We start from the raw sequence: 72,089 nt of genomic DNA, 5'->3' as shown, positions 1-72,089 counted from the left end.
ATCGGGTGTCACGAACCGACACGTAGATTTAGGGGATCGGGTGTCACGAACCGACACGTAGAATTAGGGGATCGGATTGTCACGTTTCGACACATAGTAGTAGGGGAGTGGAGTGTCACGTACCGATATATGAGTAATAAAGATAATGAGGGAGCGGATTGTCACGTACCGACACAAGAGGATTAAAGATAATGAATCTTGAAAGATGCTAATATACTCAATCTAATGAACCTAATTCCCAAATGAGTATGGTATTGAAGCTTGAGTCCTCATGTGTGAACTTGGTGGTATTTATTAATGATGATAGTACTTGTTGTTGCTACATGTTGAGTATTGTAGTTGATTTTATAATATTACTTGATATATATTGTTTTCTATTTTGAGTTGGCCGATGATACTTACTCAGTACTCGTGTTTGTACTGACCCCCTACTTGTATGTTCTTTCTTTGTTATATGTGGAGTACAACAAACGTGCCGTCGTCTTCAACTCAACCGAAATTCTAGCCCGTCTTCGTCACATCGGATCTTCAGGGTGAGCTAATGCTTCTAGCTTGGACTGGATCTTCTTCCTCATATCTTGATGCCTTGAAGTTCCGGCATGGACTAGCTTTTACTTGTTTTAGCTTCTTAGAATACTCTTAGTTTAGTAATTTGATCATAGATGTTCTTGTGGTGATGACTTCCAGATTTTGGGGAATAATAGTTGTTGAATCTTAGAAATTATTGAATTGGTTTTTATTAATGAGTTTAAGTCTTCCGCATTACTTTCTGTTGACATTACGTTTGAAATGTTAGGGTTTACATTGGTTGGTTCGCTCACATAAGAGGGTAAGTGTGGGTGCCAGTCGCGGCTCGGTTTTGGATCGTGACAATATATATATATATACCTTTTGGTTCAAAATTGACACTTATTTAACGATTTTATATCTAAACTATTTAAAATATTTTTTAAATACGTGATGCTCAACTTTTCGTTATAATTTAACTTATTAGCATGATTTATAAATCAATCCACTATCCACTCATTACTAATTAAACCCCTCCAAAGATAGTTAGATAGTTGTATGTAAATATTAATTATTTTATCTCATAATTTATACCTATATTAATTATACAAAGTTCTAAATTGTAAATCAAATATCATATTAAATTGTATAGGTAAATAACTTTATTTTAACTAACCAACAAACATTTTGCTGCCTCTATTCCGAGTTATATAACATGTTTTTTTAGTTAATCTACACATTTCTTTATTTAACAAATACTTTGATTATACTATAACCTAGGAGTGTCAATAATGAGCCCAAATATAGGTAATTCGCTCCAATCAGTCCAGGATTTTAAGGGTTGGACTCAAGATAAATTGAATTGATATTTAAGCCTTAATTTTGTAGAGGATAATATATTTTAAATATTACTCACTCTATTCCAAATGAACTGAATTTTTGGGCTTTTTTACATTGTTCAAAATAATTAAATTGTTCAAAGTTCAAGATGAATGTTTGATTTTTTTTTGATGAAATACATCATTAACCTATTCAACTATAATATTTTTTAAAAAAAAAAGACACTAAAACTTTGAAAAGGTCCTAATACCCCCCTATTCATCTAGAGTGAATTTATTGTCCCATTATGATCCTATGTGGTACATAGAGTGTAATTCACTTGCCACTAGCTAGTGAGACAAGTAAGAAAATATAATTTATTTATTTTTAACATTTATTTAATTAAAATGTTATTTTCGTTTACATTCTCTTTGTTTTATATTATTTTCTTTTTTTTTTATCTCCTTCATTGACATTGAAGTTTACATAGAAGAGTTCTTGGACTGACTTTTCAGCTTAGGGAGATCAAAGTGTTGAGGTGTGTGAATGGTGGCTATGGTAGAGTATCGCCAGCGGGCGGTGGCAGCGTGAAGAAAGGGGTCACCGAAGAAGAAGAAGAACAAACCTTTTGTTATATTTATTTATTTAGGAAAACAAATAAATAAAGAAGAAGAACAAGACTTCTTTTTATTTTTTTAGAAAAACAAATAGAATAAGTAATGTATATGAAAATATAAACAAAAGTAAAATATAAAAAATAAAATTATTGACATGTGGTACGTAGCAATTGGTGCGTGTGTTCACATTCCTTCTTAAATTTGGGGTTGACCAATAATGGGATACTTTTACAACTTTTAAATTGTTTAAGGGGTTACTAAGATCTTTACAAAGTTTTAAGTGTCTTTTTTAAAAAATTATTATAGTTGAATGGGGTAATAAAGTATTTCCTCAATTTTTTTTTCCATATTTGTCCTTTCCTTTAACGAAGTTTGTGTTTTCTAGGAGAAAAATTGCATTATTTATAAAGTTATATTCATGATTTCTCAAAAAATAATAGTGAAAATTATGGTTTAAATTAGGTCATTAAATGTTTTTTTAATAAGTGTGTATTGTTTCACAAATTTAGTTAAATATGAAATAAAGGGAGTATTTATTAGATTGGATTTTTTATTTACAAAAACTTAATAAAGTACTATAAGAGAAAAATCATAATCTAACTTTGTAGATGTGAGCTTCTTTTAATAATATGATATGATATGATGATTTATGATAGGCATAATACATAAATATGATATTTAATTTGACTTTAGCTAACATATATGTCTTCAAACTTTGAATATGTACAATTAAATACTTAAACTTATATGAAATTAAACAAATAAAAATATTCGTTGAAGTGCCTCGATCAATTAGCTGTTGGTGTTAATGTGTTTGGTGTTTAGTCACTTTCAAGATAGTACATGTCCATGTGAAGGAGAGTTAATAGTAGTACCTAGCTGAAGGCCTTGCAATTATCAACCTTGCGATATGAGAGTACTGATTATTTCAAATTGACATAGTATAATGTCTTTATTGAATATTTCTGTCTATTTTAAATTTATACTTTCAATTAGATGGAGTAATTTACTCTCAATGTTAATACTAGATATTCTATCTTATCCTATTCAATTTGTTATTATTTTATCTTACCTCTTAGATGAATTAAAATAATCTCAAAATTATAATTCAAAACCTATAATTTTGTGTGCTAACCAGACAACCCTAACTATTATTGTTGTTGGTGGTAAAATTAATATAGCTTGATGATCAGACTTTTTAAGAAGAGGGTAAAACTTCAACATTTCATTGCTGAAACAATTTTTAATTTAATATTAATTGACTCTAATATTAAAGGTAGTTAGTTTAGTAGTGGCCCAAAATTATATAGATATTAATTATTTTATCCTCGGAAAAAGGTTAAAGAAAAATATCCTTAAACTATGTGAAATGAACAAAAATGTCTTTCGTTTATAGTGTGGTTCAAAAATGTCTTAATCGTCAATAATTTGGCTAAGCATGCCCTTAAACTTGCAAAAATATCAAAAAGATTATGCGTTTGTTGTTTGGTCCAAAAATGTCTTTGCCGACAAATATTTTGATCTAAAATGCCCTTTATTGTTATTTAATGAGCCAAAAATGCCCATTTTCCAAATAAATATATTATTATTTTCTTTTTTGTCACATTCTTTGTCAACTAATGTTTTTTTTAAAAAAAAGATGAACAACTATTTATCTTACTTCAATTTAGAAAAGAAAATGATAATATTTCTTAGTTTATTATCATTATTTTTTTATCGTTATATAAATATAAATTAATGATAAGTATACTATGATTTTATATATAATATATATGACGTCTATTAGTTGTCTCAAGTGTACATTAAGTTATTCTATTTTAATTGATAAAATGAGATAAAGAAGAAAAAAAATATTTCCTACATTTTTATTTGTTAAAGTAATTTTAGAAGAAAGAAAACAAGAATAGTGTTCTTTAATAATATTTAACTTAGGAAGAAGATGCGTTCAAAATAAAACAATAATATATTTATTCGGAAAAGGGTATTTTAGACCCATTTTTTTAACTATAGGGGCATTGTTGGACCAATTTATTTACAACAAGGGCATTTTTGAGCCAACGTATTGAGGGGAAAGACATTTTTGAGCCGAACAATAACGAAGGACATTTTTGTTCCTTTTACATTGTTTAAGGGCATTTAGGTAAATTGATTTCAGTTCAATTTCAAGAAATTCAAACCTTAATTTTGAAGAGATAATACATTTTAACTATTACTCAATCTATTTCATACTAACTGATTTTTTTTTTCATTGTTCAAAATAATTAAATTGTTCAAAGTTCAAGATGAATGTTTCAATTTTTTTTCTTCACATATCTTTAGTTTCAAATTCTTTCCTCGCTGCATCAGTGTTGGTCCCTTCAAACTCATAACAAGGTCATAATGTGAGTGATACTTAAATGTATTCTAAACATAGAACCGATATCCCATAAAAAGATTAATCTTCTTACTTCAGTTAAACTCATTTTCAACTCTCAATTACAGAATCATGTTCCAACCATAATCCATCTTATATTTCATAAAATTATGGGAAGTTATATACTTCTATCATATTAGTGTAAACAACATTATCAAATGTTTGTTAGAAACTTGTTTGTGACATTTAATTATTTTTTCAGGGATAGAGATCTGAGAAATGAACCATTACATCTGTTGATGACAGATACTTACATCATCTATACATATATCTTTATGAATTATTGTGATATTTATTTATTTATTATATGAAAGTTAATAAATAATGATTAAACTTAACTGTTAATAATTATAAATTAAATATAATATTAGGTGGAACCAATCGAAATTAAAATTAAAATTTATATTTTAATAAATTTTGTGTATTAAATTTAATTTTATGATCTTTAATATACTATGTAAAAAAATTAAAATTCAGAAGTTATTTTCTTCTTTAAATGAAATAAAAAATAAGTTCATATAAATAAAAAAAGGAGGGAGTCATATATTAAAAATAAAATATATATGTGTTATTATTGAAATGAGCTTATAAAAATATAATGACTTGAAAAATTTAATTCTTCGTTTTAATTTTTATTTGTTACATATTTGAAAATTACATTAAATAAAGAAGCTTAAAAATGCAATGTAACAATGTAAGATATTTTTAGAAAAACATAGTTAAAAACATTAAAAAAATTTGGTTGACTCCTTATTTTTATCGAAACAAAAAGAGTTGTATATATTATTTGAAAATAACGTAAGAACTAAAAAGTACTATGAATCACAGTAAATGACAACTAAAAATATGTGAGAATCATATAAGAAATTTCATTTACTTTCCTAAAATCACTTGTATCACATAAAATAAAACATATGGAGTAACATATATTATTCGAAAATAACATAAAAGGTACTCCTAAAATTAACAATTTAAAATATTTTTTTAGAAAACACATAAAATATTTGGTTCACCTTTTCAAATTTCATTTGTGTCACATAAATTGAAAGGAAAAAAAACTAACATACGTGGCCTGAGCAGGCGCGGGCACATAATATCTAGTATTTATATAGACGAGCCAAGTGAGTACGACCAAGGGCTTCTAGAATTTATTATTTTTCTATTATATAGAAGAGCCATGATGAGGAAGACCGCTGACAATTTTATAATTTTAATCATTATTATGGGCAAAGTTCTAAATTTATAATTGGATAATTAATTGTCAAATAGTTTTCTAGAAGAATCCAATTTTCTTTTTCAAGTGTCACAAAAAGTTTTGTTTCATGTGTCGCCCACAAACTCATTTTATTTATTTTTATAAATCAATTTGTATTTGTTTGATTATAATAATAATTATGAAAAATGTTTTTACTTTTATACTCTTGACAATTCAAATCGTTCATCTATATTTATTACTACTACTGCAACATATTGAGTATAACCCTACAATCTTCCATGTATGCAATTTCCTTTTTAATTACATATAATCTTTTTAAACATAATATTCATATAGTTTTATTTAACCTATTTTATCTTCAAAATAATATTTATTTTATCTTAATTCTGTGTATGTAATTTCCTTTTTAATTATATATATGTTTTTTAAACATAAGTATTCATATAGTTTTATTTAACCTATATTAACTCCAACATAATATTTATTTTATCTTTAAAGATTGTGACTTAAATAAGAAAACAAAAATAACACAATTCTAATGTAATTACTCAAAATGTCATTTTTAAAAATTTGGGTTATTCATTTAACTTGAGTTAATTAATTGATGGATAATTATAGATAACCGACTCAATTGATAGTTAGTGGGCTAAAGTGGTCATATATTAAAACCCTATGCCATTAGGCCATGTATTAGAAATAAGTTAGTGAATTTTTTCAGTTTTAATAAACAATTAATTTGGAAAAGAACTGGAAAGGAAAAGGAGGAAGTAACGCTGGCGGCGACAAATTAAGAACTTCGGTAAGAACCTCAAAATTGAATTCATTAAACTCTTTAGTCCCATAATGACTTGTATATTCATGAATTAATGAATGTATTGTAAGTTAGAGGGGAGGGAATATTAAATTGATATTTATAATTTATTGTCTTTCAATTAATGTTGATGCACGCGGGCTTGGAAATTTGGGGTACAAATTTTAGTGGGATATTCACGTGAGGTTGTCAGCAGGTAAGGTTTAAATTTGTATGAGAAATCACGGTTAGTAAATTAGATGAACTGCAAGTTTTTCTTAAAATGTTATCGAAAAGTTTGATGAAGTTTAACACTTTGGAAAATTCTTATTGAATGGAAAAAAATAAAAATAAAATTAAGGTTACAGTAAATGCCTATATTTATGTTCCCTTGAGAGGAAAATAAGGGAAAACAATTATTGTGATCATGTGGCGATGATTGAAGATCATGAATATGTGTGATATCTTATGTCAAAGGGTATCAATTATTCTCATGGGTTTTACTGTTATAACTCTTTATACTATAAGTTAGCTCCGCATATTTTTTTAAGTTAAAAATTTCATTATATAGTATGAATCAAATTTTGGCATATTGAGATACCTAATTAAATATTAGGTATATTTGATTGTATGATATCATTAATTTTATATGATACTTGGAAATATTGAGATTTAACCCTAGGCTTGAAATTTGGGAAATATCATAATTAAAATGTTAATTGACATCAAAATTTATGAACTTGATTATAAATTTGGAGTAAATTTTTAGGTCAAGGTTAAACACATAAAAGTGTGAGTGTTGTTAGTTCTGAAACCTTATTGTGAATATATACTTGAATAGATTCCTTTGGTTCGGAAGCTCAACGGAAAGGGAAGACTCAAGTTCAAGAGTAATTATTCTTACGGGATTCAGGCAAGTGGATTTCTAAAATCTTGTTAAGTGTATGAAATTCGTGTATTTTCTTGTGTGGTGTTGAGAATGATTTGGAGACTTGTTGCTTATTTGTTGGTGTTTTATTCCTTGTTGCAAATTGTGCATTGTTATCAAAATTGCTATCTCCTCATTTTTATTTTAGTATGTAATTCACACTACATTTGAAACATGGTTGTGATAAGAGTTACGTGATAAGAGGATGTACCATTTCGAGGATCGTATTGAGCGCCGCGATGGATATTATATTTCGAGGGTGCGCCGCAATGATTACTATTATCGAGGGTCGTGTCGTGCGTCGCGACAGATGCATGGACAGATATGTCCCCTTGGGTCCCAGACTGAGAGACAGCGGATGTGTATCGTTAGGGAAGAAATGTATCACTATGCTTGACATTTCTATCTCATGGCATTACACCTTTTTATTCTTGATGAACTTGAATATGTTGTTTGCTGATCTTGTTAGTGTTTCTCTGTGAAAATTGTGACTGTTGATATGGAGCTGCTATTGAGAATATTTAAACTAATAGAGTGTGGTTATTGAGTTGTGTGTTTGGTAAACTGTGAGCTGTTTGTAGTGTGGAGGTTCAGATAGGGTGTAAGGAGTAACCGTATTTTGTTCCCTTAAATTGTGTTTAGAGGTTCACTTGTTGGGTACCGCGTGGTTTGGTAATCACCCCTTGCTTCTACAAATTTTTGTAGGTTACGAGCCTGAATTTTCATGATACCTTCCATTCTCTTCGTTTTCGAGGCATCTTGTGGAGGATTGTGAGATAGCTTCTTGTCATCTCAGCGAACTTTCATACTCCAGTTTACGACTTTGTTTTTACTTGAAAGACAACTTAATGTTAGACTCGTATCTTTATTTCAATTCTAGTATTTACATTAGAGGCTTGTGCACGTGACTACCAGGTCTTGGGAATTAAATTCAGTTGAATTGTTTCCGTATTAGTAATCGTTATCAGACTTTGGTTTTATTTCTGCATTTTATCAAAATTATTAGGTTAGACTGACTTGTCTTGGAGGGATAAGACGAGTGCCATCACGCCCGTTTTTGGGTAGTATTAGAGCCCCAAGTTCATAGGTCTCATGTGTATACAAGCCAAGTCTACGTAGAGTCTCAAGGATCAGTACGGAGACGTCTGTACTTAAATCTGAGAGGCTATAAAGATTACTAGGAAACTTCCTTTTGTTCATTCTTTCCCATCGTGCGTAGTTACCTCCTTTAGTACTGAGTTGTTGTATGCTCTTTTGACAGATGACGAGGACTAGAACTAATGCTACTGGTGGTAGAGGGAAGGCACTTCCCAAGGCAGTTGTTGAGGCCCCAGCTAGGGGGAGGGGTAGATCTCGAGCTAGAGGTCATGCTAGTAGTACGACAGTAGCCAGAGGTCGTGGCCGTGGAGTAGCACCAGTGAGAGGTCGTGCTAGTAGTACGACAGTAGCCAGAGGTCGTGTCCGTGGAGTAGCACCAGTGAGAGGTCGTGCTAGAGAGGTCTCCCCAGAACCCCAGATTGATGGTAGAGAGGACCAGATTCCTCCAGAGCCTGTAGTCACACCTTTGCTTCAGGATACACTATTGAGGGTGTTAAGTGTGCTAGAGGGCTTTTCTCAGGGTGGTGGTGCAACTGCCACATCACATGACTCTTGTACTAGAGAGGAGGCTCAGACCCAAGAACACCAGCAAGCTCAGTTGTTCAGGATGCGGTGGGGCAACTACACGTCGATCCCGCGGTTCAGAATGATGTTGCACCAACAGTTGGGGGTCAAGTTGCACCACTGGTTGTTCTGACAGAGGATGAGCAGCGTAGGTATGAGAGATTTCGAAAGATGGACCCACCTCAGTTTCAGGATGGGAAGAGCGAGGATGCTCATGAGTTTCTAACTACCTGCCGAGAGTTACTAGAGGTGGTTGGATTAGCTGAGTCACATGGAGTTTGATATACTACACCCCAGCTTCATGGGCCAGCGAGAGACTGGTGGAGGACTTATTTGGGGGTTTTGCCAGTTGGATCTCCTCTAGTGACTTGGGAGCAGTTTGCTAGTGCATTCCAAGATTGTTTTATCCCTTGGAGCGTGAGAGAGGAGAGTTACTTGAGGTTTGGTAGTCTGAGACATGATGGTTTATCGGTTACAAAGTATGAGACGCGTTTTTGCCAGTTGTCTAGCATGCGTTAGCCATTATTCCAAATGAGACAAAGAGGATCCGCAGATTTGTGAGGGGATTGACTTTCTCTATCAGGTCAGCTGTGTTTCCGACATCTAGGGAGGGGGCTTCTTTCCAGTCCATTGTGAGCGCCACGAAAGAGGCGGAATTGATTGAGATAGAGGAGTTTGGGGACCCTAAAAGGGCCCATATATCAAGTCAGTTTTGTGGTGCCTCATTTGGAGGTAGGCGATCACAGAGAGTAAGTGGTTCTTTTCTGCAGCGGGGACCTATTCATGCATCTATGCCGATATTTGAGGGTGTCCAGACATCTAGGGGTTATTATAGCCCGGGTTAGGGCGAGGCAATTATAGTGGGTTTTCAGGGTCCACATAGAAGTTTCCAGGTCAGAGATTTTGTTTTACTTGTGGAGATCCCGATCACCTAATACGGTAGTGTACTTCTCAAAGGGGTCGTGATGGGCCTAGACCTAATTCTTCATTCCAGACTAGACCACCAACACCACATGGTAAAGGTCGTGGCAGAGTTCAGTCAGGTAGAGGTGATAGAGTTTCTAGTAGTGGTGTTGCAGCTCAGCAGAGTGGCGGTAGAGGTACCACCCAGGCTGGAGGTGGACGAGGAGGCCACTGCTATGCTTTCGCGGGGAGACCTGAGGCGGAGACCTCTAATGTTGGTATTACAAGTATCATCCCAGTATGCCATCGACTGCGTTTGTGTTGTTTGATCCAAGTTCTACATTCTCTTATGTGTCTACATATTTTGCTGTTGAATTTGATATGATATGTGATAGCATGACTGTACCTATTCATGTTTCTACACCCGTGGGTAAGTCCTTAGTGGTGTATCGAGTGTATCGATCCTGTCTTGTTTCTTTGGATGGGTATGACACTTGGGTAGACATAATTATTCTGGGGATGGTAGACTTTGATGTTATCTTGGATATGGATTGACATTCTCCTTATCATGTTGTCCTTTATTGTAATGCTAAGTCTATAACTTTAGCAATGCCTGCTGTTCTGAGGGCTGAATGGAAGAGTGTTAGTGGTTCTTATCCTAGCAAGGTCATCTCTTATATTCGTGCTCAGAGATTGGTGGAGAGGGAGTGTTTGTCTTACTTAGATTTTATTCGGGATGCTAGTGTTGAAACACCTCCCATGGACTCTGTTCGCGTGGTTCAGGAGTTTCTCGATGTATTTTCTTATGATCCTCCAGGTGTTCCTCCCGATAGGGATATCGATTTCGCTATTGATTTAGAGCTGGACACTAAGCCTATTTCTATCCCTCCATATCGTATGGCCCCAGCAGAGTTGAAAGAATTTAAAGATCAGTTGCAGGATTTATTGAGTAAGGGCTTTATTCGCCCTAGTGTATCACCTTGGGGTGCCCCTGCATTGTTTGTGAAGAAAAAGGATGGGACTATGAAGATGTGTATTGATTACAGACAGTTGAACAAAGTAACAGTGAAGAATAAGTATCCTCTTGCGCGTATTAATGACTTATTTGATCAATTACATGGAGCATCATTGTTCTCTAAGATTGATTTGAGGTCTGGGTATCATCAGTTGAAGATTAGAGCATCAGATATCCCCAAGACAGCTTTTCGGACTCGGTATGGGCATTATGAGTTCCTAGTGATGTTTTTCGGATTGACTAATGCCCCTGCAACATTCATGGAGTTGATGAATGAGGTGTTTCGACCATACCTTGATTATTTTGTGATTGTTTTCATCGATGACATCTTGGTTTACTCCAAGACTAAGGAGGACCATGTTAGACACCTGAGGATTATACTTCAAAGGTTTAGAGAAGAGAAGTTGTATGCCAAGTTCTCAAAGTGTGAGTTCTGGATTACTTCTGTGGCATTCTTGAAACACGTGATATCCAAGGAGGGTATTATAGTAGATCCGGCCAAGATTGAGGCAGTTAGAGGCTGGACGCGATCTACTTCACCTACTGAGATTCGGAGTTTTATGGGATTGGCAGGCTATTATCGACGATTTGTTCAGAGTTTCTCTACTATTGCAGCTCAATTAACTAGGTTGACTCGACAGGATGTGCATTTTCAGTGGTCTGATTAGTTTGAGCAGAGCTTTCAAAAACTCAAGACTTTGTTGACCTCAGCTCCTGTGTTGACTCTACCTGAGGAGGGTGTAGACTTTACAGTGCATTGTGATGCTTCAAGAGTTGGATTGGGTGGTGTGTTGATGCAGAAGGGGAAAGTGATTGCTTATGCTTCTAGTTAATTGAAGTCCCATGAGAAGAACTACCCTACTCATGATTTGGAGTTGTCAACTGTGGTATTTGTACTTAAGTTATGGCGTCATTATTTGTATGGAGTACATTATGAGATCTTCACTGATAATCGGAGTCTTCAATATATCTTTACTCAGAGGGATTTAAACTTGAGGCAGCGGAGATGGCTTGAGTTGCTGAAGGACTATGATGTGACCATTCTGTATCATCCGGGGAAGGCCAATGTTGTGGCCGATGCTTTGAGTAGGAAGACTCATAGCATGGGGAGTCTTGCATCTCTTAGTATTGAGGAGAGACCATTGGCTAGAGATGTTCAGATGTTAGCTAACAGTCTTGTCTGATTGCAGATTTCAGAGGAGAGTGATGCGATGATTGCTTTTATTGAGGCTCGATCTTATTTAGTCGAGCAGATCCGTGCGCACCAGTTTGATGATGAGAAGTTATGTCTCATTCGAGACACAGTATTGAGAGGGAAAGCCAAAGAGGCTTTCCTTGATTCTAATGGCGTCTTGAGGATCGGAGGCAAGATTTGTGTGCCTAAAACGGGCGATTTGATTAAATTTAATTCTTGAGGAGGCCCATCGTATCTCGATATTCCATCCATACGGGGGCGGCAAAGATGTATTATGAGCATTACTTGTGGTGTGGGTTGAAGATAGATATTTTAGACTTTGTTTCGAGGTGTTTGACTTGCCAGCAGGTCAAGTGTGAGCACCAGCGGCCCGGAGGTGTATCTCAGAGGATGCCTATTCCTACTTGGAAGTAGGAGTGAATTACTATGGACTTTGTTGTGGGTGTGCCTACCACAGTGGGTGGTTATGACTCTATTTGGGTTGTTGCTGATAGGCTGACCAAGTCTGCCCACTTTATTCCGATTTGGGTGAAGTATACGACAGAAAAGCTATCCTAGCTATATATCAGTCAGATTGTGCAACTACATGAAGTTCCTATTTCTATCATATTAGATCGAGGTTCACTATTTACTTCTCACTTTTTGAAGACATTACAACATGGTTTGGGTACTCAGTTAGATATGAATATAACCTTTCACCCTCAGACGGATGGTCAGTCTGGGCGAACAATTCAAGTGTTGGAAGATACGCTCCGAGCGTGTGTGATCGATTCGGAGATAGATGGGATTGACATTTAACCTTAGCGGAGTTTGCCTATAATAACAATTATCACTCTAGTATCCATATTTCCCCATTTGAGGCGTTGTATGGAAGATGGTGTAGGTCTTCGATCGGTTGGTTTGATTCGGCGGAGATGGACTCTTTGGATACCGACTTGCTTGGAGATGCTATGGAGCAAGTCCGTATGATTCAGTATAGATTATTGACAGCTTAGAGTTGACAGAAGAGTTATGCAGATCGGAGAGTTAGAGACTTAGTGTTAATGGAGGGTGATCATGTTTGGCTCTAAGTATCACCCATGAAGGGTGTGATGAGGTTTGGAAAGAAGGGCAAGCTCAGCACTAGGTTCATTGGACCTTTATAGATTTTGAGCCGAGTGGGAGAGAAGGCCTATAAGTTGGCCTTTCCACCTAGTTTGTCGGCAGTTCATCCTGTTTTCTATGTCTCTATGCTTCGGACGTATATTCCGGATGAATCTCATGTGCTTTCACTTGACTCTATGGAGTTAGGATCAGACTTGACATTTGAGGAGGAGTAGCAATTTTGGATAGGCAGGTTCAAAAGCTTAGGACCAAAGAGATAGCTTTAGTAAAGGTGCAATGAAAGCACCGATCAGTGGGAGAGACAACTTGGGAGACTGAGTCTGACATGCGTGCCTGATGTCCCCAACTTTTTGAAGCTTCAAGTACTTTCTTTTACATTATGTTCGAGGAAGAACATGATTTTTAGTGGTGGATAATGTAATGACTCAAAATGTCATTTTTAAAAATTTGGATTATTCATTTAACTTCAGTTAATTAATTGATGGATAATTATAGATAACTGACTCAATTGATAGTTAGTGGGCTAAAGTGGTCATATATTAAAACCCTATGCCATTAGGCCATGTATTAGAAATAAACTTAGTGAATCTTTTCAGTTTTAATTAACAATTAATTTGGAAAAGAACTGAAAAGGAAAAGGAGGAAATGACGGTGGCGGCGACAAATTATGAACTTCAGGTAAGAACCTCAAAATTGAATTCATTAAACTCTTTAGTCCCATAATGACTTGTATATTCATGAATTAATGAATGTATTGTAAGTTAGAGGGGAAGGAGTATTAAATTGATATTTATAATTTATTGCCTTTCAATTAATGTTGATGCACGCGGGCTTGGAAATTTGGGGTACAAATTTTAGTGGGATATTCACGTGAGGTTGTCAGCAGGTAAGGTTTAAGTTTGTATGAGAAATCACGGTTAGTAAATTAGATGAACTGCAAGTTTTTCTTAAAATGTTATCGAAAAGTTTGATGAAGTTTAACACTTTGGAAAATTCTTATTGAATGGAAAAAAGATAAAAATAAAATTAGGGTTATAGTAAATGCCTATATTTATGTTCCCTTGAGAGGAAAATAAGGGAAAACAATTATTGTGATCATGTGGCGATGATTGAAGATCACGAATATGTGTGATATCTTATGTCAAAGGGTATCAATTTATTCTAATGGGTTTTACTGTTATAACTCTTTATACTATAAGTTAGCTCCGCATATTTTTTAAGTTAAAAATTTCATTGTATAGTATGAATCAAATTTTGGCATATTGAGATACCTAATTAAATATTAGGTATATTTGATTGTATGATATCATTAATTTTATATGATACTTGGAAATATTGAGATTTAACCCTAGGCTTGAAATTTGGGAAATATCATAATTGAAATGTTAATTGACATCAAAATTTATGAACTTGATTATAAATTTGGAGTAAATTTTTAGGTCAAGGTTAAACACATAAAAGTGTGAGAGTTGTTAGTTCTGAAACCTTATTATGAATATATATTTGAATAGATTCCTTTTGTTCGGAAGCTCAACGAAAATGAAAGTCTCAAGTCTAAGAGTAATTATTATTACGGGGTTCAGACAAGTGGATTTCTAAACTCTTGTTAAGCGTATGAAATTCGTGTATTTTCTTGTGTGGTGTTGAGAATGATTTGGAGACTTGTTGCTTATTTGTTGGTGTTGTATTCCTTATAGCAAATTGTGCGTTTTTATCAAAATGGCTATCTCGTCATTTTTATTTTAGTATGTAATTCACACTGCATTTGAAACATGATTGTGATAAGAGTTAGGTGATGAGAGGATATACCATTTCGAGGGTCGTATCACGCACCGCGACGGATATTATATTTCGAGGGACGTATCGCGCACCGCGATGGTTACTATTATCTAGGGTCGTGTCGTTATCCGCGATAGATGCATGGACAAATATGTCCCCCATGAATGCCAGACTGAGAGACAGCGGGTGTGTATCGTTAGGAAAGACATGCATCACTATGCTTGACATTTCATCTCATGGCATTACACATTTTTATTATTGATGAACTTGAATACATGGTTTGCTGATATTGTTAGTGTTTCTCTGTGAAAATTGTGACTGGTTAATATTGAGTTGTTATTGAGAATATGTAAACTAATAGAGTGTGGTTATTGAGTTGTGTGTTTGGTAAACTGTGAGTTGTTTGTAGTGTGGAGGTTCAGCTAAGGTGTAAAGAGTACCCGTATTTGTTACCTTAGAGGTTCGCCTGTTGGGTACCGCGTGATTTGGTACTCACCCCTTGTTTCTACAAATTTTTGTAGGTTATGAGCCCAGATTTTTTTGATACCTTCCATTCTCTTTGTTACAGAGGCATCTTGTGGAGGATTGTAGATAGCTGCTTGTCATCTTAGCGAACTTTCTTACTCCAGTTTCTGACTTTATTTTTGCTTGAAAGAAAACTTCATGTTAGACTCGTATATTTTAAGCAGAATCAAGAAGTAAAACATAGAAGTTTTACTTCACAGATCGTACTTATTGATTAAACAACAGTCACAGAGTACTTTATTAATTGTGCCTATTAATTAAGCAACAATCTGAGGAGAAATATTTTCTTATCTGACAATGATATACTTGATTGAGGCACATAAAAGAGTAACAGATTAATGGACAATAACAAATTATTGGTGACATTTGTATAGACGTCAGAAGTATCTGAAAAATCTTTCGATCAGCTAAACTTGAGGGTCTGAAAAGGTTTATTGCACTAATCGAGGAGTTTGAGCAAAAACTCTATGTTTCTGTTACGTTGAATGATGAGGCTGATGAACGATTTTGAGCACAAACTGTATGTTTCTTTTACGTTAAACCATGATTCTGAGGCAACACTTGGTTTCTGGAGTATTAAATTAGGTATGGAATTATCAGCTAATTTATAATAAGTTAATATTTCTTAAAACTGTAGTGTTAAAACGGTAAATCAACTTTTTGGTCAAACTCTTCCCACTTATAATAATATATGATAAATATCCATGATATTAGAGTGAATAACATTTAGAGACATACAAGTCCTGTGAAATATTTGTGGATAAAGTATTTGAAGAACAATTTTAATAGATTGGTTTATGTGAAGACTAAAATCAATTAGTTATTTTTTTTATTTTAATTAGTATATAATTTCTCTTCTTCAAATGTAAAATAAATGATCACACATAAGATCATGACACTCTCGATATACACCTACCATGAAGTAGACATCATTGTACATAAAACAATTAGATATGTTTTATTTTTAATTTTATTATATAGTTTCTCTTATTTGAAGTAAAATACAACATGCATAAGATCATGACATTATTAATATACTTTTGCAAAGTAATTTATAACTTTTAAAAATGTAATTTTCTTGTTCTTTTTTTTATTACATTATTGTACTAGATTAATTGATGATAAAAATTATTTAATTTGTTTTAAGATTTTGTTACTTATATATGTTGAGTTAATTTTTAAAGGGCGTGTAAGAGTGTAATGTATTATTTTTTTTAATCTACTTCTGTTAATTAATATTTTTTAAGGAATGTGTAAGATAGAAAAAACAAATAATTGAGATAGAAATGTAACGTTTAATAAGATTAACAATAAATTACTCCTTTCATGGAAGAAGTCATGATATGATTTTTTCATTTATATTTGTATTTTTTCTTTTATCTTATTTGGAGAAGCGAAATTCAATTTTTAACTTTTCATACATTTTGACATCCAAGTTGTCACCCATCTTTCCATATCCAAAGCTAATCTTTTAAAAAAATTCAGTTCGTAGCATTCAATGTTTGATATTCCTTTATAATGAAAATAACAATATTGAAGGTTAATTGCAACCTTCATTTATATTATAACTTTACTAATAACTATTGTCTTTTCAATTTTTTTCTTTTTTATGAATTTTGTCTTATAAATGATTCGTATGTTAGATAATAATATACATCGTTTCCTTCATAATTATAAAATTTTAAAATAAGAAGTATTTTCATCTCTCTTTTAGCTCGGCGAAAGATAATATGCTATCATATTTCAATTTCTAACACATGTTGGTATCAAAGAGAAGATCTCAAATATTCGAACTTTTCTTATAAAAATGAATGATATTATTATAATTTAATTGTAAGATGATTTTCTATATTTTAGTTATTTAAAACATTTTATATCACTTTATATAGGATACACGTGTGTTGGCAAAAATTTATCTATAATGTTCAAAATTAAAAATTTATATCTATAATATTCAAAATTAAAAATTTGAAATAACTGAGTTGTCAAAACGATTACTCCTATTTATTTAAAGAAGTTGTTGCTACGACTTACGCATTAAATTTCTAGAAAGAATTAAATAATAAAAGTATATTTCATCTGATTATACTTAGAACGTATGTGAGTGAAATATGAAGAAAATTGAAACTACAATAATGCTTCTCCTATTATGTAATTGTCTTCATTTCCTCGTTCGTATATGAGTCGTATCATACCCGGCTCCAGGTCAATACAAAAATCAATATCAGTATCCGGTGGCATACTAGGAAGGTCTGCAGGAAACACATCCAGAAACTCACGGACTATCAAAACAGACTCAATCGAAGGTACTTTGGAAGTATCATCCCTGAGATGTGCCAAGTAAGCTAAATAACCATCACTCACCATCCTATTATCACGAAGAAAAGAGATAATACGAACTGAAGTGGAAATATAGTCACCCTCCACATTAGCGAATCTGTCCCAGGATTGACCAATGTCACAGTTTTAGCATTACAATCTAAGATTGCAAAATTTGGAGAAAGTCAAGTCATACCCAGAATTACATCAAAATCAGCCATCTCTAGAATAATAAAATCTACATAAGTATTGCTCCCACAAAAGTTACAAGGCATGACCTATACACCTTCTCAACTATCACAGACTCACCCACAGGAGTAGAGACACGAATAGGCATGTCAAGCAAATCACAATATAAATCAAGACCAGTAGCAAAAGATGAAGATACATATGAATATGTGGATCCAGGATCAAACAATACAGAATCCATGCAATCACAGACTAAAAGAGTACCTGTGATAACAACATCAGATGTCTCTGCTTCAGACCTCCCAGGGAAAGCATAACAATGGGCCCTATCACTTGTCTTTCCATTGACCCTACCAAGCTGCTACAGTAGTTCCAACCTGCCTGCCACCACGACTGAACTGGTGACCGCCATTACCTTGGCCACCACGTCCTCCAGAATGACGTCTTCTACCATGACCACCTCTACCTCTAACTAATAGGGATCTGTAACTTTTTTTAGGACATATTTCCTAATATGTCCAGCCTCTCTACATCCATAACAAGTCCTGGAGTCAAGTATAGGTCTTTGTGAAAATGAAAAAGTCTGGAGATAACCACCAAACTCAGAAAAAGGCTGACTGGCATGCGACGGACCCCCAGCTGAAGCCTGCAATGAAGACTGAATAGGAATGGCTGGATAAACTCCTGAACTCTGCCCTCTGGCGTAAGAACCACTAAACTTACCTCCTTTATGAAACTTCTTAAATGTCGATGCCGTGGTGAAGTTGTCTGGCTTCACCCCATCTACCTCTATCACAAAATCAACCACTTCCTGAAAGTATTTTGCTGCAACAGCTACCTGTAAGGCTGGAATCAGCAAATCTGACCTCAATCCTTTCACAAAACGACGAATCCGCTCTTGTGGACTAAAGAAAAGCTGAGTAGCATACCTAACGCTCTGATACCAAGTTTGTCACGTTCCAAAATGATTCATGAGTGGCACCCACACTTACCTCCTTAGGTGGGCGAACCAACACATCTAAATCCCAACATATACCAATAGTTCAATTGTAAATAATATAAATAATGCCGAAGATCCAAAAGATACTAAGCAACCAATTTAAATAAATTTCTAAAGTTTAATACTCATCATCCCAAAATCTGATAGTCATCACATCAAGGACATCTATTTCCAAATTACCAAATCTAAGAGTGTTTAAGAAACCAAAATAAGCAAAAATATGGTCCATGTTCGAAGTTCAAAGACATCAAGATGTGAATGAGAGAATCCAGCACAAGCTAGAATTAATAGCTCACCCTGAACTCTGATGTGCTGGAGACTGGCTAGAGCTGAAGGTGAGTCGAAGTCGATGGTACACTTGCTGCACTCCACAAAAGAATAAAGAAGAAAATACAAGTAGGGGTCAGTACAATGAACACGTACTGAGTAGGTATCATCGGCCACTTCAAAATATAAACCAATATACATTGAATAATAACATAAAATCAACTACAATACTTAACAGGTGGCAAGCAACAAACATATGAAACATTGAAAAGAACACCATAATAGGTACACCATCAATCACAACATCAAGCACACCTATAAGGACTCATCCCTCCACACCATACTCATTTGGAAAATAGGTTCTTTGAGATTAAGTACATTAAGTTACCTCAAGATTCCTTTTCTTTAATGTTATTGTGTCGGAACGTGACACTCCGATCCCATATACCGTGTCGGTACGTGACACTCCGATCCCATAATACCGTGTCAGAACGTGACACTCCGATCCAATTATCTCATTATTTTATTTCATCAAGTCTTCATTATTCAAGGCGTCATTTTAATAGAGAGGGTTCAAGATTAGAAATTCAACAGTCTCATAATTTTAGGCCAACCACAAACCACACAATCAAAACATATAACCATACAATCAAGCACATAGGAGACTTTACAATATCACTCAATATATATCAATCGCTATTTAGGGTTTATCTATCAAATTGAAATAAACCATAACCTAACCTATACCCATCAATTCACCTAATTTTACAATCATTTTCTTAAAGTTCAAACCTAAAGGTAAGTCTTTATTCCTCCATTTAGCCCAACTTTAATGAAATTTATGTAATTCACTACACTTAATGTTTAATTACCTATATCAATATATCTAAAAAATAGTCTATAATATGAGAAAAAATTATTTTAACATATTACTATGGAAGCCACTAGTTACAAAACTAGTGGCAGACTAACAACAACGTCTAAAACTCAACTTTGGCTAATAGTCATCGTGTCACCTCATAATTGTTTGATCTCCACTTTCCAATCACATACACCTTAAACTATTTTATTCATCCTCATATAGCCAAATAAATATAGAACATAGAAAGATTTATGTAAGTAATACTAACCGTTTTCCCCAACTACGAAGAAAGAATTAAAATCGTGAAATCATTTACAACAGTTCTTTGAGGCCGTGACCAGTCCAAATTTTAATATATAAATATTGAGGTGTGCTACCTATTCTGTTTTTCTATAACTTCTCCCTCAACCTGCACATGAGCACTATTGCTACATCTATGCCCATTTAATACTCCACTTTATAATATAATAATAATAAATAGTTGAAGTCAATTCTACCTAGAATTTTGACCAATCATCATGTTGTCACGTAACAATTTCCCAACCATCTTTTGTATATATATAATATGATAATAAATGTAATTCACAATTTAATGCACTTTATGTAAACAAAATGCAAAGAATCACTTAAAATTTTTTACATGTATTAACTTCGATATGCGGCGGAACTTCTCTTTTCAATTTCCCTCTTTTCTTTTCTAACTCCACACAAGAAAATGACAAACCCTATTACTTCTATGATTAATTACAAATATAACAATGAAAGTAACCCATTATTAATTTTAATGTTATTAGCTTTAACCACCACCTAAATAACTATTAAAAAACACCCCATTAATTTCATAATTATAATTTGGAACAGTCCAAAATATTCATTAGAATCTATCGAAAAGTATTTTCTGACATAAAAAAGTTCTAGTGCTCAAAACGACCGAAAATGGTCGTTACAGCAATTCAATTTTGAAGTTGAGAGCTTCTAACTTTTAATTTAATAATATATATAATATATGATATAATATGATTTCTCAATCTTAATCTTTGCTATTCTATCTTATCCTATTCAATTTACTACTATTATTTTATCTTACTTCTTAGATGAATTAACATAATTCCAAAATTGTAATTCAAAATCTATAACTCTATTTGCAAACTAGACGACCCTATATAACTATTATTGTTGTTGATGGTAACTTGACGACCAGACTTTTTAAGAAGAGGGTAAAACTTCAACATATCACTGTTGGAACAACATTTAATTTAGCATTAATTGACTGTACTATCAAAGGCAGTTCGGAAAAGGCCCTATAATACCCTCAAAGTATTGGAATGATATAAAATTACCCTCCATCCATCTATTGACTCTAAAATACCCTTCTCATCTACCTATTAGGTCCAAAATACCTTTGTCATCCACCTTTTGGTTCAAAACTGATCACTAATTTAACGGTTTTATATTTAAACTATTTAAATATTTTTTTAAATACGTGGCGCTCAACTTTTCATTATAATTTAACTTATTAGCATAATTTATAAATCAATCCACTACCCACCCATTAATAATTAAACCCCTCCAAATAAATAAACTCGTCACATTATTAATGCAAATCAATTGAGTATTTTTAAAAATTTGAGGCAAAAATATCTATAGAACTAAATTATCATACATTCAAGTGCCTAAATTAAAATTACCGATAAACATAAAAGTGTGACTATGTTCATCTTAATTATTGTTACGTCTCACTTATGTGATGTTACCTCATAGGTAAGTTTTTTAAAATTATATATTAAAGGTTTTAATAATATTATATTTAAAAAAGTGCATGAATTAACTCGGGAGATATTACTTCTTTACATTTAATCACAAATTTCTAATTCAATCTTGAAAGAGAATCCTATTGAAAGTGTCTTGCTAAATAAGCAACTCAACTTAAATTTAATTGGGGCTTCGATTCGGACTCAAATAATTTTGGATGTCATTTTCAGGAATCGATAATTTTATCGTGTTTAAGTATTGTTTATGACGATTTTGAAATTAGAATTGGATTATTAATTGGGTGAGGTTTAGTTAGTAATGAGTGGGTAGTGGATTGATTTATAAATTATATTAATAAATTAAATTATAACTAATAGTTGAATGCCAAGTATTTTATAAAATATTTAAAGAGTTTAATTTTAAAACAATTAAAGAACTGGTCAATTTTGAACCCAAAAGTGAATGACAAGGACGTTTTGGATCCAGTAGGTGGATGAAAGGGTATTTTAGAGACAATAGATGGATGAAGGGTAATTTTGTATCATTCCAATACTTTAAGGATATTTTAAGCCATTTTCCAAAGGTAGTTAGATAGTTGCCAAAATGTCACGATCCAAAACGAGCCGCGAGTGGCACCCACACTTATCCTACTATGTGAGCGAACCAACCAATCTAAACCCCAACATTTCAACCATAATAAACAAAATATAATGCGGAAGACTTAAAACTCATTAATGAAAATCGATTAAATAACTTCTAAAACTCAATACTTATTATTCCCAAAATCTGGAAGTCATCACCACAAGAACATCTATCCTCAAATTGCTAAATCTAAGAGTATCTAAGAAACTAAAATAAATAAACAGCTAGTCCATGCCAGAACTTCAAGGCATCAAGACGTGAAGAATAAGATCCAGTCCAAGCTAGAAGTGTTAGCTCACCCTGAAATCTGGTGTGATGAAGAATGGCTAGAGTTGAGGACGAGTTGAAGTTGATGGTACGTTTGCTGCACTCCACAAATAACAAAAAGGAAAATTACAAGTAGGGGTCAGTACAAGGAACACATATTAAGTGGGTATCATCGGCCAACTCAGAATAGAAAGCAATATATATTGAACAATAACATAAAATCGACCACAATACTTAACAGGTGACAATCAATAAGTCAAGAGTCATTTGCAACAACACCAAAACACATCTATGAAGACTCAAGCCTCCACACCATACTCATTTAGGAATTAGGTTCTTCAACTTGAGTATATTAACATAATTCAAGATTCATTCTCTTTATTCCTCTTGTGTCGGTACGTGACACTCCGATCCCCTCAATATTCATTCTCGTTATTATCCTGGTGTCAGAATGTGACACTCCGATCCTCTACTATCCTGGTGTCGGAACGTGACACTCTGATCCCTTAATTCTACGTATCAGTTCGTGACACCCGATCCCCTAATTCTACGTGTCGGTTCGTAACACCTGATCCCCTCATTCTACGTGTCGGTTCGTGACATCCGATCCCCTAATTCTACGTGTCTGTTCGTGACACCCGATCTCCTAATTCTACGTGTCAGTTCGTGACATCTGATCCCCTAATTCTACGTGTCGGTTCGTGACACCCGATCCCCTAATTCTAAGTGTCGATTCGTGACACCCGATCCCCTAATCTCATTCTTTTAGTTTATCAAGCCTTCTTTTACACCAAGGCATCATCATTAACAAAGTGGATTTAAGGTTTAAGATTCACAACCTTATCTTTCCAATCCATTACAATTACATAATCACATCATGCAAGCACACAATTAAGCATGTAGAGACTTTACAATACTACCCAATACATATCATTCGCTATTAAGAGTTTTACTATGAAATAGCATAAACCATAACCTACCTCCACCGATGAATCGCGATCAAACAAGCTATCTCCCCAAAACCTTTGCTTTCGTCTGCGTTCTTCTCTTTCTCTCGCTCGTTTCTCCCTTCTCTCTCTGTTCTTTCTGTTTTTCTTATTCAAACCCTTTTCTTTTACCCTAATTGTCATATAATTAAGTATAAAAGATGATAAAAGTAACCCACTATTTATTTCAAGGTTATCTCCTTTAACCCCCAAGTAATTAAATTATTAACATTAACCCACTAACTTTATAATTATAGCAGGAATTATCCAAAACGCCCCTTAAAAACTTTTAATAGAAATCCGACCCAGTCAGGGTTACGCAGCCTGTGACGATCCGTCATGACTGTGACGGTCTGTCCTGCAGGTCCGTCACAAAGTTCAGAGAGTTAATTCTGTGGAAATATTTGTGACGGTCCGTCGTGCCAACGACGGTCCATCCTGCCATTCCGTCACGAAGTTCAGAGAGTCGATCTCAGTACCCAAATTTTAGAATTCTAAATGTTTTGGAACGAGACCCCCTCGACAGTCCGCCGTGCCCATGACGGTCTGTCGTGGGATCCGTCGACCCAGACAGTGATTACCAGAAATAAACTCTACTGATCAAAACGACTAAACAGTTCGTTACAATAGATATCAATTTACCCATCGTTCGTCCTCGAACGATCACAAAAAGAAAAACAAGGGCGAAAAGGAGTACTTGAATCTGTAAACAAGTGTGGGTATCTCTCTTGCATATCAGCCTCCTTCTCCCAAGTGGACTCTTTAACTGGTCGATTCTTCCATTGAACTTTGATGAATGCAATCTCCCTTGATCTCAACTTGCGGATTTCTCTATCTAGAATGGCAACAGGATCCTCCTCATAAGACAAATTCTCACCAAGAAGAATTGAATCCCAACGAATAATGTAGTTTCCATCCCCATGGTATCTTTTTAGCATAGACACATGAAATACCGGGTGCACTCCTGAGAGTCCTGGAGGTAAGGCTAATTCATAAGCCACCTCCCCTACTCGCTTAAGTACTTAAAGTGGTCTAATATACCTTGGGCTTAGCTTACCTCTTTTACCAAACCGCATCACCCCTTTCATGGGTGAAACCTTCAGCAAGACTTGTTCCCCCTCCATGAACTCCAAGTCTCTAACCTTTCGATCTGCATATTCCTTTTGCCTACTTTGCGCCTCTAAAAGCTTTTCTTGAATATATTTCACTTTCTCTAATGAATCCCTCAAAAGATCAGTACCCCAAGGTCTAACCTCAAATGCATCAAACCAACCAATGGGAGACCTACATCTCCTCGCATACAATGCTTCGAATGGGGCCATTTCAATAGTAGAGTAATAGCTATTATTGTATGAGAACTCTGTTAAGGGTAAGAAGTTATCCCAATGACCACCAAATTCTATCACACATGCACGAAGCATATCCTCCAATACCTGAATCGTTCGCTCAGACTGACCATCGGTCTGAGGGTGAAATGCAGTACTAAGATCCAACTTAGTACCTAATTCAGCATTTTATGTTCTCCAAAACATAGAAGTAAACTGCGTACCTCTATCTGATATAATGGAAAGTGGAACTCCATGCAATCGAACAATTTCTGAGATATAGAGTTTGACTAACTTCTCTGCATTGTAGGTCACCTTGACCGGAATGAAGTGAGCAGACTTAGTTAATCTGTCCACAATTACCCAAATAGAATCAAACTTTCCCAATGTCTTTGGAAGACCAACCACGAAGTCCATTGCAATTCTCTCCCACTTCCATTCAGGAATGGGCATTCTCTGAAGTGTTCCTCCGGGCCTCTGGTGTTCATACTTTACTTGCTGACAGTTTGGACATTTGGCAACAAAATCAACAATGTCACGCTTCATTCTACTCCACCAGAAGTGTTGCTTTAGGTCACGGTACATCTTGGTTGCACCAGGATGTATAGAATATCCGGAACTATGCACCTCTGTGAGGATAGTGTGGATCAAATCAACACGGGGCACACATACCCTTCCCTTAATCCTCAAAACACCTTCCTCATAAATTATTGCCTCTTTAGCCTCTCCTCGCAACACCATATCCCGAATTCGGCTTAGTTTCTCATCATCAAACTGTTTTCCCTTGATCTTGTCAAGAAAAGAAGATCTTGCCTCCACACAGGCCAAAAATCCTCCTTTCTCTAGTATTTCCAGTCTCATAAAGTCGTTAGCCATGTTTTGGATTTCTCTAGCCAATGGGCGTCTAGAAACTTGTAAGTGGTCTAAACTACCCATGCTCCCTGCTTTTCTACTTAAAGCATCAGCCACCACATTTTCTTTTCCTGGGTGATACAGAATAGTAATATCATAATCCTTCAACAGTTCCATCCATCTCCTCTACCTCAAATTCAAGTCTTTCTGGTTAAAGACATACTGTAGACTACGATGATCTGTGTAGACTTCACACTTGACCCCATATAGATAATGTCTCCATTGCTTTAGTGCAAACACAACTGCAGCCAATTCCAAATCATGGGTCGGATAATTACGTTCTTGCACCTTTAATTGCCTCGAAGCATAAGTAATTACATTCTTCTCTTGCATTAGCACTGCACCAAAACCAGAATAGGATGCATCACAATAAACAATGAAATTCTTGCCTTCCACTGGCAAGGTAAGAATTGGTGCAGTAGTCAACAAGGTCTTGAGTTTCTGAAAGCTTTCCTCACATTCATCCGACCATACAAATGAAACATTCTGCTTAGTCAAGTTTGTCAATTGGGAAGCAATAGAAGAGAATCCCTTGACAAATCGACGGTAGTAGCTGGCTAAACCAACAAAGCTCCTTACTTCTTGACACATTAGTAGGTCTTACCCAATTCCTCACTGTTTCAATCTTAGAAGGATCCACCATCACTCCATCCTTAGAAACCACGTGCCCCAAGAAGGACACTGAATCTAGCCAAAACTCACACTTGGAGAATTTGGCATAAAGCCTTTTCTCCCTTAATACTTCCAACACAATTGTCAAATGCTCCTCATGTTCCTTCTTACTCTTGGAGTATCAGTATATCATCAATAAATACGATCACAAAGAGATCCAGATATGGCTTAAAAATCCCGTTCATCAAGCTCATGAAAGAAGCAGGGGCATTCGTAAGACCAAAAGACATTACTACGAATTCGTAATGCCCATACCTTGTTCGAAAAGCAGTCTTTGGCACATCTGTTGCCCGTATTTTCAATTGATGATAACCGGATCTCAAGTCAATCTTAGAGAAGACACAAGCACCTTGTAACTGATCGAACAAGTCATCAATGCGAGGAATGGGGTACTTGTTCTTAATAGTTACCTTGTTCAACTGCCGGTAGTCTATGCACATCCGAAAACTCTCATCCTTCTTCTTCACAAATAACACCGGAGCACCCCAAGGGGAAGCGCTTGGTCTAATGAAGCCTTTACCTAACAACTCTTGAAGTTGGGCCTTTAATTCCCTTAACTCTGCTGGGGCCATCCTATAAGGGGGTATGGAAATGGGGCGAGTACCCGGCTCCAGATCAATGCAAAAGTCAATATCCCTATCCGGTGGCATATCAGGAAGGTCTGCAGGGAACACATCCAGAAACTCACGGACTATCGAAACCGACTCAATTGAAGGTACTTGGGTAGTATCATCCCTGAGGTGTGCCAAGAACGCTAAACACCCTTTACTAACCATTCTCTTAGCACGAAAAAAGGAGATGATACGAACTGGAGTGGAAGTGTAGTCACCCTCCCACACTAACGGATCTGTCCCAGGCTTGGCCAACGTTACAGTTTTAGCATTACAATCTAAGATTGGAAAATTCAGAGAAAGCCAAGTCATACCCAGAATTATATCGAAATCAACCATTTCTAAGATAACCAAGTCTACATGAGTATTGCTCCCCACAAAAGTCACCAGACAAGACCTATATACCTTTTCAACTATCACAGACTCACCCACCGGAGTAGAAACACGAATAGGCATGTCAAGCAATTCACAATGTAAATTAAGACCAGTAGCAAATGAGGAAGATACATATGAAAATGTGGAGACAGGATCAAATAATACAGAAGCCATGCAATCACAAACCAAAAGATTACCTGTGATAACAGCATCAGATGTCTCCGCTTCAGACCGCCCGGGGAAAGCGTAACAATGGGCCCTATCACCTGTCTGCCCGTTGCCCCTACCATGTTGTGCTATAGTAGCTCCAGTTTGCCCGTCACCCCGGTCGTTTTGATGACCACCATTTCCTCGGCCACCACGTCCTCCATAATGACGGCCTCTTCCATGACCACCTCTACCTCTGACTATTGGAGGTCTATAAGTCTGTTTTGGACAATACCTCATAATGTGTCCAGTCTCCCCACATCCATAACACTCTCTGGATTTAAGCATAGGTCTCTGTGAGAATGACGAAGTCTGGGGGTAACCTCCAAACTCAGAGGAATGTTGGCTGGTCTGCGATGGACCCCCAACTACAGCCTGTAGTGAAGACTGAATAGGTCGGGCTGGGTAACCTCCTGAACCCCGCCCTCTGGAGTAAGAACCATTAAACTCACCTCCCTTACGAAACTTCTTAGATGTCGATGCCATGGTGAAGTCGTCTGGCTTCACCCCCTCCACTTCTATCACAAAATCTACCACCTCCTGAAAGGATTTTGCTGTAGCGGCTACCTGTAAGGCTGAAATCTGAAAATCTGACCTCAACCCTTTCACGAAATGGCGAATCCGCTCTTGTGGACTGAAGCAAAGTTGGGTGGCATACCTGGATATCTCACGAAACTTAGCCTCATAAGCAGTAACCGACATCCTGCCTTGCTCTAGGCTTAGGAACTCATCTCTCCTCCTATCCCTCAAAGTCCGGGGTATATACTTCTCCATAAATAAGCTAGAGAATGATGCCCAAGTCATAGGTGGTGCCTGTGCTGGTTGACACTCAACATATGACCGCCACCACATTTTTGCGTTCCCTTGAAACTGATAGGTCACAAATTCAACACCAAATCGTTCCACTATGCCCATCTTATGTAGCAACTCATGACAATCAACCAGAAAATCATAGGCATCCTCTGATTCAGCACCCTTGAAAACTAGAGGGTTCAATTTCAAGAACTTACTGAAAAGTTCGTGCTGATCACTCGTCATTATAGGCCCTGTAGTCAATCGAGGAAACGTGCCTATTTCCAATGAGGCATCCATGCGGGGAGCCTCAACAGCGGCATGTTGTATTCTCGGAACCTGAGGCGCCGGTGCAGATTACACTGGAGGTGTCTGGCCTTGATCAGATAACCCGCTAAGATAAGCAAGAACCTGGTTAATCATCTCTCGGGTAGGTTGGGGTGGTAATTCCTCATTCTGCACTTGCTCATTTTCTCCTTCCTCACCCTCTCTTTCTACCTCATCAGTCGGTGGAGGAGTCACCGCCCTAGTACTAGATGGACCAGGTGCTTGTCCTCTTCCTCTAGAGGACGTCCTCCCGCGACCTCTACCACGGCCTCTTGCCACTTCTCCTCTTCGAGCTACAACCCCAGTGGCTGGCTCAGATGCATCTTGTCTTGCCGGTGTTGGTGTTGGCGCAGTTGTTGATCTAGTTCTAACCATCTGCGAAATAGAGTGAAGATGGTCAGATACCAATTTGTATCACCTAGATACCAATTGGATCCAAGTAATAGCACGAAAGAAAGAAAGAATGGAATTTTCCTAAAGTCCTATAGCCTCTCAAAGAAAAGTAAAGGCGTCCCCCTACCGTTCCTTAAGACTCTACTAGACTCGTTCTTGTGTGATGAGACCAACGAACCTAATGCTCTGATACCAATTTTGTCACGACCCAAAACGAGCTGCGAGTGGCACCCACACTTATCCTACTATGTGAGAGAACCAACAAATCTAAACCCCAACATTTCAACCATAATAAACAAAATATAATGCAGAAGACTTAAAACTCATTAATGAAAATCGATTAAATAACTTCTAAAACTCAATACTTATTATTCCCAAAATCTGAAAGTCATCACCACAAGAGCATCTGTCCTCAAATTGCTAAATCTAAGAGTATCTAAGAAACTAAAATAAATAAACAACTAGTCCATGCCAGAACTTCAAGGCATCAAGACGTGAAGAAGAAGATCCAGTCCAAGCTAGAAGTGTTAGCTCACCCTAAAATCTGGTGTGATGAACACTGGCTAGAGTTGCGGACGAGTTGAAGTTGATGGTACGTTTGCTGCACTCCACAAATAACAAAAAGGAAAATTACAAGTGAGGGTCAGTACAAGAAACACGTACTGAGTAGGTATCATCGGCCAACTCAGAATAGAAAGCAATATATATTGATCAATAACATAAAATCGACCACAATACTTAACAGGTGACAATCAACAAGTCAAGAGTCATTTGCAACAACACCAAAACACATCTATGAGGACTCAAGCCTCCACACCATACTCATTTAGGAATTAAGTTCTTCAACTTGAGTATATTAACATAATTCAAGATTCATTCTCTTTATTCCTCTTGTGTCGGTACGTGACACTCCGATCCCCTAAATATTCATTCTCGTTATTATCCTGGTGTCGGAACGTGACACTCCGATCCTCTACTATCCTGGTGTCGGAACGTGACACTCTGATCCCCTAATTCTACGTGTCGGTTCGTGACACCCGATCCCCTAATTCTACGTGTCGGTTCGTGATACCCGATCCCCTAATTCTACGTGTCGGTTCGTGACACCCGATCCCTTAATCTCATTCTTTTAGTTCATCAAGCCTTCTTTTACACCAAGGCATCATCATTAACAAAGTGGATTTAAGGTTTAAGATTCACAGCCTTATCTTTCTAATTCATTACAATTACATAATCACATCATGCAAGCACACAATTAAGCATATAGAGACTTTACAATACTACCCAATACATATCATTCGCTATTAAGAGTTTTACTATGAAATAGCATAAACCATAACTACCTCCACCGAAGAATCGCGATCAAACAAGCTATCTCCCCAAAACCTTTGCTTTCCTCTGCGTTCTTCTCTTTCTCTCGCTCGTTTCTCCCTTTTCTCTCTGTTCTTTCTGTTTTTTCTTATTCAAACCCTTTTTCTTTTACCCCTAATTGTCATATAATTAAGTATAAAAGATGATAAAAGTAACCCACTATTTATTTCAAGGTTATCTCCTTTAACCCCCAAGTAATTAAATTATTAACATTAACCCACTAACTTTATAATTATAGCAGGAATTGTCCAAAACGCCCCTTAAAAACTTTTAATGGAAATCCGACCCAGTCAGGGTTACGCAGCCTGTGACGGTCCGTCATGACTGTGACGGTCCGTCACAAAGTTCAGAGAGTTAATTCTGTGGAAAGATTTGTGACGGTCCGTCGTGCCAACGACGGTCCGTCCTGCCATTCCGTCACGAAGTTCAGAGAGTCGATCTCAGTACCCAAATTTCAGAATTCTAAGTGTTTTGGAACGAGACCCCTTCAACGGTCCGTCGTGTCCATGACGGTCCGTCGTGGGATCCGTCGACCCAGACAGTGATTACCAGAAATAAACTCTACTGCTCAAAACGACTAAACAGATCGTTACACAAAAATTATGTAAATGTTAATTATTTTATCTCGTCATTTATACCTATATTAATTATACAAAGTTCTAAATTGTAAATAAAATATCATATTAAATTGTATAGGTAAATAACTTTATTTTAACTAACCAACAAACATTTTGCTGCCTCTATTCCGAGTTATATGACATGTTTTTTAGTTAAACTACACATTTCTTTATTTAACAAATTCTTAATTATACTATAACCTAGGGGTGTCAATAATGAGCCCAAATATAGGTAACCCGCTCCTATCAGCCCTGGATTTTAAGGGTTGGACTCAAGATAAATTAAATTGAGTTCAATCTTATGATATTATAAGCCTTAATTTCGAAGAGGATAATATATTTTAAATATTACTCACTCTATTCTAAATGAACTAAATTTTTGGACTTTTTTTCATCGTTCAAAATAATTAAATTGTTCAAAGATCAAGATAAATATTTGAATTTTTTTGATGAAATACATCATTACCCTATTCAACTAAAATACTTTTTTTAAAAAAGAACTAAAACTTTGAAAAGGTCCTAATACCCCCCCCCCCCCTATTCATCTAGAGTGAATTTATTGTCCCATTATGATCCTACGTGGCACATAGAGTGTAGTTCCCTTGCCACTAGCTAGTGAGACAAGTAAAAAAATATTATTTTTTTTAACATTTATTTAATTAATATGTTATTTTCTTTTACTTTATTCTCTTTGTTTTATGTTATTTTCTATTTTTTTTATCTCCTTAATTGACATTAAAGTTTACCCAGAAGAGTTCTTGCACTGACTTTTCAGCTTAGGGAGATCAAAGTGATGAGATTATTGACGGAGAAAGAGATGAAAGCGGAGTGAGGTTGTGTCGAAGACCGGTGAAAAAAGTGTCAAAGATTTGATGACGATGGAGGGAGAATCGTCGGGGTCAAGTTCAGAATATCGTATCTAAGTCAGAGAGAGATTTGCAGCCTTCATAGATACAATAAATGTTGATTTTGAGTAAAAATTAAAGGCGAAGTATAAAAAATGGTTGATTAATCGAAGAAAAAGTGCCGGAGATTTGATAGTGTTTTTATTTTTTAATTTTATTTTTGATTTTTCCTATTAAAAATGGTTGAGATGGTGTTGAAGTGTGTGGATGGTGGCTATGGTAGAGTATCGCCGGCGGGCGGTGGCAGCGTGAAGAAAGAGGTCACCGAAGAAAAAGAAGAAGAACAAACCTTTTTTTAAATTTATTTATTTAGAAAAACAAATAGAATAAAGAAGAAGAATAAGACTTCTTTTTATTTTTTTTAGAAAAACAAATAGAATAAGTAATATATATGAAAATATAAACAAAAGTAAAAATATAAAAATAAAATAATTGACACGTGGTACGTAGCAATTAGTGCGTGTGTTCACATTCCTTCTTAAATTTGGGGTTGACCAATAATGGAATACTTTTACAACTTTTAAATTATTTAAGGGTTAGTAGACCTTTACAAAGTTTAAGTGTCTTTTTAAAAAAATTATTATAGTTAAATCGGGTAATGATGTATTTCCTCAAAAAAAAAATTATATTTGTCCTTTCCTTTAATGAAGTTTGATATTTTCTAGGAGAAAAATTATACTATTTGCCAAATTATATTTATGATTTCTCAAAGGATAATAGTGGATATTATGGTTTAAATTAGGTCATTAAATGTTTTTTAATAAGTGTGTATTGTCTCACAAATTCAATTAAATATGAAATAAAAGAAGTATTTATTAGATTGGATGTTTTATTTACAAAAAATTAATAAAGTACTATAACAAAAAAATCATAATCTAACTTTGTAGATATGAGCTTCTTTTAATAATATGATATGATTTTTTAATATTATGATATGATATGATGATATATGATAGACATAATATATAAATATCATATTTAATTTGACTTCAACTGATATACATGCCTTCAAACTTTGAATGTGTACAATTAAACACTTAGACTTGTATAAAATTGAACAAATAAAAATATTCGTTGAAGTGCCTCAACCAATTAGTTGTCGGTGTTAATGTGTTTGGTGTTTAGTCACTTTCAAGATAGTACATGTCCATGTGAAGGAGAGTTAATAGTAGTACCTAGCTGAAGGCCTTGCAATTATCAACCTTGCAATATGAGAGTACTGATTATTTCAAATTGACATAGTATAATGTCTTTATTGAATATTTCTGTCTATTTTAAATTTATACTTTCAATTAGATAGAGTAATTTATTCTCAATGTTAATACTAGATATTCTATCTTATCCTATTCAATTTGTTATTATTTTATCTTACCTCTTAGATGAAGTAAAATAATCTCAAAATTATAATTCAAAACCTATAATTTTGTGTGCTAACCAGACAACCCTAACATTTCATTGCTGAAACAACTTTTAATTTAACATTGATTGACTGTACTATTAAAAGTAGTTTAGTAGTGGCCCAAAATTATGTAGATATTTTATCCTGGGAAAAAGGTTAAAAAAATATCCTTAAACTATGTGAAATGAATAAAAATATTTTTTATTTATGATGTGGTTCAAAAATGTCTTTGACGATAATAATTTGGCTAAACATGCCCTTAAACTATGCAAAAATATCAAAAATTAATCATTTAATTGAGGGTATAATAGATTAAAAAATTGTCATTTCTTGATTTGTTAAAATGGACAAGTAATTATAAAAACTATAAAAGAAAAAGTGGATAAGTAAAAAGGGACGGAGGAAGCACTAATTAGATATTCTTAAGGAGCAGTGGAGTCCAGCATTAACCATATCCAAGGTCTTGCTGTCCATCTGCTCTCTGTTGACAGACCCAAACCCAGATGATCCTCTTGTACCTGAAATTGCTCACATGTACAAGACTGACAGGGCCAAATACGAAACCACTGCTCGTAGCTGGACTCAGAAATATGCAATGGGATGATGCGCAAAATTGTCTCCAGGCATGTCTGGGACTTTTGTAACAGCAATGTCTTATTGTGCTTGGGGTGAATGAATAATTTCCGTGAAAGAACTTAGTTACTTCTTAATCTCCCTTCATGTGGGTTGTTAAGGGAACAACTGTTTTCAATTTGTGAATATTTATTTGATAACTAGTAAGGGAGAAACTGCAATGTAATTCTACTTTGTTTGCCAGTTTGACATGCGCCTTTCCCCTAATTTGTCTGACTAAAAAAAAATGTGTTTGTTGTTTAGTCACTTTCAATTTATTGCAGGTCCACGTTTGAAAAAATGCAATTGTCCTTTTTCCCTCAATAATTTAGCTGTTAATAATAGTAGTCCTGCAATTATCAGCTTTCAATTCACTCTCAACCTGTTTTCGTTCTGCTTTGTAACTAAGAAATCTAGTGAAGAATTAATCAAATATGGAATTCTTCTCATATGGTTTGGTGGACAAGGTAACAGGTTGCTTGATAAAGCCAGTTGCGCGATGGATCGGGTATTTTGTTTACTACAAGAGAAACATCACATGTATGGAAAATGAATCTGAGAAGCTGGAGAATATCAGAATTGGGGTGGATCAAAGAGCCGAGGCTAACCGGAGAAACTTACAAGTCATTTCACCCAATGTTGAGGCTTGGTTTACTAGTGTTGCTACCATTACTGCTGAGGTGGCAGATGTAACACGACGAGGTAGAAATGAGGTTGATAGATATGATTGGTGTCCAAACTTGAAGTCACGTTACTCCCTGAGCAGGAGAGCTAAGAGAATTGCATTGGAGTTGATTGAACTTCGAAATGAAGGCAACAATTATGCTGTTTTCTGCTATCCTGCTGTTGAAAATGAACCTCTACCTATCAACAGCGCTGAGGAGTTTGATTCTAGAAAATTGCAAGAGGATGAGGTCATGGCAGCTTTGAACGATGACGGGGTCACAACTATTGGGATATGCGGTCTGGGTGGTGTTGGTAAGACGACACTGGCTGAAAAAATCAGACGAAAGGCGAAACAAGAAAAGTTGTTCAATGATGTTGTTATGGTAATTGTCAGTCAACAACAGGACCCTAAAAGAATTCAGGAGGAGATCGCAAGAGGGGTCGGACTTACATTACAAGGGAATGATTTGTTGAGTCGTGGAGATCAGCTGCGTACTAGGTTAATGGCTCACAACAGCCGTACTCTTGTAATCTTGGATGATGTTTGGGAGGCTCTTTATGATCTAGAGAAACTCGGAATTTTCACCGGTAGCAACCACAACTACCGGTGCAAAGTTATATTGACGACACGTCTCCGACCTGTTTGTGATATAATGAAGGCTCAGAAGATCATGGAAATTGGAACTTTACCTGAAGAGGAAGCATGGATCCTTTTCAAGGAGAAAGTCGGTAATTCAGTCGACGATCCTTCTCTGCTTGATATAGCAAAAGATGTTTCCAAAGAATGCAAGGGATTGCCGCTTGCAATTATTACAGTTGCAGGAGCACTAAAGCGTAAAACCAAGCCTTCGTGGGAGGATGCCCTTAAGCAATTATGTTCTGCAGATACAAGAAATATCCCTGGAGTGCACACAAAGGTGTATGGGCCTCTGAGGCTAAGCTATGATTACATTGAAAGTGTTGAAGCCAGGTACCTATTTTTGCTTTGTTCTTTATTTGAGGAAGATAGTGACATTTGGATTGAAGAATTACTTAGATACGGAAAGGGTCTTGGCATTTTTTCGGAAATGAAAAATTTAGAAGATGCAAGAAATAGGGTGTTTTTTTTGATAGAAATATTGAAAGATAGTTTCTTGTTATCCCAAGGTTCAGACAAAAATTATGTCAAAATGCATGATGTGTTACGTGACGTGGCTATATATATTGCATCTGAGGAAGAGCACAAATTTATGGTAAGGCATGATGTGAACTCAAAAGAGTTCCCCAAAAAAGATACTTATGAGCAATATTGTCACATGTCCATAGTTGCAAATGAATTTGAGGAGCTTCCTAGACCAATATTTTGCCCAAAACTGAAGCTTCTAATGTTGAAAATCTTTTCTGGAAATCCAGTCAAATTACAGGATAATTTTTTTAATGACATGGGTGAACTCAAAGTCTTAAGCCTGATGGGTAGATATCATGAGGGCTCCATTTGTCGTTTTCCAGCATCCATTCAGAGGTTATCGAGTTTGAGGACGCTGCATCTGATTAATTTAGATTTGGAAGACATATCTATTATTGGAAAACTTGTCAATTTGGAAATCCTAAGCATAAGAGATACTCGGTTAGATGAGCTGCCAGAGGAGATAGGAAATTTGACCAAGTTAATTGTATTAGAGTTTTTGAATGAGAATAAAGTAGATAAAAGGATTTCAACAGGTGTCTTATCAAGACTAGTTCGATTGGAGGAACTACATTTGACGGGAGTGAAAGATTGTAGTTGCTCCATCTTGATGGAACTGGAATTCTTATCGGCATTGACTGCACTGTCGTTATATGAATGTTCCGAAGATGTGACTTACAGTAAGTTGGTCCTTCCCTCCAAGTTGACACGGTACAATATTAAAGTGGGTTGTGCTTATGAAGATAAAATGTATGATTACGATAAGAGCATTGCTTTAGAGGTCACGGAGACCACCCCATTGGCTGGTTGGATCTGCCACCTGTTGAAGAAGAGTGAATTTGTAACTTCAAGTGGAGAGGGCTCTAATAATGTGTTGAATGAGTTGCAGCCGAATGAATTTCAGAACGTGAAATGTCTCCACCTCTCTGCTTGTAATTTAGTGACACATATATTCAACATCTCTCGAATGACACATGAAGTAATCAAGTTCCCCAATTTATATGTGTTGAAACTGCAAGATCTGGAATGCCTCACTCACTTTTGCAGTGACAATGTTGACGGCATTGAGTTCCCTCAGTTACGGAAATTGACCTTCAGGAATTTACCTAAGTTCCAAAATTGGTGGCCTACTGCCAACAACTTCATCACTCACCCAAATCCTCTTTTTCATGAAAAGGTTTGCTTCTTAGCATAAAAAATGAAGATTTTAAAAAAGTATGAAATGAGATTTCTTTTTCAGTTCTTATTTTGAGGGCTCTTATGAATTAAAATTTACCTTTAGTTTTAATTGAGCATTACCAATATTCTTTTACTGTTAAATACAAAGGTATCATATATACTGTTTTGTCTACTTAAGTTTATTTTAAAAAGGTTAATATAGACTATATTTGAATCTTTTCACCTGACCTTTTTTATTCCACGACTAATATAAGTTTTTAATATATCACTTATGAATTTATTTTTTTAATCATTATTTGAGATTCTTATTCTATTTCTTTTTTTAGAGTAAAAACAAATAAATATGGAAAAAAGAAGAAAATAGTAAGAATAAATTTAAGATTTTTTTTTTTGGTAGCTATATTGTAAATTATTTTTTTGAAAAGGGGTAAAAAAGTGTCTTAAAATTACATTGTGTTGTTTATAGTTTGGTCCAAAAATGATTTTTCCCTTAACACTTTGGTCCAAAAATACCCTTGCCATTTAGTAGTTTGATCCAAAAATGTCCCTATTGTTACCAAATAGGTCAAAAATGTCATTTTCCGAATAATTAATTAATTCTTTTCTTCTAAAAAAATCTTATTCTTGATAAAATTATTACTTTTAAAGAACTTTGTTCTTGTTTTATTTATTTTAGAATCACTTTAACTGATAAAAATGTAGGAAATAACTTTTTCTCTTCACAATCTCATTTTATCAATTTAAATAGAATAATTTCATGTACCCTTGTTAACGGATAATATGTGTATATACTCTTATAATTTCATTGTTTAATGAGCAATTTCTGAAAAAACCTTAATGATAACATTATAGTATATATATACTTGCTGATTTAGTATAAGTTAAGCGAAATTATCATCATTAATAATACCAATATAATATATGATATTGATGACTTAAGGGTTATATAGTGTAATTATTTAGTGGAGTATGAATGTAAGAGAATATATATTTGTAACTATTTTGTTTTTATGTGGTATTTGCTTAGTTTCTCTTTACCCCTAATTCTGGCCCATTAATTTTATATATTTGAAATTTTTTCTCATATACAATTATAAATATAAATAAATATGTCTAAGCGCTTTTGGCGTAGTGTTTTCTACATCAAAGTTTGATACTTCAATGTTTGCAGGTTTCTTTTCCCAACTTGGAAAAGCTATATATCCATGTGGCTAATAACATAAATGTTTTATGCTCTGACCAACTTCCAACTGCCTACTTCAGCAAACTTAAAAGATTGCGTGTATCGAATTGTGGAAACTTGAGAAACTTGATGTCTCCATCAGTGGCTCGAGGTCTTCTAAACCTCCGAAGTTTATGGATAGAAGGATGTTCATCAATGGAAGAAGTGATCACAAAAGAGGAACAACTAGGAGAAGAAATAATGACCTTATTTCCTCGATTGGAAGAACTGCGTCTTGACAATCTGGCTAAGCTAAGGCATTTCTTTCTGACAAAGCGTGTTACTGAATTTCCATTTCTAAGAGAAGTGACAATTCGTGAGTGCCCTTATATGAAGACGTTTGTCCAACAGGGAATACCTGTAAGTCTCGAAAGTACTGTGAACAATGATGATGAGGTGAAAACAATGTTCAATTCTAAGGTTTGTGTCATACACTCCTGGTCTGCTGCTGCATTAGTAATATCTAGAGATACCGCGATTGTTATAGGATATTAACTCGAGTTCATTAGAGATATCTATAAATTTCAAATTCTAAATTGCTTTATAATACTTGCAGGTTTCTTTTCCCAACTTGGAAGAGCTAATCACCTGGGAGCTTGAAAGCATAACTGCTCTATGCTCTGACCAACTTTCAAGTGCCTACTTCAGCAAACTTAAAGGATTGGATGTATGGGATTGTGGAAACTTGAGAAACTTGATGTCTCCATCTGTGGCTCGAGGTCTTCTAAACCTCCGAAGTTTACGGATAAAAGGATGTGCATCAATGCAAGAAGTGATCACAAAAGAGGAACACCTAGGAAAAGAAATAATGACCTTATTTCCCCTGTTGGAAGAAGTGCTTCTTGTCAATCTGCCTAAGCTGAGGCATTTCTTTCTGACAAAGAGTGTTACTGAATTTCCATTTCTCAGAGAAGTGACAATTAGTAAGTGCCCTAAAATGAAGACGTTTGTCCAAAAGGAAATATCTGTGTGTCTCGAAAGTACTATGAACAATGATGATGAGGTGAAAGCAATGTTCAATTCTAAGGTTTGTGTCATGCACTCCTGGTCTGCTGCTGCATTAGTAATATCTAGATATACCGTGATTGTTATTAGATATGAACTCAAGTTTATTAGAGATACCAATAAATTTTAAATTCTGAATTGCTTTATAATACTTGCAGGTTTCTTTTCCCAACTTGGAAGAACTAAGAATCTGGGAGCTTGAAAGCATAACTGCTCTATGCTCTGACCAACTTTCAAGTGCCTACTTCAGCAAACTTGGAAGATTGCGTGTATGGAATTGTGGAAACTTGAGAAACTTGATGCCTCCATCAGTGGCTCGAGGTCTTCTAAACCTCCGAAGTTTAGGGATAGAAGAATGTGCATCAATGGAAGAAGTGATCTCAAAAGAGGAACAACAAGGAGAAGAAATAATGACCTTATTTCCCCTGTTGAACGAGTTGAAGCTTAAAGAACTGCCTAAGCTGGTGCATTTCTTTCTAACTGAGCATCCTCTTAAATTTCCATTTCTCAGAGAAGTGACAATTCATGAGTGCCCGGAAATGAATACGTTTGTCCAACATGGAATATCTGTGAGTACACCGAGTCTCGAATCAGTGAATGATGGTTATGAAGTGAAAGTGGACGATCTAAATAAATGGACACAACAGTGGTTCAATTCTAAGGTTTGTCTAGTACCGTTAATTGTATAACTAATTTACTCTAGTGCTCTTTTTCTATCTTAACTTAAAAGTAATATTCTGATACTTATTAGTGTTTGTCAATTGAAGCAACTTCCTTCTACAATAATTTTAATTAGAAATCTGAAGCAAACCGATTTCTTTTATCCCAGGAACAAAAAGCTAGCCAAGGCACTACCAATGGTGACGAATCTGTAGCTGTAGATGACTAACGAAAGAGTGAAACATGATTTTGGGGTGAAGGTTGTTAGCACGATTGACATCTAAATAATTGAATATATTAATGTAGTTATATAGAGCTATAAATTAGTATTATCGTATAGATTTGTGGTAGAATCAGATACATAAATATTGTGATAGAATAGTTGATTTGGAGGGATAATAAAGCAGATTTAGAAGGATTAATGTCTGTCACTCCGTCTGTTTTTTAGGACGGATTACAAAAAAAAGTATCAGATGAACAGAGAAAAGCTCTAAAACACTTTAATCTTTTGACTTTTCACATTATATATACTATCTATATATGCATTCCACCTTTGCTTAGAAGATATCATAATCACACAAATTGTCATATTTAAAGCAATAAGCTTCAAAAGAAAATTATAGGTCCTAAAAGTTCAAAAAATAACTAAATTATTTTTATAGTTTTGTGTCTATTCTTAAAGACTATGTACCTTACATGATGCATAATTTATCTTAAATATCTTTCGCGAAATTCTTAACTTCGCCACCAGAGTATATGTGACATTTAATTTCAATGACCAAAGAATTATGAAGCTTATTGTGGTCACACTATTTGATCTCACTACTAAAACAAATGAGAAGTGACAACATCTTATTGTTAATAGTTTGCAAAGTGGAGTCTTTTTTTTATATGCTTTCAGTATCATAAATTGACACATAATAATAGAATGAAAAAAACTAAAATACTTGTTACATGCTTACTAATACAAGGGGAGAGAGGGCGCCTTTTTCTTGGAAAGAAAAAAGAAGATTTCAATTATTCAAGTGGCTCCTACTCCAAGAAAGTCTATAAATGGTGGTGCAATTGTGGTATTATCACCGTTGTTGCTGTTTCTTTTGTCCTCTTTTACTAGTCCTTGTTGTTCTGTTGATGATGAAATATGTGTAACAAAAGGAAACTGCAAGCATACAACTTTTAAGAGTTCATATTTAGGAAGTCACTCAACTTTGAATTGTTCGTTTGAAAAATACTTAACTTTGTTTTATAACTCGAAAGTCACTCCACTATTAAAAGTTCACATAAAAAGTCGAGTAACTATTAATATTTTACTTAAAAAGCACCCAACTAATTTGAATTAATTTTTCGTTAAATTTTGTAAAACACACAAAATTTAACTATGTAAAAAAATAATAAGATGCTTATTTTAATTATTTTATTGAAGTATAATTTTTCTTTATAGCTTTTTTCTTTTTTTAAAAAAAGGCATTGTGCTGCGTGTTTTTTTATTACGTCTTATCAGTTCCAGCTTCAAAAAATTATAATTAAATAGGATGAATTTATATAATTCATTTGCAAGCTTCGCGATCTTAACAAAATAAAATAATTAACTTACTTGTGAAATAATTAATTTGAACACTCACTAATTAATTCAAAAATTTAAAACAATATTTCAAACTGACACTAAATTAATAAAATATGCATAAAAACGATTAAAACTATTTGAAATGACTATGCAGAGTATTTGTACTTTATAAATAGTTCGAAAATTTAAAAGCTCGTCAGTTAATTTCTATCGGGGAAGATAAAAAATGGGTGTCAACAATGACTCATCTTTGTTTCTTCGAAAAACATCAACATTTTGTGTTCTTCTTTTGGTGTATGTAGATGACATTATCATCATAGGAATCCTTCATTAATCACTAGCCTACAAAGACAACTTAAAAGATTCTTTTCATATGAAAGATCTTGGTACTCTTACATATTTCTTGGGTTTGAAAGTTCATAATAATGTTTGAGGTGTGTTTCTAAATTAACACAAATATACTTAGGATCTGATTTCTTTGGTTAGTCTTTAAGATTTCTTCTCTGTAGATACTCCATTAAAATTGAATGTGAAGTATTGTCGTGAGGAAGATGATCTTCTTCATGATCCAACTATATTTCTACAATTTGTTGGGAGTCTAAATTACTTTACTTTTACTAGACATAATATCTCTTTTGCAGTTCAACAAGTTAGTCAATTCATGCAAGCTCCCCACATCTCCATTTGGTGGTTGTCCGTCGTATCATTTGGTATCTTCTAGGAACATCTACTCGTGGATTGTTCTTTACAAGTGTTTCTCCTATTCATCTTAATGCTTTTAGTGATTCTGATTGAGAGAGATGTCTTAATACTCGTCATTTAGCCACTGGAGAGTCATTGATATCTTAGAAGAGTAAAAAACAAGATCCGGGGGCAGACCTACATGGATCCAAGGGGGTTCATCCGAACCCGCATCGTTGAAAAAATTACACGATACATATAGGATCAATTTTTTGATTTATACGTATATATTAGGTGATGAACCCCCTGAACGTATGCCAAAGGCTTGGCTTAGCGGATTCAATTTCAGATAACACCGTTTTCCGCCCTATTTTCAACTAATTTTCATTTTTATTTGTAAATAAATAAAAAATTGTTTTGTTTGAAAATCTATTGGGATTTATAATATTTTATTAGATATTAAAAATAAATTTCTTTTCTATTTTTATAAAATTAAGTAAATCTTACAATGTGTTTTAAGTTTTTATAATTAGAATTAAAAAAAAACATTCTCTCATACTCATTTTAAGTCAAACATTTATTTTACATTTGATTAATAAAGAATATAATTATAAGTAAGATCAAATAAATAAGAGTAATTATTTGAAATTTATAAATAAATACGATTGTCGCGATATTTTCCCATCTTGATAATTATTTTCTCGACACAAATTCTATTGCTACAATATGATCGAATTCAAAATTAATCCTTTTTAGTTTCAAAAATTAAATAACATTTATATACAACAATAACACTAATAAGACCCATAATTATAGGTTTAAAAAAATATATTCTCGTGTACTTATATTTTTTTGTTATGTCAAACATATAGTTACTCGATTTATTGTTTTGGTTGAGGTGGAGTTGAATATTTTTGGTTGCTTATATCTTATTCTACCCATTTATAATTGAGTCGCCCCGCCTATATGGATACTATTATCGTGCTTACTTATCTTTTTGAACCCCCTCGATGAAACTCCTGTCTCCTTCACTGGCAAGATCGTGTGTCAAAATCTTCAATAGAGGTTGCACATCGATCCATGTCTACTGCTTTCTTCGAGGTAGTATGGATTTGTGGATTACTTTTTGAGATTATATTTCCTCATGAATCTCATCCTACCCCTCTCCACGCTAACAATATAAGTGCTATTGAGATTGCTACTAATACAGTTTTTCGTGAGGAGGCCAAACCCATCGAAGTAGACTGTCATTATATATGAGAAACTGTAGATAAAGGAGCCCTTACTCTTCCACATGTGTCCAATGATCTTCAAATAGATGATGTGTTTACAAAAAACATGGCACGACAACACTGTTGTGAACTCAAACACGTTGGTAGATGACAAGGATGACACGGAGGATGAAATAATGGAACAACACATGGTTATGCCACGTAGGAGTGCTAGAAAGGTGATTCCTCCTGCTAAACTTGGGGATTACTTTTGGAAAAGAGTAGGGGTACATAAGTAAAACGGCAAGGTCTGTTAAACGAGTCAGATAAAAAATCAATAGTAGTACGACATTGCAGAGCAGCGAATATGTTTTGACTCGGTTCTGATTTCTCATCCCCTTCTTCTGATTTCTCATATCCTTCTACTATCTATTCCAGTTACTTTATCTTATGCGATTTCTATTGTATTAGTACTATGTCTATGTTACCTTAGTACACCAGTAAATACTATCAGTGAAAGAGTTTGGCTACTGTTTCTTTTGTGATTACTGTTTGTTACAAACACCATCAGTTTTTAGTAGGTAAATTGATATTTCTTCATCCACCAGCATAGATTTAAAGGGGGATGTTAGCATGACAAAAATCTAAATAGTTGCATACATTAAAGTAATTATATAGTTCTATAAATTTGTATTATCATATAGATTTTGTTGTAGAATCAGAGAAATAAATATTGTGATAGAATGACTGATTTGGAGGGATAGTAAAACAAATTTAGAGGGATTGAATAGCATATTTGTCGAGATAGAATAGTTGATCTTTAGGGATAGGAATGGCGGATATTTAGGGATGTGTAATCTTTATACTCTCTATATATGGAAATAATCTCTCGAATGCAGAAAATTGACAATGGCAACAATGCCAAACCTACTCATGGGAGAAGCTAGTGATTTCAATGAATCCAAAGCTAGATAGGAAGGTAATAAGTATTCGATGAAATAGTCCAAGTAAATAAGTATTCAATGAAATAGTCCAAGTTAGATTGAACATCACCTGATTCTTCAGTGTGGTTTGTTAATTTTTGAAAGGAGTGGATCTTGAAGAAGTGACACGAGCCTAGAGTAGCAGCCTATTATGTTTTGTCAGTCCCCTTTGATATCTTATTAGTCGAACTTGAATATGCATGTGGTTCTAAATTCTTCTTTCATTAAATTTCTAATATGTAGCTTTTTTTCTCATGACATCTTGCATTCTATATCGTCTTGAGAGATTTTAATGCACACTTTTTTGAGTGCTCATTCATCCATATATAATCGAGGCCTATATATAGCATCAAAACAAAGTCTATAAATAGTTATCTTACTAGTGATGAGAATGTTATATTGTATTGATCCAAAAGCTCTTTAATATTGAGACAAAAAAATATTAGGTGTAAACAAGATGAATGAACAATGTTTTGGCATGTGACCTGAAGACTAAAAGTGAAGTCTTTGTTTAAAAGTTCTTCTTTGATTTTTGTAGTCACCAGTTGCCTACAATAATTATTTTGATTTCTCATTGCTAATGGCATTCAAAGGTCCAAGCATTATCTGCTCAAGACTATTGTGATGTCAGTTAACATTTAACATGCATTTATCCCTTTTCTATAACCATGGTGCCAATGTCAACTTGCACGCATGTTGGTTGAATCAACTTGTAACTAGATGTTGGGAAAGACAAGGCACTAACAAAGAATGCCTGACAGGATAACAACGGAAGAATACCCAAGTCTATACTTTTCCTTTTCGATTTGAACCAAGAGAAGACAAACAACCACAAACAATATGATAGTAAGGCAGCAAGTAATTCAGTCAAACAAATATAACAAGGCAATGATAAACCAATCACACAAGACACCAAGATTTATATGGAAAACCCTTCGATGTGAAGAGTAAAAAACCACGGGACCAAAAGCACCACTATAATCACCAAGAGTTACAATATTGTTCTCCAAAATTGGCCACAAAACAAGTGCCAAACAACGAGCAACAACAAAATAAGATTGCACCAAATCTAGAGAATTAAAGTAGCAAAATCACCAATTTCGCAGCTACTATTCACGACAGCAAAACTGAAGCTGCAGACCACCAAATCCAACTCTGTCGGTTCCTAATCAAAGATTGAGATGAAGATAATATACTGTCCAAAAATCAGCTCAATCGGACAAGAAACGAAGCGGGAATCGCAATTTGAAGTTGGTTGTTAGGGCTGAATTTTGACTGCGAAAATCTGTTCTTTTTCTCTCTTTTTGGCTGCTAAAAAACTCTCTGTGTATTTGAAAAAAAGACCTAAATAGGATTATATTTGTCTCATAAGAATGGGCCTATGGGCAAAAATGGGTTGGTCCAAATTGGGCTTTTATTTATCCACATAGGAAGGAAAAAAAGACCCATAACCCAATAATACTCCCCCTCACGAGTATGTGGAGGAGACCGCCATCCCGGCGACCATGCAACAATCTTCAAACTTCCCTCTTGACAAAGCTTTAGTCATCATATCGGAACCATTGTCATTCGTATGAATCTTTTCAAGCTTAAGCAACTTAGAATCCAACACATCTCGAATCCAATGGTATCTCACATCAATGTGTTTAGACCGACCATGGAACGTAAAATTCTTGCCAAGATGTATAGCACTTTGACTGTCACAATAAAGCACATACCTCTCTTGAGCACAACCAAGTTCCTCCAAGAATCTCTTCATCCAAAGCAATTCTTTACAAGCTTCAACGATAGCAATAAGCTCAGCTTCTGTAGTAGATAGAGCAACACATTTTTGCAACCTAGATTGCTAAGACACAGCTCCCCCTGCAAAAGTAACCAAGTACCCTGAAGTAGACTTGCGAGTATTAACATCACCAGCCATGTCTGAATCAGTATAACCACAAAGAATAGGCTTCCCTGTACCAAAACACAAACTCAGACTAGAAGTGTCACAGAGATATCTCATAATCCACTTCACAACATTCCAATGTTCTCTTCCCGGATTAGAAAGAAAACGGCTAACAACTCCAACAGCGTGAGCAATATCCAGTCTTGTACAAACCATCGCATACATCAAACTACCAACAACTGAAGCATAAGGAACTTTCTTCATATCTTCCTTCTCATCATCACTAGAAGGACACTGTTTCGTGCTCAATTTGAAGTGCATAGCTAAAGGTGTATTGACAACCTTAGCTTTATCCATGCTGAATCTGTGAAGTACTTTCTGAATGTACTTCTCTTGTGATAATACCAATTTCTTGGCCTTTCTATCACGGACAATCTGCATGCCAAGAATCTGCCTTGCTGGTCCTAAGTCTTTCATAGCAAAAGACTTACTCAGCTCTTGCTTCAACTTCTGAATCCTGCAAGTATTATGACCAACAACACGCATGTCATCAACATAAAGCAACACAATAATAAAGTCACCATCAGAGAACTTTTGCACAAAAACACAATGGTCTGAAGAAGTCTTCTTGAAGCCCTGCTGACTCATAAAAGAACCAAACTTCCTGTACCACTGCCTGGGAGCTTGTTTCAAACCATACAAGCTCTTCTTCAATTTGCAAACATAATTCTCTTTACCCTTGACTTCAAAACCTTCCGCTTGCTCCATATAAATTTCTTCATCTAAGTCACCATGGAGGAAAGCAGTTTTAACATCCATTTGTTCAACCTCTAAATCTAGACTTGCAGCCAAGCCTAGAACCACACAAATGGATGACATCTTCACAACTGGAGAGAATATCTCATCAAAATCAACTCTTTTTTTTTGATTAAATCCCTTGACAACTAATCTATCTTTGTACCGTGGAACTGGATTACCATCTTCATGTTTCACCCGAAAAACCCACCTGTTTTTCAAAGCTTTTCTGTCTTTAGGTAACTTAACCAAATCAAAGGTATGATTTTCATGCAAGGATTTAATCTCATCTTCCATAGCATCAAACCACCTTTCTTTTTCTTCACTTTCCATGGCCTCATCAAGACTCTCAGGTTCTCTCTCGTCAGTCAAGAGTACATACTCATTGGGAGAATAACGAGATGAAGGAATTCTCTCTCTACTAGATCGTCTGAGAGAACTCTCTGGAGCATCTATAATTGGTTGTTGGACAACCACATCATCTTGCACTGGAGCATCAACAACATCATGCCGGTCATTCTGAACATGATCACCATCTTCATTATCAACTTGATTTTCATCATTATGAAGATTTTCTTCCGGTGCAATAGTCAAAGGAACTGGATCAACATCAACTAAGCTCTCACTAGTCTGAAAATCAGCCTTGTCAGCTTTTTCAAAATCTTCAATTGTTTGGTCTTCAAAGAACACAACACCACGGCTTCTAACAAGTTTCTTCTCAACAGGATCATAGAAACGATAGCCAAATTCATCTTGACCATAACCAATGAAGATACACTGCCTAGTTTTAACATCCAACTTTGACCTTTCATCCTTAGGAACATGTACAAAGGCTTTACACCCAAAGACTCTAAGATGATCATAAGAAACATTCTTACCAGTCCAAACTCTGTCAGGGATATCACCATCTAAAGCAACAGCAGGAGATAAATTGATAACATAAGCAGCAGTATTAAGTGCTTCTACCCAAAAGGAATCTGACAGCTTAGCATCTGAAAGCATACATCTAACCCTCTCAACTAGAGTTCTGTTCATCCTCTCTGCTAAACCATTTAACTGAGGAGTCTTTGGAGGAGTTTTCTGATGCCTAATACCCTGCTCTCTGCAATATCTATCAAAAGGACCAATATACTCACCAACATTATCTGAGAGGATGCATTTCAATGTCTTCCCTGTTTGTCTTTCAACCAAGGCCTGAAAACCCTTGAACACATCAAGTACTTGATCCTTGGACTTCAAAGGAAATACCCAGAGTTTGCGAGAATGATCATCAATAAAAGTCACAAAGTAAAGTGCACCACCATGAGATCTTACCTTAAAAGGACCACACAAATCAGAATGTACCAACTCCAGCAAATCGAGCTTTCTTGAAGGCGGATGACTCTGAAAAGAAACTCTTTTCTATTTACCGGCTAAGTAATGAACACATTTCTTCAAATTTACTTGTTTCACTCCAGAAAGCAAATTTTTCTTAGCCAAACTATCAATCCCCTTCTCGCTCATATGACTTAGCCTTCTATGCCATAACTCTGATGAAGTATCATTCTCCACCAAATTTACTGAGTTTCTGGACATGGAGCCCTGAAATACATACAAGTTAGACAACTTGTCACCACGGGCCACAACCATCAAACCTCTAGTAAGCTTCCATTGGCCAGCACCAAGTGTATTAACATAACCCTCATCATGAAGATATCCCACAGAAATCAAATTCAAGCGAACATCTGGAGCATGCTTGACATTATTAAGAACTAGTTTGGAACCATTGTTACTTTCCAAACAAACTGTCCCAATGCCAATAACTTCAACTTCATGATCATTGCCCATTTTCAACGTTCCAAAATTACCTAGAGTATAAGAAGAAAATAATTCCTTCTTTGGCGTGACATGAGAAGTAGCACCAGAATCCACAAACCAGCTAGACTCATCACGAACAAGATTAATATCATTTGCATCACAAGAAACAAGAAGATCATCATTAGCAACAACAACAACACGATTTTCATTATCGCCTTCTCTCTTTTGTTGTCACATATCTCTCTTGTGCTTGTAACAATATTTCATGATATGCCCATTCTTGTGGCAATAGTCACATGTAATATTCTTGTATTTAGACTTTGACTTGCTTCTACTTTTACCTCTATCATTCTGACCTCTGGACTTGTTTCTCCCCCTATCTTCAGTAACCAAAACATCGGAGTGTGAAGATGAAGAAGATGAGGCTTGAGATCTTCTTCTCATTTCTTCATTCAAGACACCACTCTTAGTATATTCCATGGTTACAACACCACTGGGAGCAGAATTAGTCAAAGAAACTCGAAGAGTTTCCCAAGAGTCTGGCAGAGTATTAAGAAGTCAAAGTCCCTGTATCTCATCATCAAACTTTACACCCATTCCGGACAGCTGGTCAAGAACACCCTGAAAATCATTAATATGATCAGAAATAGGAGTGCCCTCTTTATACCTGATATTCATTAATTGTTTCAATAGGAACAACTTGTTGTTGCCAGTCTTCGAAGCATAAAGTGTCTCGAGCTTGTCCCACAAACTTTTGGCATGTGTCTCATTCACAATATGATTTCTAACATTATCTTCAACCCATTGTCTAATATAGACACAAACCTGTAGATGCTCAAATTTCCATTCTTCATCATTCAAAGACTGAGGCTTATTAGAAGCAAACACAGGTAAATGCATCTTCTTGACAAATAGAAGATCTTTCATCTTGCCTTTCCAAATATGATAGTTAATACCAGTTAAACACACCATTTTGCTCATATTTGCCTCCATCATTCAAAATGACAATCAACAATAACCAATGCTCTGATACCACTTTGTTGGGAAAGACAAGATACTAACAAAGAATGCCTAACAGGATAACAGCGGAAGAGTACCCAAGTCTATACTTTCCCTTTTGGATTTGAACCAAGAGAAGACAAACAACCACAAGCAATATGATAGTAAGGCAGCAAGTAATTCAATCAAACAAATATAACAAGACAATGATAAACCAATCACACAAGACACAAAGATTTACGTGGAAAACCCTTCGATGTGAAGAGTAAAAAACCACGGGACCAAAAGCTCCACTATAATCACCAAGAGTTACAATATTGTTCTCCAAAATTGGCCACAAAACAAGTGCCAAACAACGAGCAATAACAAAATAAGATTGCACCAAATCTAGAGAATTAAAGTAGCAAAATCACCAATTTCGCAGCTACTATTCACGACAGCAAAACTGAAGTTGCAGGCCACCAAATCCAACTCTGTCAGTTCCTAATCAAAGATTGAGATGAAGATAATATGCTGTCCAAAAATCAGCTCAATCGGACAAGAAACAAAGCGGGAATCGCAATTTGAAGTTGGCTGTTAGGGCTGAATTTTGACTGCGAAAATCTGCTCTTTTTCTCTCTTTTTGGCTGCCAAAAAACTCTCTGTGTATTTGAAAATAAGACCTAAATAGGCTTATATTTGCCTCATAAGAATGGGCCTATGAGCAAAAATGGGTTGGTCCAAATTGGGCTTTTATTTATCCACATAGGAAGGGAAAAAAGACCCATAACCCAACACTAGATAGGGTAACATTATATTGACTTGTACTTTCCAGTAAAATACGTTGATAATGTAAGAGTTGTTTACATTGCAGGTGTATTCAAGTAAACTTCTTATTTGAAATGTCACTCTAACGTGTGAGATTCTATCATTTCTTCAATTTGTGGCGTATTTTCTCAAACTAGGATGATTTAGATTTGACCTCTCTATATGAATAATCCATCAATTTGTGGAGTATTCGAGATCTTGATCTCTTTATGTAATTTTCGAGATGCCTTTAAAGAGAATTTAGTACCCTTTATATATGCATAAACTAGGGTTTAGGGTTGAGTAACCTCCAAGAATCCTAATCTGAGTCGAACACAATTTGTAGAGTCCCAACTCAAATTGAACGCATCTTGTCTCATAAAATTTCAATGTCTACAACTTCCTAGCAGCCTAGAGCGCAGCCTGCCTGCTGAAGACAATAACGTAAGTAATTCACTGCTCCACACGGGGGAAATGAAAGTTTAGTATTTCTTTTAAGAGTGACAGGCTCTCTCCTTTGGTGAATGTTCTTGAATAGTTTAGCAGTAGACGTTTTTCCACTAAGCATATTCACTAAATTAAAATTCAGTTTGAGTAAAAACTTTTGTTTCTCTGTTTATGCATTTCATTTTGCTTATTGCTCTAAGCTCACTAGATATCTATATTTGCTTACAACTTAATTTATTTACTTTTAAATATAAATGAAATTTTGGTGTTTTCTTTCCACTTGATATACTTAATTCTGCCCATAATGAAATAGGCTCTGATCATTGAGATATAAAGCCCCTAATGTAAAATTTTGATCCATAGATTTGACGGAAAGTTAAAGGACTATGACTGGAGTTCCGGAAGCAGTAAAGGAAAATGCAATGGTTAGAGACAAGTATATAATATGTGTGTTTACATTCATTTTCATTCCAGGGACATATCACATGTTTCAAGTATTTAGTTTGCTCATAATTTAAGACTATTAACACTTGCTGGTGGTGAACAATAGCTCTCTCTATTCTTTTGTAATTGATATCTCCTCATTTAAAAGAGAGAGTTCCTATATTTTTAAAAAAGAGATTCAATTAGATCATGTTTTGTCTTATTTTTTATTGCTTAGGAGAAACAGAATTTTCTTACTGTCCATTTCTAGGAACGGATTGGTTGTAACCTTATAAGAAGTTGTTCTAAATAATTTTGAGAAGACATAGAATCATATATTATTATAAGTGTGAACCTCCAAAACCCAAAGTTCAATTAATATTTTACTCCTATAATAGTTAATTATGTTTTAGATATTAGTTCATATGATAGATATTATTAAATAATACTTACTGAAGTTAATAACATAATTGTCCTTCATTCATAATTGATTTCTAGATAAAATTTTACTAGATAAAAAAATATACATGCATTGGAATAAATAATTTCAAAAATATAGCAATAATGAGTTAGCCTTTTAAGTTACCTACTTTTATTATGCTCTTTAAACCATTGTCATTTTTTTTTAAAAAAAAAAACTCATATTAAGGTGTTAGGTTCAAGATATCAAAAGGTCACTTCTTGAATCACTTAATTTGTAACGTTTTTATCTTCTATTAGCAGATTCTCCATTTTCCTATATTATGTATTCTACTTTCTCATGTAATCATGTTATCTCTATTATTTTCTTATCTGAGTTTTTTATGCTCAATATTTTATTTATCTTTATTTTAACTCATCTATTTGTTGAATATTTCAACTACTAAAGAGTTTTGTCAATTTGACTTTTTTTTATGAAGATACAGTTAAGAAATGACGTTAATATTTCATAGTGATGATGTAGTAAGTGAAGCAACACACATTGAACCGTTTCAAGTGGTATCGATTTCCAGGTAATATATCATTGTTCCTTACATGCAATTAATTGCTTCTATGTAAGTCGATGTGGTCTTAATAAATTTTTTGTTTGATTTTTATACAAAAATCATTATATAGAAGTTGAGACGGAACACTTAATTGGATTCTCGAATAAAAAAAAAGAGTCTTTTACACAAGGACAATAAGAAAGACTTCTAACTTACTCACTGCATTCATGAAAATCAATGGAATATACTACAAGACAAAAAGTTGATGTGATTTCTGTCCAAGTGAATCCAACTCACTAACAAAAAAATTAAAAAAAGATTAAAAAAAATTACCATGAAGAGAATAAAAATGAAGATGAAGAGATTCAATGGTGTCTTATACGTTGATATGAACCATTGTAACTTTATTCTTTAAATTTACGAGGAAATAAATTATCGACGAAATTTGTGAAATGTACATATATACCTTTGGGTCGGTAACAAATGTGATAATAGCTAATTCTTGATATATATATATATATAGTCTAAATTTATTTTTTGCAGTACAAACTTTATATGAAGGATTTTAGGATAAACGTGCAACGCACATTCTCGGAAACTAGTTTATATAATATTCACCAAAAAAGGTACTAATGAAGAGCAAGAGATCAGTGGCATCAGAGCCTCTAGTTTATCTTACAGGACAAAAATAAGATTTGTAAAAGATTAATGAATCCTAAATATACTTCAAGATGAATAAGAAATCTTTCTCTTTCTCCCTACTTTATTCTTCTTCTAATTTCATATAGTTTCATGACACGTTAATAGCACGATTGTTCTATTCTTAAAGAATGACGAAGAAGACGGGAAAAGTGCAAAAGAGATCTTGCATAAGTTATGCAATAAGGTTCTTATATCTTCAAGGTGTGATTTATCTTTATGTTATAATTATTTATATAACAGATCTGGAGGTACCATCTAAAGTAAGTATTTAAAGAGACTTGTTGATTTTCAATACGTTTAATTTTAATCGACTCGAAAGAGAATTCCTAAATTTATTTTAATAATTAAATAAACACAATTTAGTGAAAGATATGTTTTCAACATTTATATGAGGTATGTGATCTATTAAGCTATATTTATTAACTTCTAATGTTGATTATGATAAATCAATAATCTCAATTTTGTGTGTAATTATAATGTACGATCATATTAGTTATCATCAAAATTGATAAAATTACAATATTTTGAAGGCTTGAGGTTGAGCCTCATTATGGGTAAGACGACAGATTTAAATTTTATCGCACCAAAAGAATAAGACTATGAATTTATGTCCAATAGCTAAAAGAAGGTAAGACATTGGGTTAAAGTCCTGTTGCACCATGATGATAAGATATTGGGTTCAAGATCCATCGATTCATAACCTAATACACTTTTATATGGATAAGACATTGAATGTGTGTCTCAATGCACCATATTGATATAATAATGACTAAAGAAAAACTAATGTGTTTTTTATGAGAAGTCATGAAATTTACTGAATTTACTTCATTACGTAAAGTGAATGTGGTTGTAGTGCATAATATATCTGAAAGAAGACAAGTGATTGAATAATGCACATAGATATGGAATGAGGTACTAAAACTATCATTATTTGATATGCTCACATATTTGTGTTTCATTCATGAAGAATGAGAACTTTGATAAATGCTAAAAATATAGATCCATTCTCTGAAGGGAATGAGGTGTAAGCCACCATGCTAGGCATGAGAAAGATTGCAACCTTTGGTTAACGATGTGGTATCATCAAGAATGTCTCTAATAAGACATGTATTATAGAAACGTTTCATGCTTTATCTTCAGGCTTGTATTGGACAAGAATTAGTTCAATTGAGGCGCGTTCTATGATAAATAAGAAGTTTTCTAATTTCAGTACTTTCTTTATTTGGCATAATTGTCTAAGACATCATTAGTCTATAATGTTTAGACGAATTATGGAAAATTAAAATGGACATCCATTGAAGAACCTAAAAATTCTTATAAATGGTGAGTTTTCTTGTAATGGTTGTTAGCAAGGCAAACTAATTGTGAGACCATCATAAACGAAAGTTGAGATTGAATTCTCTACGTTCTAGGAATGTATACAAATATTTGTGGACCTAGTCATCCACCTAGTGGATTGTTTAGACATTTAATGGTTCTAATAAATGTTTCTTCTATATGGTCTCATGTGTGCCTATTATTATCTCGCAACTTGATGTTAGCAAAAATGTTGGCACAAATAATATGTTACATGCACAATTTTCTTCATACAATTCATTCAATGATGGGATCACGACTCACCTAAAGGGTGAAGTAATTGAGAAGAAATAAATCTGAATATTACTCTTGGATTAATAAAATTGAAATTTTTACTCATATAATAGTAAATCAGAAATTTACTAAAGCGAAAGGCACATGATGTAGTAAACTTGTAGTTTACGAGTACTAATAATTTTATTAGTTGGCATATATAATATGGTCATCCCAAAGATGTGCATACTGAGTAATGGACATACATTGAAAAACTAGAATATTCTTCAAGAATTCTTTACGTTGCTTGTTCTCGTGATAAAGTTGACTGGATCAACTAAAGTTGGGATTAAATTCCTAAATTTTGAAAAGTATAAAAGGTGAATATGGGCCCGTTCACATATCATGTGATATGATAAAAAGATGCATCTATAAGGTAATCGCATGTGCGTTTGTTGTCAACATGTTGTTTGACATTTACAAAATTATTTGTGCAAAAATAATTGAGTTAAGAGCACAATTTCAGAATATGTAATCAAGATAATTTATCTTATAATATTGATAAATACTAAAATGATGTGACACTAAATGTCTCAAATAGTAAAATCATTGTTTATGAAAATAATGCTTCATATGTTGATATGAAATACGATATTGCATAAAAAAGTAATTGTACGCATCAGACCGATAAATTATGATCAAATTTTTTTTCAATTGATTTATGGTCGGGGACCAAATATTTTTCATCTAATTATTTTGATATGTAGTATATAATCAATGAACATACATTGATACACAAGGATAAATTCTCCAAATATTGAGATATATGTTACTTTGTCTAACATAAGGGGGGAGATTAGAAGCAACACAAAAGTTGTAAATACTCCTATTGAATGTCGCTTAAAGATAGAGTCTACGACATGCATGAAGCATGATAGACTAATCAATTCTAAATAAAATAATCTTTAAAAAAAGGAGAGAATCAAAGAATCAAAATGATAATCATAAGAAGATAATGTGCCCTTGGGGAGCCTACGACATAACACTTTATGAGACCTCATGAGAGGGGTAGCTACCTAAAAATAACGAAGTAATGAGATCTCAATAAATTATGTCGTATTGTGAATCAATGCAAAATGATATATCGTTGACGGTATCTTTGATACAATATCACGCAATATTGTAAAAGATTATTATGCTACAGATTCTGCGACTATTAAAGCATGCTGGTGTAGAAATAATAATCAAGTGAAAAGTGGAATGGTGCATCAAGCTTAAGCTTATTTGACTTGCAATCTAGGCACTAGAAGATGTCATACATCTAACATTGAACGTTGTCACATAATAAAATTGATATGAAAATATCCGATGAGTTCAAAATCTAAAACATATACAAGTTTTTGGAAAACTTATTTATCGTCCTCATAAAGATTAAATTGATTCAAAATGCATAAAGCATATAGAAGTATTATTATGCAAGTTGACAACTAGAATCAGAACTCTTGAAGATTTTTCAAAAGGCAATGGATTATTTGCTTAAATAAGTAGAAGTTAGGAACTTGCAGAAATCTTTGATCCAGAAGGAAAGATTCATAGAAGCAGATAGAAGAAAACATATTTCATCAAGTATTTTCTACACTCATGAGCTCCCAAGAATGGTGATATTAACATGCAAGAGGTATGTTCAAGTAACATTATTGTTGATTTATTCACCAAGTCTCTATCAACTACAACTTTCAAGAAGATGGTGCACAAGCTTGAAAAATGAAGATTCTAGTCTCTGAATTGATGTTGTCATTAGGGGGAGTTAATACGCGATGTACATTTTTTTTCTCACAAGGTTTTGTCCCACTGAGTTTTCCTTGTAAGGTTTTTAATGAGGCATCCATAATGCGTATTATTATTTTTGTGTACTCTTTTTCCTTCACTATATTTTTTTCCTACTGGTTTATCTACTAAGGTTTTAGTGAGGAACATAATCTACCTACATTCAAGGGGGAGTGTTATAAACATATTTGTGTTATAGTGAATGTCTAATTATGTGGAGTCCTTGTTAGGTATGGTTAGGAATCCTACCTGGGGACCAAGTAAGGTTTTTCCCTATAAATTTAGGACTTTCCTTCATTATAAATAAGATTTGTGAAAGATCAATGAATCCTAAATATACTACAAGATGAACAAGAAATCTTTCTCTTTCTCCATACTTTATTCGTCTTCTAATTTCAAGTAGTTTCATAACAAAACCTTAATTTTGAAGAGATAATACATTTTAACTATTACTCAATCTATTCCATACTAACTGATTTTTTTTTCATTGTTCAAAATAATTAAATTGTTCAAAGTTCAAGATGAATGTTTTAATTTTTTTTTTCATATTTGCCCTTTCCTTTAAAAGTTTTCTAGGAGATAAATTGCATTATTTGCAAAGTTATATTTATGATTTGTCAAAAGATAAAATGAATGTTTTTCTGCATTGTCTCTCAAATTCAATTAATGTTTTGATATTTGCCCTTTCCTTTAAAAGTTTTCTAGGAGATAATGTTGATTATAGTACACCAATAGTTGTTTAGTAACCCTGATGTACACTTGTTTTCACCGTATGAAATCTCACATATCTTTAGTTTCAAATTCTTTCCTCGCTGCATCAGTGTTGGTCTTAAGGCGGATAGATGACTCCTCACAATAGCTGATTGTTCTATATGGTAAGTAATGTTAAATGTATGAGTTGATTATAAGTGTACTAATTTGTCAGAGGTGATTATTTTTTTTCTATAATATTGTACATTACAAATAGCTTATTCTAACTGTCTCTCCTCTACTGGTTCTTATGATTACATAGAGATGATGAATACTCAACTATATGAGTGTGTAAAGAGTACTCCACCATTTAATTAAATTTGGAAGAAATCATGGGACAACATTTATATGCAACAGTGACTTTTCAGTTTTTAGCTACTAAGCAACGGAAAAATGATCACCTTATTTCTTTTCCTTTGTTTTCTAAGCAAACGATGTATTTCACCACTATTTCTTTGGTTCACTTACGAGTTGATTTATGTCAATTACACATCATACTCCACAAATATTGTTAATTAAGTTCTATAATTACTTACCAATTCATCAACATTTTTGTAGCGTTCTGGTTCATTCAACCTCATAACAAGGTCATAATGTGAAATGTATTCTAAACATAGAAACGATATACAATAAGAAGAGTAATCGTTTTAAGTTATCAAATACTTTGTAACTTATCGATGTCCACGTTGTTGCAGTTCAGACCCGTGGAGAGATTAACACTGCTAAATCATTTTAATGATCCGGTTCACTTGCTCTAGCTGGTTTATGTGATTTTCTTACTATGTTATACAAAAAGTGGCCGCAACTTCATTTTTATATATATGTTCCAACCATAATCAATCTTACATTTCATAAAATTATGGGAAGTTATATACTTCTATCATATTAGTGTAAACAACATTATCAAATGTTTGTTAGAAACTTGTTTGTGACATTTAATTATTTTTTCAGGGATAGAGATCTGAGAAATGAACCATTACATCTGTTGATGACAGATACTTACATCATCTATACATACATCTTTCATCAAGCATACTGCCTCCTAAATTAACAAAGTAACCAAAATTTGTAATGAAAGTAATGATCGTAACTAGTTGAAACTGAATATAATTAGGCAACTTATATTCTAATTTATAGTATTTAATTAGGTTGGCCAGACATCTCAGATTAATTTTGTATCCTCTTGATATATTTGTAGTTTCGCATCTAATTTTTTTCCAGGTCGAAGGTCTTTGGGAAACAGACTCTCTACCTTAGGGGTAGGGTCTTTATACACCTTATCCTCCCAAAAATCCATTTTATGGATTATACTCGGTATGTTGTTAATTTTTAGCTCAGAAATTTACTCTGATTCCCATAATGTCTATCTATGAGGCAATCTGAGTATTCTTTGATATTTTTTACTTTATTTTTCTTATATGAATACGGAAATACTCTCTATTGAATTTTGTAGTGAAGAAAACTCTATCACGCTTGCTGAGAGCCATAATCATGAGAATTGTTAAAGTTGGATTGTGCCTCTATTCTAGCATTTCAATTTTCTTTTAGTTTTTTCTTCTAAAAAGTGACTTGTACTTCTTTTTGCAACAAATTTTAAACATATGGAAAATAAATAAACCATACAAATAAAATATGAAGAAACATTAATTTTATTAATCAAGATAGATTGCGGGTACAATTCTGTTTATCCCTTGATTCTACTCTCCTAGGATTTATCCATGATTCGAGGGCGTTAGTGGCGTATTTTCTCAAACTAGAATGATTTAGATTTGATCTCTCTCTATATGAATAATCCATCAATTTGTGGAGTATTCGAGATCTTGATCTCTTTATGTAATTTCCGAGATGCCTTTAAAGAGAATTTACTACCCTTTATATAGGCATAAACTAGGGTTAAGGGTTGAGTAAATCTGAGTCGAATACAATTTGTAGAGTCTCAACTCAAATTGAACGCATCTTGTAGAGTCCCATAAAATTTCAATGTCTACATCTTCCTAGAAGCCTAGAGCGCAGCCTGCTTGCTGAAGACAATAACGTAAGTAACTCACTGCTCCATCCCGGGGAAATGAAAGTTTAGTATTTCTTTTAAGAGTGACAGGCTCTCTCCTTTGGTGAATGTTCTTGAATAGTTGTTTTTCCACTAAGCATATTCACTAAATTTAAATTCAGTTTGAGTGAAAACTTTGTTTCTCTGTTTATGCATTTCATTTTGCTTATTGCTCTAAGCTCACTAGATATCTATATTTCCTTACAACTTAATTTATTTACTTTTAAATATAAATGAAATTTTGGTGTTTTCTTTCCACTTGATATACTTAATTCTGCCCAAAATGAAATAGGCTCTGGTCATTGAGATTTAAAATTCTGATCCATAGATTTGATAATATGTGTGTTTACATTCATTTTCATTCCAGGGACATATCACATGTTTCAAGTATTTAGTTTGCTCATAATTTAAGAGTATTAACACTTGTTGGTGGTGAACAATACTCTCTCTATTCTTTTGTAATTGATATCTCCTCATTTAAAAGAGAGAGTTCCTATATTTTTAAAAAAGAGATTCAATTAGATCATGTTTTATCTTATTTTTTATTGCTTAGGAGAAACAGAATTTTCTTACTGTCCATTTCTAGGAACGGATTGGTTGTAACCTTATAACTTTGTTGCTGAAATGCAACCTCACTCAAGGTACGTATTAATTACAATTTCCTCATGGTATGTATATCTGCCTCTCCAAGACAAAGGAGAAAATAAAGTAGAAAATAAATGTGTTTAGTTGGCTCTGTATCTGCATTTGTATTTAACTTCTCAATCATTACCAAAGTATCATTGATATCAACGTACATTTGCATTAGAAAGCTACAGATTTCTTACTCTGTTGTGAAACATTTGATCTGCATGCACAATTCTATATGTAAATTCCTTTGCAAGCGATTGATTCTCTAGCATGAGTGGAGCGATTTGGCTGTAATGAAGACGTTTATAAAGTACATGTGTGCCGTCTTAAAATTGAAAATTAGTGTCCGTATGCACATGTTTATTTTACTGCTATTATTTCACATTACCTAATTATGCAAAAAAATATAAAGTTAAAGGTGCACCTTATTTGTATTTTCATTGGAGTTGATGTTGTGAAGTTTGATATTGTCTCATTAATATTTTATGGCCTTCACTTTGATATTTGAGAGAAAAAAGCTCAATACATGGTATTTTCCAATCTTTTTGAAAATGAAGAAGAAAATAAGGTCTTCTATGATGAGCTTGAGCTTGATCTTGAGCAAGGGAAGATGGAAGTTATTGTCTAGGATTGTCTGGAAAGTTAATCACACATCTTATCGAGTACAACCACAACCTCTTCATTATTTGCTCCAATATTTCTTGAATTTTTATTGAGATGGTAACATAACTCCTTTTTATAGCAGTGTTAGTTACTTGATCACGTATTAATTCTCAATTATGTAGCACAAAATAAATGATCAGCATTTCACAAGTAGATTCTTGTATGCATTTTTAATATCTATGGAAGGATATTTGACTGTCATCTTATTATGCAATGATATGTGATTGCCTCCTTATTATATGTTTGATAAACTTGAATGTGGCTAACAAATTGTGGATGTCTAACCCAACTTACTGTTGAACTAATTGTTGAACCTTGAAAGAAAAGTGATATTGCACGTCGGTTGTTTCTTATTTGACTTGGATTCTCTTACTGTGGAAGTTAAAAAATATGATCTGTTACTAGATAATGTATATTGTATTTTTGAAATTATGGTTATTTAAAAGTGTTACATTGCTACGTTAGATCTTGAACATATTTCCTAAGTAGACTAAAATTTAAATTGTTGGGCCATCTAGTTCTATTATATCGAAGAGTGAAGCGGTAGGACGATCAAGGGTAAAAATGTAATTTCATTCTAACAAAAATGTATTTAAAAGATAGTAAATAATTCTAGAAATATATTTCTATTTATGAAGTGAATAATGATCAAGGATAAAAATATAATTTCACGCTAACAAATATCTACTAAGAATGATAACAAGAAAATCAAATAGTTCTAGAAACATCTTTAGTTATTGTCATCACTATTAATCTATTTTGTTATTAATTCACTTTTTTTTATGAGTCATTGTAATATCTATTGGTTATTGTCACGACCCAAATCGAGTCGCGAATGAAACTCACACTTAACCTCTTAAGTGGGCGAACCAACCAATTTAATCTAATTTACAAAATACAAGCATAATACGAAAGCTAAAATGTTACTAAACATCATTTCCCAAAATCTGAAAGTCATCACGTCAAGGACATCTAATCTCCAATTACTATGTCTAAGAGTACCAAAGATACCAAAATAAATGAAATAAAGTAATTCGTGTCCGAAAACTAAGGACATCAGGTAATGAGTGAGAGAATCCAACTCAAGCTCGCATGAATAGCTCACCCTTGAACTTGATATGACGAGAGTTGATAGAGCTGAGGGCGATTCAAATTCTTCAGTACACTTGCTGCACTCCATAAAAGGAAAACAAAGAAGAAAACAAGCAGGGCTCAGTACGAGGCAACATGTACTGAGTAAGTATCATCGGTCAACTCAAAACAAAAATCAATATATATTGAATAATAATATAAAATCAACTACCATACTTAACATGTGGCAAGCAACAAAACACATGAACCATTGACAACAACACCGTAACAGGTACACCATCAATCACGATATCAAGCACACCTATGAGGAGTCATGTCTCCACATCATACTCATTTGAAAGATTGGTTCTTTGAGGTTAAGTATATTAAGTTACTTCAATATTCCTTTTCTTTAATGTTATCGTGTCGGAACGTGACACTCTGATCCATATACCGTGCCGGAACGTGACACTCCGATCCCATAATACCGTGTCGGAACGTGACACTCTGATCCAATAATACCGTGTCGAAACATGACACTCCGATCCAATTATCTTATTATTTCATTTCATCAATCCTTCTTTATTCAAGGCGTCATTTTACTAGAGAGGGTTCAAGATTAGAAATACAACAATCTCATAATTTTAGGCCAACCACAAACCACACAATCAAGACATACAACCACACAACCGAGTACATAGGATAGTTTACAATATCACTTAATACATATCAATCTCTATTGAGAGTTTATCTATCAAATAGAAATAAACCATAACCTACCTCCACCGAAGAATTGAAGTCAAGCAAGTTACTTCTCCAATACTTTTTCTTTCCTCAATGCCTCCGAATCTTTCCAATCTATCAAGTATATATGCATAATTTATAAGTTAACGAGTCTATAAACGCTTACGTTATTTTATGTGCATCCTAAACCCAACAACACATCTAACTTATAATCTTCTTTTCTAAAATTTAAACCTAAGGGTAAGTCTTAATTCCTCCAATTAGCATAACTTTAGTGGAATTTAAATAACTCAATACACCTAATTAAGTGATATACAGACTAGGAATAACCTAAGTCACACGAATTGTAACAACTGCATATGAGGAATATACAGAACCCATATTTCTTACTGTGGAAGTTAAGAAATATGATCTGTTACTAGATAATGTATATTGTATTTTTGAAATTATGGTTATTTAAAAGTGTTACATTGCTACGTTAGATCTTGAACATATTTCCTAAGTAGACTAAAATTTAAACGGACAAGGGCCTAAAATACCCTTAAAGTATTGACAATGGTACAAAATTACCCTTCATCCACCTATTGGCTTCAAAATGCCCTTTTCATCCACCTATTGGCTCCAAAATACCCTTTTCATCCACCTTTGTGTTCAAAATTGACCACTTTTTAATTGTTTTAAAATTAAACTCTTTAAATATTTTTTAAAATACTTGGCGTTCAATTATTGATTATAATTATAATTTATTAATATAATTAATAAACCAAACCACTACACACTCATTACTAACTAAACCTCACCCAATTAATAATCCAATTATAATATCAAAATCGTCATAAACACTACTAAAACACGGTGAAATTATAGATTTCTGAAAATGACATTCAAAATTACTCGAGTCCGAATCGGAGCCCCAATTAAATTTAGGTTAAGCCGCTTATTTAGAAGGACACTTTCTTTCAAAATAGAATTAGAAATTTATGATTAAAAGGTAAAGTAATGCATCCCGAATTGATTAATGCATTTTTTTTAAAGACAATTGTATAAATATTTATGATTTTTTTTAAACTTTAATATATTATTTTGAAAAAAAAATTACCTATGAAGTAGCATCACATAATTGAGACGTAAGAATAATTAAGATAAACATAGTCAGACTTTTAAGTTTATTGGTGATTTTTATTTAGCCACTTGAATGCATGATAATTTACTTCTACAATTTTTAAAAACTCTCTATTGGCAGTAGCTTGCATTAATAATGTGACAGATTCATTAATTTAGAGGGATTTAATTATTAATGGGGTGGGTAGTGGATTGATTTATAAATTATACTAATAAGTTAAATTATAACATATAGTTGAGCACCACGTATTTTAAAAAATATTTAAATAGTTTAAATATAAAACTGTTAAATAAGTGGTCAATTTTGAACCAAAAGGTGGATGACAAGGGTATTTTGGACCCAATAGGTGGGTGAGAAGGGTATTTTGGAGCCAATAGGTGGATGGAGGGTAATGTTGTACCATTTCCAATACTTTGAGGATATTTTAGGCCCTTTTCCGAAATTTAAATTGTTGGGTCATCTAGTTCTATTATATAAAAGAGTGAAGTTGTAGGACGATCAAGGGTAAAAATGTAATTTCATTCTAACAAAAATGTATTTAAAAGATAGTAAATAATTGTAGAAACATATTTCTATTTCAATCTTTATTTTGACTCTAATTAATATGCTTGAAAATAAATTGGTGTGTTAAAATTAATAATATATATTAGATTGAAAGTAAAGAAAAAAGTAACTTTACAAATAAAAATGAATAGGATGATCAATTTGTATTAAAGATATTCATTCAGACAAAAAACTATCAAGAATAAATAATTTTATAAACATCTTTCGATATATAAAGCGAATGATGATCAAAGGTAAAAATGTAACTCATGCAAGCAAAAATCTACCAAGAATGATAACGAGAAAATGAAATAGTTCTAAAAACGTCTTTTGGTGTTATCATCAATATTACCTCATTTTTGTCATTTATTCATTTTTTATGAGTTATTGTGATATTTATTTATTTATTATATGAAAGTTAATAAATAATGATTAAGCTTAGCTCTTAATAATTATAAATAAAATATAATATTAGGTGGAACCAATCAAAATTAAAATTAAAATTTATATTTATATTTATATTAAATTTTGTGTATTGAAATATTTTTTAATTTTCCGATCTTTAATATGATATATAAAAAAATTAAAATTCAGAAGTTATTTTCTTTTTGAAATGAAATGAAAAATAAGTTCATATAAATTAAAAAAAAAGGAGGGAGTCATATTAAAAATGAAATATATATGTGTTATTATTGAAATGAGCTTATAAAAATATAATGATTTGAAAACTTTAATTCTTCGTTTCTATTTATTACATTAAAAAAAGAAGCTTAAAAATGTAATGTAACAATGTATGATATTTTTAGAAAAATATAGTTAAAAAACATAATAAAATTTGGTTGACTCCTTATTTTTATCGAAACAAAAAAAGTTGCATATATTGTTTGAAAATAACGTAAGAACTAAAAAGTACTATGAATCACAATAAATGACAACTATAAGTATGTGAGAATCATATAAGAAATTTCGTTTACTTTCCTAAAATCACTTGTATCATATAAAATAAAACATATGGAGTAACATATATTATTCGAAAATAACATAAAAGGTACTCCATAAATTAACAATTTAAAATACTTTTTTGAAAAACACATAAAAAAATTAGTTCACCTTTTCAAATTTCATTTGTGTCACATAAATTGGAAAGAAAAAAACTAATATACGTAGGACTTGCGCAGGCGCGGACACATAATAACTAGTATTTATATAGAAGAGCCAAGTTGAGTACGGCCAAGGACAATTTTTTCATTTTATAAGTATTCTAGAATTCATTATTTTTCTATTATATAGAAGAGCCATGATGGGGACGACCAATGACAATTTTGTAATTTTAATCATTATTATGGGCAAAGTTCTAAATTTATAATTGTATAATTAATTGTCAAATAGTTTTCTAGAAGAATCCAATTTTCTTTTTCAAGAGTCACAAAAAGTTTTGTTTCATGTGTGGCCCACAAACTCATTTTATTTTATTTTTAAAAATCAATTTGTATTTGTTTGATTATAATAATAATGTGAAAAATATTTTCACCTTTATACTCTTGACTATTCAAATCGTTCATCTATATTTATTACTACTACTGAAACATATTGAGTATAACCCTACAATCTTCCATGTATGTAATTTTCTTTTTAATTATATATAAATTTTTTTAAACATAATATTCATATAGTTATATTTAACCTATTTTATCTCCAAAATAATATTTGTTTTATCTTAATTCTGTGTATGTAATTTACTTTTTAATTATATATATATGTTTTTTAAACATAAGTATTCATATAATTTTATTTAACCGATATTAACTCCAACATAATATTTATTTTTCATTAAAAATTGTGACTTAAATAAGAAAAAAAAATAGCACAATTCTAAAGATATTTAAAAAAAAAGAATATAGAGTTGATAATGTAAGAATTGATAAATAATGACCGCGTAATTGTCATGACCCAAATCCGGGCCGCGACTGGCACCCACACTTACCCTCCTATGTGAGCAAACCAACCAATCTAACCTTAACATTTCAATATAATATCAACAGAAAGTAATGCGGAAGACTTAAACTCATTAAATAAAGACCAATTCATTAACTTCTAAAATTCAACATCTATTACTCCCCAAAATCTGGAAGTCATCACCACAAGAACATCTATGATCAAAGTACTAAACTAAGAGTATTCTAAAAAGCTAAAACAAATAAAAGCTAGTCCATGCCGGAAGTTCAAGGCATCAAGACATGAAGGAGAAGATCCAGTCCAAGCTAGAAGCGTTAGCTCACCCTGAAGATCCGGTGTGACGAAGACTGGCTAGAATTACTGTTGAGTTGAAGACGACGGCACGTTTGCTGCACTCCACAAATAACAAGAAGAAAACATAAAAGTAGGGGTCAGTACAAACACGGGTACTGAGTAGATATCATCGGCCAACCCAAAATAGAAAACAATATATACCAAGTAATATCATAAAATCAACTATGATACTCAACATGTAGCAACAGCAAGTACTATATCATTAACAATTACCGTCAAGTTCACACATGAGGACTCAAGCCTCAATACCATACTCATTTAGGAATTATGTTCATTAGATTGAGTATATTAACATCTTTCAAGATTTATTATCTTTATTTCTCTTGTGTCGGTACGTGACACTCCGATTCCCGAAATCTACGTGTCGGTTCGTGACACCCGATCCCCTAAATCTACGTGTCGGTTCGTGACACCCGATCTCCTAAATCTACGTGTCGGTTCGTGACAACCGATCCCCTAAATCTACGTGTCGGTTCGTGACATCCGATCCCCTAATTCTACGTGTCGGTTCGTGACACCCGATCCCCTAAATCTACGTGTCGGTTCATGACACCCGATCCCCTAATCTCATCCTATCAATTTATCAAGCCTTCTCTTATACCAAGGCATCATCAATCTTATTACTTTAGTTCATCAAGCCTTCTCCCTTACCATGGCATCATCATTAAAAAGAGATTAGGTTTTTATCAAGATTTGGGATTCAATAACTTCATCATGCTTAATATAATCACAATTATATAATCACGTTCATGTATGCATACAATTAAGCACATAGAAGGGTTTACAATACTATCAATACATATCATTCTCTATTAAGAGTTTACTATGAAAGCATGAAAACCATAACCTACCTCCACCGATGATTCGTGATCAAGCAAGCAAATTTTCCCAAAGCTTTGTGTTTTTCCCCTTCTCGATCGTCTCTCTCTCTATCGATTCCCTTCTCTCTCTTTCTGTTCTTTCTATTTTCTTTATTCAAACCCTCTTTCTTTTACCCTAATTAGTATATAATTAAGAATAAAAGATGGCAATAATAACCCACTAATTAGCTTAAGGTTACCTCTTTTAACCCCTAAGTAATTAGACTTATTAACATTAACCCTCTAACTTTATGATTAAAGTAGGAATAGTCCAAAACGTCCCTTAAAACGTGTAAAGAAATCCGACCCAGACTGGGATTTTGCAGTCCGTGACGGCCCGTCACAGAGTTCAGAGACTCAATTTCTCTGAAGAGTCTGTGACGGTCCGTCACACCTGTGACGGTCCGTCCTGCCATTCCGTTACGAAGTTCAGAGAGTCGATTTTTAGTACCCAATTTCAGATTTTCTAAGTGTTTTGAAACGAGACCCTGCGACGGTCCGTCGTGCCCATGACGGTCCGTCGTGGGGTCCGTCGCTTCTGCCAGTTTTTCCAGAATTGATATCTGCTGCTCAAAACGACTAAACAGGTCGTTACAATAGATACCAATTTACCCATCGTTCGTCCTCGAACGATCACAAGAAGGAAAACAAGGGCGAAAAGGAGTACCTAAATCTGTGAACAGATGTGGGTATTTTTCTCGCATATCCGCCTCCTTCTCCCAAGTGGCTTCTTCAACGGGTCGATTCTTCCATTGAACTTTGATGGATGCAATCTCCCTTGATCTCAACTTGCGAATTTCTCTATCTAGAATGGCAACAGGTTCCTCCTCATAAGACAAGTTCTCATAAAGCAAAACTGAATCCCAACGGATAATGTAGTTTCCATCCCCATGGTATCTTTTCAACATCGACACATGGAATACCGGATGTACTCCGGACAGCCCTGGAGGCAAGGCTAATTCATAAGCCACCTCCCCTACTCGCTTAAGTACTTCAAAGGGACCAATGTACCTTGGACTTAGCTTACCCCTTTTACCAAACCGCATCACCCCTTTCATGGGCGAAACCTTCAGCAAGACATGTTCTCCCTCCATGAACTCTAAGTCTCTAACCTTTCGATCTGCATATTCTTTTTGTCTACTTTGCGCCCCTAGAAGCTTTTCTTGAATAGATTTCACCTTCTCCATCGAATCCCTCAAGAGATCAGTACCCCAAGGTCTAACCGCGAACGCATCAAACCAACTAATGGGGGACCTACATCTCCTACCATACAATGCTTCAAATGGAGCCATATCAATGCTTGAGTGATAGCTCAAGAAGCTATCCCAATGGCCTCCAAACTCTATCACACATGCGCGAAGCATATCCTCCAACACTTGAATCGTTCGCTCAGACTGACCATCGGTCTGAGGATGGAACGTGGTACTAAGGTCCAACCTAGTACCTAATTCAACATGCAATGTTCTCCAGAACTTTGAAGTAAACTGCGTACCTCTATCTGAGATGATGGATAGTGGAACCCCATGCAACCGAACAATTTCTGAGATATAGATTTTGGCTAACTTCTCTGCATTGTAAGTCACCTTGACCGGAATGAAATGAGCAGACTTAGTTAACCTATCAACAATCACCCAGATAGAATCATACTTACCCATCGTCTTTGGAAGACCAACCAAGAAGTCCATTGCGATTCTCTCCCATTTCCATTCCGGAATGGGCATTCTCTGAAGTGTTCCTCCGGGCCTTTGGTGTTCATACTTTACTTGTTGAAAGTTTGGACATTTGGCAATAAAATCCACAATATCACGCTTCATTCTACCCCACCAAAAGTGTTGCTTTAGGTCACGGTACATCTTGGCTGCACCCGGATGTATCAAATACCTTGAATTATGAGCCTCTGTCAGAATAGTGTTGATCAAATCATCGACGCGGGGTACGCATACCCTTCCCTTGATCCTAAAAACACCTTCCTCATCGATTTGTGCTTCCTTAGCCTCTCCTCGCAATACCTTATCTTGGATTCTGCGCAGTTTCTCATCATCAGACTGTCTTCCCTTAATCTTGTCAAGAAAGGAAGATCTTGCCTCCACAGAAGCCAAGAATCCTCCCTTCTCATTTACTTCTAATCTCATCAAGTCATTAGCTAGAGTCTGAACCTCTCAAGCCAATGGGCGTCTAGAAGCTTGCAAGTGAGCTAGACTTCCCATGCTTCCCGCCTTTCTACTTAAAGCATCCGCTGCAACATTCGCCTTCCCCGGATGATACAAAATAGTGATATCGTAGTCCTTCAGTAGTTCCATCCATCTCCTCTGTCTCAAGTTAAAATCTTTCTGAGTAAAGACATACTGTAGGCTACGATGATCCGTATAGACCTTACACTTAACCCCATATAAATAGTGTCTCCATTACTTTAATGCAAACACTACCGCGACCAATTCCAAGTCATGAGTTGGATAGTTACGTTCATGCACTTTTAATTGTCTTGAAGCATAAGAAATCACATTCTTCTCTTGCATTAGCACTGCACCCAAACCCGAATAAGATGCATCACAATAGACAATGAAATTCTTACCTTCCACTGGCAAGGTGAGAATGGGTGCGGTAGTCAACAAAGTCTTGAGCTTCGGAAAGCTTTCCTCACACTCATCTGACCATACAAATGGAATATTTTGCTTAGTCAAGTTCGTCAGTTGGGAAGCAATAGAAGAGAATCCCTTGACAAATCGGCGGTAGTAGCTAGCTAACCCAACAAAGCTCCTTATTTCTGACACATTAGTAGGTCTTACCCAATTCTTTACTGTCTCAATCTTAGAAGGATCCACCATCACTCCATCCTTAGAAACCACGTGCCCCAAGAAGGACACTGCATCTAGCCAAAACTCACACTTAGAGAACTTGGCATAAAGCTTTTTCTCCCTCAACATTTCCAACACCATTCTCAAATGCTCCTCATGTTCTTTCTTGCTCTTAGAGTATATCAGTATATCATCAATAAATACGATCACAAAGAGGTCCAAATATTGCTTAAAAATCCCGTTCATCAAGCTCATGAACGCAGCAGGGGCATTCGTAAGACCAAAAGACATCACTACAAATTCGTAATGCCCATACCTCGTTTGAAAAGCAGTCTTTGGCACATCCGTTGCCCGTATTTTCAATTGATGATAACCGGATCTCAAGTCAATCTTAGAGAAGACACAAGCACTTTGTAACTGATCGAACAAGTCATCAATGCGAGGAAGAGGATACTTGTTCTTTATGGTTACCTTGTTTAGTTGTCTGTAGTCTATACACATTCGAAAACTCCCATCCTTCTTCTTCACAAACAAAACCGGAGCACCCCAAGGAGATGCACTTGGTCTAATAAAGCCTTTGTTTAACAACTCTTGAAGTTGGGCTTTTAACTCTCTTAACTCCGCGGGAGCCATTCTATAAGGGGGTATAGAAATGGGCGAGTACCCGGTTCAAGGTCAATACAGAAATCAATATCCCTATCTGGTGGCATACCAGGAAGATCTACAGGGAACACATCCTGAAACTCACGGACCACCGAAACCGACTCAATCAAAGGTACTTGGGTAGTGTCATCCTTGAGATGTGCCAAGAAAGCTAAACACCCTTTACTAACCATTTTCTTAGCATGAAGAAAGGAGATGATACGCACCGGATTGGAAGTGTAGTCACCCTCCCACACTAACGGATCTGTCCCAGGCTTGGCTAACGTCACCGTTTTAGCATTACAATCCAAGATCGCAAATTGCGGAGAAAGCCAAGTCATACCCAGAATTACATCAAAATCATCCATTTCTAAGATAACCAAATCGACATAAGTGTTGCTCCCCACAAAGTTCACCAAACAAGACCTATATACCTTTTCAACTACCACAGACTCACCCACCGGAGTAGAAACACGAATAGGCATATCAAGTAATTCACAATGTAAATTTAGACCGTTAGCAAATGAGGAAGATACATAAGAAAATGTGGATCCAGGATCAAATAATACAGAAGCCATGCAATCACACACCAAAAGATTACCTGTGATGACAGCATCAGATGCCTCCGCTTCAGACCGCCCAGGGAAAGCGTAACAATGGGCCCTATCATTTGTCTGTCCATTGCCCCTACCATGTTGTGATGTAGCGGCTCCAGTTTGACCATCACCTCGGCCATTTTGGTGACCACCATTACCTCGACCACCACGTCCTTCAGAATAACGACCTCTACCATGACCACCTCTACCTCTAGCAATTGGGGGTCTATAACTCTGTTTTGGACAATTTCTCCTAATATGTCCAGTCTCCCCACATCCATAGCACTCTCTAGAGTCAAGCATAGGTCTCTTAGAGAAGTTTTGACCGGTCTGAGGTGGACCCCCAACTACAGTCTGTAGTGAAGACTGAATGGGTCAAACTGAGTAACCTCTGGAACCCTGTCCTCTAGAGTAAAAACCATTAAACTCACCTCCCTTTCGAAACCTTTTTGATGTCGATGCCATGGTGAATTCATCTGGCTTCACTCCTTCCACCTCTACCACGA

The 72,089-nt window shown here is 34.5% G+C and overlaps 1 protein-coding gene and 1 pseudogene across 1 annotated transcript; one reads left to right on the top strand and one right to left on the bottom strand.

Annotated features, from left to right (window-relative positions):
* Positions 1-25,387: 25,387 nt before the first annotated feature.
* On the bottom strand, positions 25,388-29,826 carry LOC138340597 (uncharacterized; annotated as a pseudogene).
* A 4,290-nt stretch (positions 29,827-34,116) lies between these two features.
* On the top strand, positions 34,117-40,735 carry LOC101253873 (disease resistance protein UNI-like). The gene is made up of 5 exons (XM_004252447.5): positions 34,117-37,283; positions 38,457-38,927; positions 39,064-39,534; positions 39,671-40,174; positions 40,342-40,735. Exons 1-5 carry the CDS (start codon positions 34,710-34,712, stop codon positions 40,399-40,401), a joined length of 4,080 nt encoding a protein of 1,359 aa, XP_004252495.2. The 5' UTR covers positions 34,117-34,709; the 3' UTR covers positions 40,402-40,735.
* The last annotated feature ends 31,354 nt before the right edge of the window (positions 40,736-72,089 follow it).

Source organism: Solanum lycopersicum, chromosome 12 (assembly GCF_036512215.1).
Source record: "Solanum lycopersicum chromosome 12, SLM_r2.1".
In the NCBI taxonomy this organism is placed as follows: Eukaryota; Viridiplantae; Streptophyta; class Magnoliopsida; order Solanales; family Solanaceae; genus Solanum; species Solanum lycopersicum.
This window is presented reverse-complemented; position numbering and strand designations above follow the sequence as displayed.

Bases quoted from the DNA above. Each gene is read 5' to 3' on its own strand.
- LOC101253873 (XM_004252447.5), top strand. From the start codon at position 34,710: ATGGAATTCTTCTCATATGGTTTGGTGGACAAGGTAACAGGTTGCTTG. The intron at 38,928-39,063 runs GTTTGTGTCATA...TAATACTTGCAG, and splicing joins AAACAATGTTCAATTCTAAG to GTTTCTTTTCCCAACTTGGA. The intron at 39,535-39,670 runs GTTTGTGTCATG...TAATACTTGCAG, and splicing joins AAGCAATGTTCAATTCTAAG to GTTTCTTTTCCCAACTTGGA.